Raw genomic sequence first — 65,972 nt, 5'->3', positions numbered from 1 at the left:
TTACAAGGATAATGACAGACAAGGTAGCGTAGTATTAAGGCAAAAATTGGGAAAACATCAAACCAATAAATGAGCAAGAAAAATTAATGTAGGGATTAGGGGGGAGCAGATTGGAAAGGGGAAAAAATTTGTTAAATATATTACAAGGACAAGGACAGACAGAGAAGCGTAGTTTTAAGACAAAATTTGGGAATCAAGGACAAACAGCGACATTCTAATAATAAAGGAGTAAGAAAAATACATGAGAAATTTTATTTTTTTTAGAATTATGCTACATGGGCGAGCGCAAGGAACTACGACACATCACAACAGAGTGATTCGTGATTATCAAGAATATATGATGAGAAGAAGAATCCCCACCAACAGTGTGTCGGAACAATTATTATTAGAATACTTAACAGAATTACAGGAATTGAAGAAACCACATGGTTTTTGTACGCAGGTGAAAGGATCCATAAAATCCATGTTGGCCATGTTACAAGTGCCAGAGTCGACGTGGTCATTAAGTTGCCAAAGAATGTGCGATGCGTTAATCAGAGTTTCAGCGGAATACAGGACAAGGATGTTTCGAGGCAGGATATAGTAAAGAAAAGGACAAATTCCATAACGTTTTTTAAAATGGTTAATGAGCAGGAGAGAAGGACAGATTATATAACGAGCTTTGGCGACAAATAACTGCATTTCAGTAAGCTAACACAAACTACGTAGTACAATTAAAGGAAGTTGGGGTAAAGAGTTATTTTTTTGCTTTTTCTTTTTCTTTTCTTTACTATATATATACAAAGGTGATCCTTTGCCAGCAAGCGTCATACAGAAGATAGTACGGAGAATCTTATCTGTGGCTGAAAAACCGGAGGATATTCCACAAATACCGGCGGATGGAATGAGAGTGGCACTCATGCTTGTGCTGCAGTACTATTTGATGGCAAGAATTACGGACCTTATACAGTTGGAGGCGAGAGATATAGCTTTAGTGGATTTGGACGGAGAACGGGCAGTAGAAGTTAAATTCAGACGGATGAAAAACGACCAAACAGCGACAGGACAAATTAGTCACATTTTAGCGGAAGGTGGAGAGGCTTGTCCATTTTTGTTGGTTCAGACGTATTACGCAAGAATGGGTTTCTGGCTATATGACGAGGAACACAATGATACCAACGCACTATTTCCACGATTGAGATTGTTGCCAGGCACCAGAATACAGGTATCGGATGGGACCTTTGCAGTCAGCGTTTCAACGCTTCTGGATGATATCAAGGCCGCTTGCGCAGGGGTTGGTTATGAAGGAAGAGTGACAGGGAAGTCAGCCAAAATAAGTGGAGTGTCTGACGGTTTCAAAGCAGGAATGACAGATGCGGAGGCGAGAGACAAAGGAAGATGGGTCGGACTCGAAACGGCGCAAGCTTACAGACGGGTTTCAGATTCGTATAGGAAAAAACTGGCGGGATACACTTCAATACAAAGAGCGGCAGACCGCGATAGGAAACAGTTGGCGACAAACGCGGCCGTGGAACCAAAGATAGTGGAACTATGGTGGCTGGCGAAAGACACAAAGGTTAACGAAGAAGGAGTGGAGGTAGAACAGGTGGTGGAAACTACGATGGCAATCGGCTAAAAAATATCAGAAGCAACAAACGGGTTATAAAATTCTATTCATAAATTGTAACTTGATGTGATGGTCGCAAATTTCATAGAAAATATAATTGTGGCGAGAAATAGCGTTGTTTAATTATAAATATAAATATAAAGGACAGGTATAAATGATAAAATAAAAAGTAGCGGACGGGGTTAATGCACATAAATTTAACGAGACGGCAACCACGACAGCATAAAAAGGAGCGGGTAAATCGTCCTAGTCCGATTCGAACGTTTATCTAACCGAATTTTTGTAAAAAAAGAACAAATAACAAGGACAGTTTAGGTTAGATAAACATAACGAATTTCTTTGCATTTTCTCCTTACTCTTTTGTACCGAATGCACCCAATAAACTACCCATTAAAAAATTAAGCTGTAGTAGGGAGAGAATATAGAGGAATTCGTAGTAGATTGGAATGTAAAGGATTTTTTCATGTGCGGCTTAGCCGGGAGATTGAACGCGTGTTTTTGGTGTAAGAATCTGGAGCCGAAAACTTAAATAGAAGAGAATCAACAAACCTCGAAACCGTAACGGTTGTCAGAAATTTTTTCTATAATTCTTTTTATTTGAAATATTCATGAAGTCATATCTAAACAATCTTTAAAATTTCTCAGGGTGGTTATATACTATTATTAATAAGAATAAATTTTACTCTAAAATGGCAATCCTGAATAAAAGTGCAGAATAAATTATAAACCATACCTTGGAACAAAAGATTTGGCCATTTCAAAATATAGCCCATATACGATACTTACATCTTATTGTTTAAAATTGCCGTTATTGTACAGTATTGGTGTGGTTTAGTGGGTAAAGTTTGATGTATTTTTTTTTTTATTTTTAATAACTTCATATAGAGTTCCGGTTCTAATCCCCGAGAAAAAACTTAAATCTATTAACTATATCCCATTATATAAAGTAGTAGGCTTTTTTTTATCTGCAGGAAAGGATCTTCTAACTGCTAAACCGAAATATTTTCTTGCCGGTTCAAACCTATGACATGACTTATATAAAAATTCCAGTTAAATTCCCTGCAAGTAATCTAAACTTTTATAGATATCATCCATATAATAAAGTAACCGGATGTATGTTTGTCTGTCTGTTTGTTTGTACCAAAGGAAACGCTGACAACTGAACCGATATAGTTCTCTTTTACAGGGTAGCTTATCATAGGTCCTGGGAAGATTTCTAACTATTTTTTTAAAAACTAAAATTAAAAATAGCAGATGGTTGACTAACACCCCCCCTCCCCAAAAAAAAACAAAACAAAACAATTATTCACACCTTCAAAATCTCTCCCTCTTTCTCTCTCTTTTTCTCTCTCTCTCTCTCTCTCTCTCTCTCTCTCTCTCTCTCTCTCTCTCTCTCTCTCTCTCTCTCTCTCTCTCTCTATGTCTAGATTTCGAGGTTTAATGATTCAAAATGATGTAGGGCAACAGTAGCCGGTTTGAATCTTGTTGAAAATAAAAAGATTTTGAGTGATCTTTAAACATTAAAGATAAGTTTTATTTTATTCTTTATCGACATTGTTTACATTATTAGAAAAATATTTTTTTTTCTTTTGACCACTGAAAGATCTGATGTGCTTCAGACTGCTGGGATTAAAAATAAATGCTGATCTTAACCACTGAGCTACAGAGGATATCATGCTATAGTAGTGAATTTAAACTACTATTTAAAAAATCTAAATATTGTCTATATTGCCTCTTTCAATTTTTACTCTTTCTCTCTCTGTGAATACATATTAAAAATTTTGAATTTTATATGTTGTCTATTGTGGTATGCTGGTCAAAGTGCTGACTATTACGTATGTGGATCATGCGTTCGAATCTTGGTGATGTTAAATTACAATAATTTTTTTCAGTTTATTATCGTATGTAAGTGATAATAGATGTAAATATTTTTTTTCAGTTTATTATTTCTTTTCTTTCTCTTTCTATCTTATTAATTTGAAAAAGTGTATTGTCTCCTGAAAATTTTTGAAAATTAATGTCCCTGCTCGGAGTCGATCTTGGAAAACCACAACCTTAGACGTATAACGTACCCCTGTGCCACAGAAGCCGCAATAATATCAAGTAAAAATTGGTCAGTTTTTAACAACCCACAACAAAATTAATAATAGGGGTTAATCAACCCTCCTTTTTCTTCCATTGTTCTTTCCTTGAATATTAATCTTTTTCTTCCATTGTCATTTACCCTACTATTAATCTTTTTCTTCCATTTTCCAATCCCCGACTATTAATCTCTGAATATTATAAGAGGGGATAGAAATTGAAATTTGGGGAATGGGTGGAAGAGGGTTAACCAAAATTATTTTATAAATATTATTATAATAGCTAAAACTATTACGCCGATATTAAATTACACCAAATTTTTGTTAAAAATATTGTTATAAGAGCTAAAAAACGTTCCACCGACATTAAAATACTCTTTTGTTTTAAATTATTGAATATTTTAAATTTTAAAAAAAGTATTTTGGAGAACCCTATTTTTCCTTTACTGTTTTTTGATGTATATTGTTAAAAGAATATCGTTTTTAGGATTATTATATGTGTATTTACTATATATATGTACGGATAGTAAAATAAAGAAAGATTTTTTAAAGATAAGATAAATATCTCAGACAGTACTTTACGTATCTTATTGGCATGTTTAATAATCAATTTAAAATTAATCTAATAATTTTTACAAAGACAACATTAAATAGGTATAATTTTTAAACATGTTGATTGTTGAATTAACACCCCAACATGTGTAATTTCTTGCCGCGTCAAATTTTTAAAAATTAACCCGCACACGCTAAAATATAATAGTTTAGATAGATGACAGTTATGAAAACATGTGAAATTTTAAAGTATACTAAAAGACATAAATTTTTGTATACATTGTCTAATTTTGAACATGAAAACTGGCGCCTCCATAGCTCAGTGGGAAAGTATTGGTGACTGGTTATACTGATCGAACGTTCAAATCCCGGCTATGATACGTTTTTAATTCAGTTCATTTCCTTGTCTACCTTGGATTCGAGTTCAAGACTTACGAAAAACAAATTTTAAAAAATAGCTTTTTGAGATTTTAAGTGACTGTTAATACAATGTAAATGTAAATATATAAACTTTTACCAAATATTACTTATTATATCAGAGAGTGAAAAATATTTAGTGTTTGGGTAGTTTCGAACTGACAAACCTTCCGACTTGAATCGTTTCAAAACTGAATCCTCATCTCTACACCTGAGTTAAGATGATCATTATGAAAACACATGAAATTTTAAAGTATACTATAAGACATAAATTTTTGTGTACATTGTCTAATTTTGGGCATGAAAATTGGTGTCCTCCATAGCTCAGTGGGCAAAGTACTGGCTATTGATTATATTGATCAAGCGTTCAAATCCTGGCTGAGATCTATTTTTTTTTTTCAGTTCATTTCCTTGTCTACCTGGGATGCGAGTTCAAGACTTACGAAAACAAATTTTAAAAAATAGCTTTTTGATATTTTAAGAGACTGTTATTACAATGTAAATATGTAAACTTTTACCAAATATTACTTATTATATCAGAGAGTGAAAAAGATATTTAGTGTTTGGGTAGTTTCGAACTGACAACCTTCCGACTTGAATCGATGCAAAACTGAATCTTCACCTCTATCCCTGAGCTAAGATGGCCAATATAAAGATGTGTGAAATTTTAAAGTATACTATAAGACATAAATTTTTGTGTACATTGTCTAATTTTGCTTGTGATAATTGGTCTCCTCCATAGCTCAGTATATAGAATGTTGGTTTCCTTATCCATAGATTATGGGTTCGAAGCTGTCCGAGAGGGCCGGGGATTTTGTTGTTGTTGAAAATTGGGAGTTTCTGTGTAGTAAAAGTTGTCGCAAATATAGGTATTAAATAACTTGGTTGTTTATAGAACAGCTGACTAAAAAATCGAGGTTTTGTGATAAACCCACTTTAGTTGTTTATCCATAAATGATATTTTTTTTCACAATTTTTTTTGCTGTAAAAAAGCTTTATATATTCATATAACATCCACCTAAATTTGACTTTTGGTATTTTATATATAACATCACCAGAGGGAATTGAATTTTGGAAAAAAATATCAATTTATATTTTACACTGCTATGCATTGTTCTTGTTCTTGTTTCTAAAAAATATTTATATTATTAAAAAGAGAATTATTTAACGCTTCTATAGGTATGTTTATCATTTTTCTAGGCTAAATATAACTATAATTACATCATTTTAAAGTTAGACATCATAACATATTAACACAATTATTGAATCGGTCTGTATTATTAAGCTGGCAACCCTTAAAACAGCTGCATTTCATTATCCTATTATATAAAGTAGTAAGCTTTCTTGTCTTCAGCTTAAGATTTTGACAATTACTTGTACCTATTGAGTTCTCTGTTTTATGGAAGCTTCTTATAGGTCCCTGGATAGTTTTGGAATTTTGAAAAAAATATCAATTTATATTTTACACTGCTATGCATTGTTCTCGTTCTTGTTTCTAAAAAATATTTTATAATTAAAGAAGAAATATTTAATGCTTCTATAGGTATGTTTATCATTTTTCTAGTCTAAATATAACTATAATTTCAGTATTTTTTAAACATCATTATATTCAAGTTATTGTAATTTTAAATAAAATATCAATATCAAGAACTATTGGAACAATTTTTACCTTGCAAAACAAGGTGTTATAAAGTGTAGGATCCCTCACAATACCTATCTGTCTGTCTATAATGCATTACACATGTAATGCTAATAGAGAGGATGCTATAAGAGTGCTATTATAATGTGAACTTCTCATAATTGAATGGGCTTCCTGAAACCAGAGACCATGAAGTTGGTCTAGTCACTACAAGGGGGAGTGCAGGAATATCCAGGGGGAGGTGCTTGTAAAAGGGTAATTTTTTAGGGATGGGGGTAATCACCCCCTATAATATATTATGGGGGGTATAAACCCAGCCTTTTAAATTTTTTTTAATAGAAGTAAAAAATCCTGAAAACTTAAAAATCTAGGAATCAAACTAGCACCCCAACCAATAATCGGTTCCATGCCAAATGTAGGAGTGGAAAAACATTGGAGGGACAAATGCATGAGTCCCAAACGTCAGAGTGGAACAAACGCAGGAGTGGGACAAACATCGGAGTGGACAAATGCAGGAGTCCCAAACATCGGAGTGGACAAATGTAGGAATGGGACAAACGTCAGAGTGGACAAACATTGAGGTGGACAAACGTCGGAGTAACAAACATTGGAGTGGACATTGCTTAAATAAAACCTAGGAGTGACTGCTATTTTAATAATATTACAATTTTGAAATTTTTTATACCTCTGTCTACAAAATAATGACTATGGCTGCAGCGCTCGGCTGGGTTTATACCCCCCATAATATATTATAGGGGGTGATTACCCCCATCCCTAAAAAAATCACCCTTTTGCAAGCACCTTCCCCTGGATATTCCTGCACTCCCCCTTGTAGTGACTAGGCCAACTTCATGGTCTCTGGTTTCAGGAAGCCCATTCAATTATGAGAAGTTCACATTATAATAGCACTCTTATAGCATCCTCTTTATTAGCATTACATGTGTAATGCATTATAGACAGACAGATAGGTATTGTGAGGGATCTTACACTTTATAACACCTTGTTTTGCAAGGTAAAAATTGTTCCAATAGTTCTTGATATTGATATTTTATTTAAAATTACAATAACTTGAATATAATGATGTTTAAAAAATACTGAAATTATAGTTATATTTAGACTAGAAAAATGATAAACATACCTATAGAAGCATTAACCCTTACAGCTCGGGCCCCATTCCCACCTTAATAGATCGGGACCAAATTTTAGGACGAACTTTTATTTTTCATATCAAAAAAATTACTTTTTCTGATCATCACCAAAAAACGGCAAATAACGGAAACCACCATTTTCCGCGGTTACGGCCGTTGGCGGCGCCGATTAATATTTTTATCTGTTTGATGTTGCTCATGGATTTACCAAAAAAATTTATAGGACTCTAGCTGTAATAGAAGCCACGATATTCCTGATATATGTCTGTAGTAAAAGCCGGACAAAAATCGGTCATAAAGTCGGTCAGGGAGCGGTCAAACGGTCATAACACATTTTTTCTCAGAAGGTCATTGATATCTAAGTATTCACCAAAAAATTTTTAGGTTTCTCCTTATACACAAAAGTCATAATGTAGAAATTAAGATTTTTTTAGAATTTGTTTCTAATTTTGGTGCTACCCAACCGACTTTGACCGGACACCACAACCGACACAGACCAGATATCCTAATAAAATCAACTCTTGCTGAGGTATAATTACTAAACTTAAAAAGTCATGAAGTCACAGCACTCCATCTTACCTACAAAAAAATGAGATCGAAAAAACTAGAGGGGGGGGGCTCTTGGAGCCCCCCCCCCATCTGTAAGGGTTAAATAATTCTCTTTTTAATTATAAAATATTTTTTAGAAACAAGAACGAGAACAATGCATAGCAGTGTAAAATATAAATTGATATTTTTTTCAAAATTCCAAAACTATCCAGGGACCTATAAGAAGCTTCCATAAAACAGAGAACTCAATAGGTACAAGTAATTGTCAAAATCTTAAGCTGAAGACAAGAAAGCTTACTACTTTATATAATAGGATAATGAAATGCAGCTGTTTTAAGGGTTGCCAGCTTAATAATACAGACCGATTCAATAATTGTGTTAATATGTTATGATGTCTAACTTTAAAATGGTGTAATTATAGTTATTTTTAGCCTAGAAAAATGATAAACATACCTATAGAAGCGTTAAATAATTCTCTTTTTAATAATATAAATATTTTTTAGAAACAAGAACAAGAACAATGCATAGCAGTGTAAAATATAAATTGATATTTTTTTCCAAACTTCAATTCCCTCTGGTGATGTTATAAATAAAATACCAAAAGTCAAATTTAGGTGGATGTTATATGAATATATAAAGCTTTTTTACAGCAAAAAAAATTGTGAAAAAAAATATCATTTATGGATAAACAACTAAAGTGGGTTTATCACAAAACCTCGATTTTTTAGTCAGCTGTTCTATAAACAACCAAGTTATTTCCTATATATTATAAAGCAATGCCAGGCGATTAAAATGAGGTATTAAGCACTTTCTAACTCCAAAAATTTGAAATTTGATTTGTAGCAAGAGAAAAATATTAAAAAAACATACTTTTTTTGATTTAAGAGGCAAATTAATGGTATCAATATATTCGCAAATGTCTTATATACAGTTTAATACACTTTTAAGTCCATTATTTTTGGGGCTTTGAGTGAACGTCGAATAAGGTCGATTTTATCTCAAATATAATATTCTTGATATTAGTTTTGACAGTTTATAAAAATAAACTATTTCAAACATTTGTTTTTTATTTGGTCTGAAAAATTTGTATTTTTTTGTATTCAATATTCAATTTCATCCTATAAATAAATAACTGTTTTTTTCTCGTATTCATTCGAATCCGATGGATAGGAACCGGTTCTCATCCATACGAAAAAACTATGTCTTGCATCGTATTATATCCAGCTTTCTACGAATATAAAAATGTACAATCATAAGATTAAAACCAGTTTTTTTAGCCGATGCCTTTGGCATCTCGGGGCTAAAAAAAACTTGTTTTAATCTTATAATTGTACATTCTATATCCGCGGAAGGCCGTTTATAATACGATGCGAGAAATAACTATTACTTCACACTTAAGTTTTTATATCACTCAATTAGGTTAAAATTAGCTTCTTGGTTAATCTGGATTAACCGAAAATCTTTTTGCTCCTTTAAAGACTTTATTTTGTTTTTGACTTTTTCCATGTTTTCTAAAATAAGAATCTTTATAATACTTTTTGAAATTCTTTTAAGATCTAAAAATCTAATATTTACTTTGTTATTAAGTTGTAGATAAACTGCCCTCTTCAAGCCTTAGACAAAAAATATAACCATCAAACCCGAAAACTCAATAAAATACCCCTCCCCCCCTCCCTACCAAAAAAAACCTAATGTGGAGTGTCGGCACACGCACCTCCCCTTCCGTCGCTAGTATTATATAAAGTTGCAAGTTTGTTTTTTGTTTGTTAATAATATCTCTAAAACCATTGAAGCCTAGAAATGCTATATGCCTAGCTTTCTCTGACATAATGATGTAAAGACTAAAAACTTTCTCTTACAGAATGTGAAACTTAAAGCGAAGCGTATTAACATTTAGGCTCAGTACTTCCGTACAACTGTCCGTAACGGATAGCTTTGATAATAAAATTGATAAGTGTCATCCTATCAAGTTTAAAGTTTCAATCAGCTTGGTATAATTTTGAAAGAGAATTAATTTTATAACAATTACCGGAAAAAAGTCCAAACGTCCATTTATCCACAAAGTATCCCATTTTTTATTTTAAATAGTGATACCCATCACAATTAGGCATAATTTAACGAGCTGTCTCTACGATTAAGTCTTAAAAAGTAAGTATAACTTATCTTTATGTAATTTGTGACAGCAATTCAGAATTTTTATTTTGATTTCGTTTTCATTGGTGTTATCATCCTTGTTCAAACAAGGATGACAACATTCATAAAAGCGAAGCACTGAAACGGTAGGACAAACGAACATTAACACTTGTATAGTGTCTGAACTGAATAATCAGAATATAAAAGTATAATAGTCGAAGCAAAATTGTAAGTAAATTTGTTGAAAAACTGATTGATACAGGATAATGTTTATAGACATACTTACATTTTTAGGACTTGATTATAGAGTTGCTTCGCTTATAATATTGTACTTTGTTGTCCCAGAAATCAATATACCAAAAATCAGATCAAACGGATATTTAGATCACATACAAATTTGTTGTTGAAAAAGTAGAAAAATCAACATGTTTAACATGGACGTACGGACATTCTGGTAATGATTATAGAGTTGCTACGCTTTCTAAATCGTACCTAACTGCTAAAGGAATCACCATGCAAAATTTGAAATCGATAGGACAATTCTAACATGCCTAAATTAACGAAAAAAGCTATCCGTTACGGACGGACGGACCTACCCTAATTATAGAAAAGCTTCGCTTTTGAAAAGAAATGCTTGTATAAAATCAGCTGTTTTAATTTTCATATAAATCTACCTTACTCAATGACTCAGCAACTTTGAAACGTATGAACGAATGTCATATAAGCTTTTATGAATATTTGTAAGTAAATAAAGATTTAATCAAGTAGTACATTTAACTATAATCCTTTAATAATCAATTTATTGTAATGTTAATAAAAGACTTGAAGCAAAACCGGATTATCATATAAGCCAGCGAATGATTTCCAACTTTCTCAAACTCTTATACTTTCACTATATGGAGTTGTTATTGCTTGGATCTTACACCAGATTATTATGTGCTCTAATAAAGGGAAATTTGTAGCTGGCTAAAATAATGTTTCCCCCATCCACACTTTCCCCTTCTACTAGATGAACAAACTGACAAATAACTGATGTTATCGTATGATGTAAGAAAATAACTTTCGATAGAGATTAATTCAATGGTTGAAAGTTTAAACAAACCAATCAATATTATTAAAGTATCCTGAGTACTCAACGAATATAACTAATTTTATTTTAATATACAAAATAAATTTTTGTAAAAAAGAATAGTTGTTGGTCATTGTGATGATTAGATGACTAGACTGTTTTCTTCTTTCCCCCACTAGCGAAGTAAAATGGTCACACACTCGCACATAGACATACACACACACACACACACACACACACACACACGCACATAGACATACACACACACACACACTCGCACATAGACATACACACACACACACACACATACTAAGTGAAAATGTATCTAGTGTATATAAAACCATGGCTAAAACCATGTTAAGAAAAATTTCAACCCCTCTAGCAATTTTTGTAATATTTTTACATGTAAGTTTTAGTTATAAAATGATAAAATGGTGTTATTTTGTCAGTTGTGATTTATGAGATGATAAGTGTAGTGAAAAATTAAATTATAAAATCGTTGGTGCCGTTTTATAGATTATTTCGTTTGATAGTAACATTAATGAAACAGCTATGTCAAATAAATAAATGACAGCAAAAGAATAAATTTGTCAAAAACACACAACCACTTTTTACCAACACAGTGAATGTTCCTTTGCTTGTTGTAGAAGTGGCAGTACCCTAAGTCGTACATTCGATAATAGCAAAACTACTCTAACTACTTTCAAAGACCCAATTAAGAGTTGGCACCAGGTCATTGGGATGGGGACATGCAGTCATTTAACCCTTTTCCTCTAGTGTTTTTCTCTAATGGGTAAATAATAATTTCCTTGCTTTTGACGTTTTTGTAATATCAGGTTGCTTTCTGTGATGAATTAGAAACTGAACCAATAGATGAAGATATAGAAGAAGATGACCCAATAGTTGAAGATTTAACTAAAGTTGATCTCTCCCAACTTAAGATCGTTTCGAGGTAAAATTTTTTATAAGGAACAGCGTTTATATTATTAGGATGATTCCTGTAACATTTTATGTATACGAATTAGAACGCACAGCATCCGTAGGCCTTTTTAAAACATGTTGAATTAAAAAAACTTTTACTCCAATTTTTATAAAACATAATTAACCTATTTAATTTATTTTATGAATAATGATTCCTAATAACAAAATGTACAATAATATAAGCAAAGGCTCTCGATAGTTATTTCTTAACAAGGATGACAACATCCATAAAAGCGATGCTCTGAAACGTTAGGACAAACGAACATTAACACTTGTATTGTGTCAGAACTGAATAATCAGAATATAAATGTAGAAAAGTTGAAAGAAAAACAAAATTATAAGTAAATCTGCTAAGTAAATACAGAATATTGTTTAAGGACATACTTACATTTTTAGGACTTGATTATAGAGTTGCTTTGCTTATAACAATGTACTTTGTTGTCCTGGGAAACAGTATTCCAAAAATCAGACCAATTGGATAATTTCATCACATAAAAATTTAAAAAGTTAAAAAGCAACATGTTTAAAATGGACGTACAGACTTTCCGGTAACATTTATAGAGTGGCCTCTCTTTCTAACTCGTACTTAACTCCTAAAGGAACCATCATGCAAAGTTTGTAATCGATAGGACAATTCTAACATGCCTAAATTAACGAAAAGACCTATCCGTTACGTATGGAAGTACGGACGGACGTATGCACCGACCCTAATTATAGAAAAGCTTTGCTTTTAAAAATGTGAAATTGTTAAACAATATCTTGTATTTACGCAATCTTAAAAAAACTTTAATTATTTTTAGAGAGATAGAACCAAGCCAAGTTCTAGGATTCGAATGTGAACATCTGAAAGACGAAGTTTTGGTTTACAGGTAAAATTTTGTATTTATTTATATTGGCGCTGAATTTACAACTAGCGGCTTTTTATTCGAAGAAGCAGAGTGGGGCCAGAAAACAAGTTTTAAAAAAATCCAAGACTTAAATTTGAAAAAAAGGACTAGTCAGTAGATATTAAGATCTTAAGTTTCAGACAAAAAAACTTACAACTTGCCATGGTATCTTTCTTTAATGTTTGGCAGGACAAAATTAATTATGAAAATTTCTTATTCTCAATGCATGATCTTTTTTGTGTTAATTTTTAACTCAAGGATTTAAATGTAAAAAAAAGTTTTAGGGACTTATTATAATTATAATTATTCTTGTTTTATTTTTAGTTATGAAGCTCTGACCGCCTCTGGAAAGAGAGTTGAAATGCATTTGGGAGACAGAAAGTTGATTCCAGCAAAAAAAACAATCCATAATATTACGTGAGTATTTTCCAGGGCTCGGCAGCCACGCATCAGCCGCGACTTCAAAGTTAAACTCGTTTGAATGCTTTAATTTTTTATGTCGGGTTTAGACTTCCAGCTGAATTTTAAAATTGTAAATGGTTGATTTCCCTAAGGCTTAAATGTGGCTGACGTGCGGCTGCCAAGCCTTGACATTCACAAATATCTAATAGAAAGTGATCAGTGAAGAGAGATTTTAGCTTTACGGTACAATATGCAAGACACTTAAGATATGTGCAAAATATTGTGTAAAAGTTTGACAAAAAACTTCGTACGATAATTATTTTCAAGAATATTAATATGGTGAAAAATTTTGAAAAACGCATTATACATAAAATCTATATATCATCAAAAATATTTCAGAATATTATATTGTTGTTAGAGTAAAAATAATTAAAAATAGCTAATTGATTGATCCCCCGAAAGCTAAGTTTATATCTAATTATTATATTAATAGCTTGTTTATTTTACTTGAATTAAATGAAAAAATAACCGCCCTATCGCACCAAAATATGGCCTGATTTTACATTTACTGTGTTCTTGTTGGTAAAATTGACTGATTATGGATCTAGATGTAATATATTTATTACTAAACTTTATATGTATATGGTATATTCTAGGAATGCATATTACCCTGGAGAAGTGCACTATATATCTGTGGTGCCGTATCTGGAATGTTTAGATATGGATCATACAATTTTAGTTGATGAAGTTAAGGTAATCTGCGTTTGAAGCTATTCTTTAGTGATACACAGGGTTCGAATCATAGCCCAAGCTGCATCATGACTAAAGCAGTTTTACATACTGCTGCTATGTTAGAAGGGAATGCCAACAAGCGCAACTCAATACTAAGCTCAGTTAGGAATACAAGTCAAAAGTCGTGTAATCAAAGGGTTGGTTGTCTCAAACAATTGGAATATTGGTGCCTACTATTAAGTTCTGATCCTATGTTGTTATCAACCTTTCTCATAGGGTATTTAGCTGGTAGTAAGAATTGGAACTAGGTCATTAACATTCACATAAAGCCTGGCTTAGAAATGGAGACTCGACAAAGTGGCTGAAAATGAGCCGTGTGGCGTCATAAAAGGGAGAGATGAGAGGAGAAGTGGGAAAGGAAACCCCTTAAAATGAGATGGATTTATTAACGTCACACGGCTAATTTTTCAGCCACTTTGTCCATTCTCATATATATATATATATATATATATTTTGGTATTTAAAAAAATGTAATTTAATGTTTGTTTTAGGGTAGAATAGACCCACCATCTGAAGAAGAATATAATTTTGAAAATCTAGAAGAAAATTTTCGTAAGTTTTTTTGATTTTCCCTTTTTTATGCTACCAGCGGTTTCGCCACTTGACTCTTTTACCTCCTCCAAAATATTTTTTAAAAAAAGGAAAACCTCGTATGGAAGGGAACATTAAATTGTAAATTACGCCGGTTCCTAAAGTTTCATAACCACGTTATATTATTCGTTAGCTAAAAAAGTTTAGGGTACCTCTATTAAATTTTCATAAGTTTGTTGAAAAATTGTAGTGTGAGGACCTTTAACCCAATAATTTAATATACAGATTGCTAATTATGTGTAACATCACATGGAATACTTTACATTTCGGGTGTCGCAATCCCTCACTGACCTTTCCCTTCTCCAATTAGCCTAAAACCTTATTTGTTTCAGAAGCTTTACCCAAGGGAAAAATGCAATTTATTCCCCTGTAAATAGGTATAGAAGTTTCTCAGTTTCTCACTTATTTTTATAAAATAATATAAGATATTAGACAATATAATTTTTAGATGGGGAAACTGGACATCCAGACGATGTCGATAGAATCATTTTTGGTGGACAGGTAACATTTTTTCTCAGAAATATTTTTAATAAGAAGAGTTTGCCAGTAAAATTTTCACCAAAAAACAACCTTCCATCTTAAATATCAGAAGAGAAAACACATAAAAAGTCTGATGTACTCTAGAGTATTACAGACAAACTGACAGAATAAGCATATAGAGTAGATACTGTTTGTTTTTTAAAAATCTTTTTAAAAAATCAGCCATCTTTCTATCTTTACTAGCATATGATTAAATCAAATTCGTCCTACAGAAATTAAATGACAGCCAGAGTATTACCGACTGACTGACGGACTAAGTGAATTTTATACTGCATGACCTGTGATTGAAAGGCCGTCTTTCTTGAATATCAGCTAAAATAATATTTTCCCATACTGACTGACTAAAAACTGATACTAAAAAAAACTTCAATATTGATATCTAATTTTAGTTAAAAGATGGATTTTTTATTGAAGCTGGAAGCGTAGATGCTGAAACTTTTAGTGACACCCTTTATTTTGAAATTAATCATAATTGGACGGGTTTATTAGGTAAATATATTTTAGTGACACCCTCTGTTTTGAAATAAATCATAATAAGACGGGTTTATTAGGTAAATATATTTTAGTGGCACCCTCTATTTTGAAATTAATCATAATTGGACGGGTTTATTAGGTAAATATATTTTAGTAGCACCCTCTATTTGTAAATTATTAATGGTTGGACGGGTTTATTAGGTTATCATTTTAAGTGACACCTTCTATTTACAAATTATTAATGGTTGGATGGACGGGTTTATTTTGTATATATGTATATAAATATAAGTGACACCTTTTATTTATAATTTAATAGTGATTGGACAGGTTTATTTGATAAATATATTTTAATGACACTTGCTATTTTGTTATAGTAGGGGGAAGTCCTTGACCCAAAACAGAAATTTAGACAAAGTTCGTGCAATCAAAAGGCTGGTTGTCTAAAGGGCGTTTGTCCATATGTTATCTAATTTTCTAAGGGTGCTGGTGTATTCAAAACCCTGGTAACAATTATAATCTAAATTAATTTTTATTGTTCTATTTTTTAGTGGAAGCAATACCCCAATTATATCAGAAAGGTTTAACAAAGCATAGAAAGGCCTACGGAATTCAAACCTGTTTATCTATTGATACTAAACCTAAGGTATTGAATTTATCCATTTATATTTACACATTAGTGTTGGCAAAATAGATATATTATTACTTGAATGTTGCACCAGATGTTCTTGTACTCAGATAAGTTAATTCTCGCAGCTGGTTAAACCTCACAACACCTTAAGCCCATCCCAACCAAAAAAAACATCAAAAAAAGTTTGATATTTATTTACAGACAGAAGAGTTTGACCAAACAGCTGTTTGGGTTGAAAACGAAGAAACCAAAAGTATGGGAGGCATTGTCAATGATGGCAGAGAGGGAACTCAACAGGTAAGAAATAGATAATACTTAATATACATAGATAGATTTCACTGATTTTAGAAACAATTAAACATCTACAAGCTAAGACAGACAGACTAGTCAAATACGCAGGACAAGTCGGGCTCTTTGTTAATGTCAAGAAGACTGAAATTATGAATATACCTACAAACCCTGATCAAACTATAACAATAAATGGTGAACAATTGAAACAAAGCAACAAATTCACCTATTTGGGGAATGTTATCAGCAGTGAAAATGGCTCAAAAGCTGATATTAAAACCAGGATTGATAAGGCTAGGGTTGCTTTCAACAGTCTACACAACGTTTGGAATTCAAAGAAACTTGCTCTGAAAACAAAAATCAGACTTTACAACAATAATGTGAAATCAGACCAAGTGCAATAGTATTGAAGCAGAAGTGAAATTTAAAAGACTAAGGTGGCTAGGACATGTGCTTAGAATGGAACAAAATAGGTTTCCAAAAAAGTGCTTAAAATGGAACCCCACCACTGGTAAACGTAAACGGGGACAACCAAAAATGACCTGGAGGCGGAGCACTGAAAAGGACCTCTTTAATTTGGAATTAACATGGGGAGAAGCTGAAGCACTTGCCAAAAAAAGGAATTCATGGAGGAGCAGGGTGGCCGTATTCTCGTGACTCCACAGTCCAAAAGAGAGACGCGCCTGAACTGAACTGAATACATAGATAGATAGATAGATAGACAGAAATATGATAAGATAGGTAGATAAAAAGAGAGACAGACATACGGTCAGATAGGTAAAAAGGTACACCGACAAACCTCCTAAAGAGACAAACGTCATAATGGACATCTCTTAAGTAAAACATCCTAAAAATATTTAAATCTTAATTTAAAAAAAAAAGATTCTTTCAAAAGTTAGGGCAAAATATACTAACACAATGGAAAAATGTAAAAATATAGATTTTTAAATATAGATAAAGTAATTTTCTTTTAGATGCAATGCATGCCTTTGTATACGATCCTATTGGCTCTTGGTAATCCCACAGTTAATTGGATAAGGTAAGCTGTTACATTGATTTATGAGGAGCTTTAATGCTTATATAAAAGATGCCTGTAAGTTTGCCTGTTTGTATTAAAGAGCCCGCGACAGTGGCTCAACATGTAGCGCATCCGCTCGTCGTCGGGAAGGTGATAGGTTCGAATCTCGGTCCGACACTGCGTCAAAACTTAAGCCGTTAAAAATGGTTCAGATGCGCGACATAAATAGTTAGAGTAGAAGAAAAGCCCTAGCCCAAAACAGGCGCAACTAATTACCATGCAAAGTTAGGACTACTCAGACAAAGGCCGTGCAATAAAAGAGTTGGTTGTCTGGGGGTGTTGAATCAACACTGTTGATACCCTAGGCGATTGAGCGCGTTACACTGCAATTTAAAACGCAGAGTATGTTCAAAGGTGACATGGAGAGGACTTGAACCCGAAGTGTCACCACGCCCCTAGAGTCAATAATCTTGCCAACCACTGAACCGATTTGGTTCTCCTTTACAGTGTATCTTCTCTAACTATTTAAGGAGATAGTACCACCACCTTCCACCCTCTCACAAATTGTTGTCATTTGTCTTTTTAAATCTAAAATTTAATATGGGAGATAGACTTACAACCACCCACCCCCCCTCCTCCCACTTTCACCCAACATGTGCCCCTAGAGCCACGATATTGCAAACCAATAAACCAAATTAGTTCTTAGGAAATATTCTCAGTATGGTTTTTGCCAATCAATAGCTTTAGGGTGGTTTTATGCTATCTTTCTTTCTCTTATGGGAAAGAAATTTGACATTGACCATAAAAAAAACAATAATTCCTTAATTCCTAATGCGTTTAAAAACGTCTAGAACATTAAAAACATAAATTGTGGTGCAAACAAATATAACATTTTTTATCTATAGTTTGGATATTGAAGGAGCAGAGTTTGCTGTTTTGAAGACAATTCCTTGGGATAAAGTTGACATTGAGGTAAGTTTCTTTAGGTCATTAATCATACAATAACAAGATCACTTGCAATCATAACACACAACGAAAAGTAAAAGGGATTAAATAATAGCTAAATGTAAACAATGTTTTTTTTCAGTCTTTAACAGTAGAAACACACATGCTTGGAACAGTTTTTCCTGGTGATAGGTTAGTATTTTTGACATCATTAAATTAATAATCTACCATCCCAAGTGATTGTATTCATAGGTTTTTTTCAGTACTAGCTTTCAAGTTGGCTACTCCCCATCCCTTCTCTTTAAAATTAAGGAAGGAGTAGTAATTTTTATGCTTAACACCTGCGGGGGCACTAACCCTGTAGGGTTACCTTGTACCCAATATACCCTAATCTAACCTGATCTGAGGTAAATAACAAATAAACAACTACCACCCCCCTCCCTCCTTTTTTTTCAATTTAATTTTAGAAAAGACGGTGTGGGGGAGGGGTGGGTTCAGTGCTGTAGAGGGTACTTTGTGTTATACCAGCTTAAATAATTTCAAATCCTATACTATTCAATGATTCCAGTGAGGGAAGAAATACTGGACAGTAATTGTATCCTCGCCCAAAAAGTTTATAAACAAGTTCTGGCATTCATTGGTATAAAAACTTATTATAAGTAATATGTAGAATTTATTCTATCTATCAAAAGTAAAATTTCGCTAGTTTTTGGTGGAAGGTTAAGATGTGGATTAATTAAACCTATTTAGATTTGAGTGTCCCTTATATATCCTTATGTCAACATTTCTTTCCACGAGTATAAACTTTATACTTATATTTACAGGCAAGAGTTTTTGGAATACATGGAAAGCGTTGGATATAGACATATTAAAGATGCTCATATGGGAACTAATAAATTAAGACAGGTTAGTTACATTATTATTTACTAGATGGAGTTACTATAGTTAGATATAGATATATTAAAGATGCTCATATGGGAACTAATAAATTAAGACAGGTTAGTTACATTATTATTTGCTAGTTGGAGTTACTATAGTTGGATATAGACATATTAAAGATGTTCATATGGGAACTAATAAATTAAGACAGGTTAGTTACAATATTATTTACTAGATGGGGTTACTATAGTTAGATATAGATATATTAAAGATGCTCATATGGGAACTAATAAATTAATACAGGTTAATTACATTATCATTTACTAGATGGGGTTACTATAGTTGGATATAGACATATTAAAGATGTTCATATGGGAACTAATAAATTAAGATAGGTTAGTTACAATATTATTTACTAGATGGAGTTACTATAGTTGGATATAGACATATTAAAGATGCATATATGGGCTAATAACTTAAGACAGGTTAGTTACAATATTATTTACTTGATGGAGATACTATATTGACAGTTTTCCGCGGATAGTATATTTAAAAATTCTAAAATTTATTCCTGTTTTGTTGCCCCTGATTCTTATTTCATTATTCGTGCAAAATTCTCTACAATACGATACAATATATACTGTTTAGTATGGATCATATTTAATTTTAGGAGTTAGGAACCATTGATGACCTTTTTGTACGTAAAGATGTGCCACTAGCAGAAGAAAGAAGAAAGTTAACTAAAGATGAACTGTGATATTTATATGTATATTGTACTTTTGTCATATGTTATTGCTTATTTTTTATATTTATTGTTAAATTTTCAATGTAATCTTAATTCATTGTACGTGTACTCATAAATTTACCTAAATACGTTAATGTAAATAAAGGTTAAAAAAATAGAACGTTCTTTTATTTGGAAATTTGCGTACATTACCTCGATATGGAACAATATATTTACGACCGCTGTCATACCCAGAGCTTGACATAATGCATTTCTTTTGCTACAACACTTATAAAATAGATACAACAGTAAGGTGACCAAGTACTTTGTTTAGAAGTCCTAACAATCTATGACAATGTATGAATCAGTGTGGCCACATTTCCTCATGAGTAGAATTCTTAATTTTTTGTGTTGTTTAGACTCAAATATCATTCTATACCTATATGAGCGACTACTTCTTCTATTTTTTACCTTATGAAATATTTTTGACAGATTTTTTTTATAAAACGGCTTGCTTTATTACATTAAGATCCATGACAGATCTGTATAAAAAATATACGTCTATAAATGAGCTCGAGTCTTCCAAAAATCCATTATAAACTCTCATTGAATTAAATTTCTATTCATAAAATAGAAAATTTAGATTTAGTAAATCAATGAAAACTTAGTTTTAAAATAATTTGATACTAGCGACGCGTCCGTAATGTTTGTGTAATTTGAAACAAAAAAATACTAGGATCCTAAATATTTTAAAGAAAGAGAGACAAAATTATAAATACGTTTTTAAATAAAAATAATTAAATTTTAAAAAGACGGAAGGAAAAGGAAGTGAGAGAGAGGGACATTTAATCTTTTAAAAATGATGAAAAAACGAAACTAACTATGTGTAGTAACTTTTTTTTGTAGTTGGGTTGATATTCAGGATTGGACAATGAAGAAAAAGATTAATATTCAGGAATAGGACAATGGAAGAAAAAGATTAATATTTAGAGATAGGCCAATGGAAGAAAAAGATTAATATTCAATCTAGCCAATAGCGGGATAATTTTAAAACGCCGCCTCAAGTTTAACATGCTTTAGACATACAATTGGACTTTATCATAACATTTGATCCAAATGTGGTATCCTAAAATGCAAGGACGTCCAAGCTTTTTTTTTTTTTTGGGGGGGGGGGAATTAGGAGTTTCAATGGTTTTAGTAGGGTAAACTAATGAATTCTTTGAAATTTCAAGTGGGGGGGTTTGCACCCCCTTGGACGTGTATGTTGATTAGCATAAGTTTTTTTGTTGATTGCTAAAAATCTACAATTTACAAAACACCTTTACTTACCTTTTCCTATGTGTAAAAGCGTCGTATTGGTCCTGAGCTTGCATTTATCACTATTATTATTGTTATTTCATATCAAACATTGACAATGGTATCTCAATAAATATAGCAATCTAGAAAGTCTAACTGATGATTCATTCAAATGATACGAGCGACGAAATAATATTCTAAAAGCTAACTGCAGAAATTTTTTGTATGTTTTATCATATGCTTCACAATATACGATGGAAGAATTTTGCAGTTATAATATCGAAATTCTTTTTTTAAATCAAGAAACCTGTACGTGATTTTCAACTGTCCTTGAGGGGCAACACGTAGTAAAATTTACGACCCTAAACACTATTTATTTCGCTTGTTGGCTATACCTTATTCCTGAGAAATTATACACTCGATATATTTTACCTAAGAAAAGCTTTATCCTAAAAATTAGGAAAACTTCCCTTCCTAACAAAATATCGACACTGTAACCAATAATATGGCCGGAATATTACTCCACTGTTATCTTATTGGCTGATTTATAGACTATGTATTTAGAATTTATCTAGTGAAGTCTGCAGTGTACAATTACCATAATATTCTAAATGCAATTTGAGTGATAAAATGTCTGTTAAACATGCTCTAGTCATAGAGAGACTGAGCTAATAAAATCAGAGCCCTATGATACTAGGGGACCTGCCGCTAGATTACAAATGGCTGGATTAAAAAAATATTAACAATTTAATTGAGGTATAATGTCTATATATTTTATTCTTATTTACATAAACTGATAATATTATTACACTGGTAGGTAAAACTAGTTCTTTACACTAACTTACATTTTAAAATAATATATAATAATCAGGAATAAAGTAAGTAAAACCTAGATTTTAGTAAGGATAATATTAAGTTTTGTACCAGAAATAATTACACAAGGTAGTAGAAAAAACCTTTCCTACAATAATGCGAGTCTAAAAATTATTCCAATAAGATTTTTTAGGTATTTATATCTGCATAAAGATTAAATAAAAGATATTGAATTAATTTACTGAATAAACTAATTCTTTTTATAGCCAGATCGCTTTGTGCTTTGGAAACTTTTTTTTGGTACGAGTCTTTTTTTCAAAAATGGTTATCTAAAAGTGAAGTAGGTGCTAGAAAAGAAAAATTTAGTGATGTAAATATTGAATAAAATTTTTAAATTGTCTAAAAATCAGGATCTACTTCCCTTATTCCTATTCATATTTATATTAGTATTACTTTTCCAGTATCACTTCTAAACCAATTAAAATCTGCTAGATTAAAACCGGCTGTTAGCCATACTGAAAAATTATGCATAGCATCGTATTACAGACAATTTTCCAAAAATATTAAATCAAAATCAAATCCAAATGTCTTAGACCGCGTGGCCGAAAGCCTAGGTTAAATCTTATAATCTTTCATTTTGATATCCGCGGAAAGCTGACTATAATACGATGCGATAAATAACCATATTCAAGACAGGAAATAATACTAAAAATCAATGAGAATAGAAATCATTGGCAGAAACTTCAATTATCTCATTTTACAGCCAAGGTACCTGGTCTAAGCGAAAGATGGTGTAACACTTATTTTTAAGGAGCCGGCTTCGAGAGCCAGTTAGCTCCGAAAAGTGAAAATAGGGTGTAGTAGGTATAGTAAACTTTATTTAATATATTACAATTCATTTTCAACATATAATTGATACAATTAAGAAATATTTTTTTTCAATTTTGTGTTGATACCTAACTTTCTCCTAAGCCCTTATCAATTTCCATATTACTGCCTGTCTCAAATATGAAGAAGCACATAGGTCTGAAATATAATCAAGACTTGAAATAGAACAATTAAGGACACTACAGCAGGCTTATTAATATATTTACATGTAAATTTTAGAAAGTTTTCCTTAGGATATGTTTTTAAAGAAATGTAAAAATTGACACCAATTTGATTTTTACAAAATTAATTTCAAAACAAGATTTAGTAGGTAAATTAAATAGAAATACAGAACCCCTCGCCGTTCGCTAGTTTTCCTCCCAAATTGTATAGGTAACTTCTTTTTGTTCCATCTCAAATTTTTCTAGATTAAATTACAACCAATGTGAAGCAATATATAGCAACTTAAAACTAACTCTGCAAATTAAAACTTCTACCACACGAGAATTATTTTAAGTTTAAGTCATCTTTTTCTCTATCATCCGGCTCTTAACTAGGGACAGGGGTAAATATTCATAAAATAATATAATAACAGAACAGACAAAATGATTTTAATTAATAATGTCCTTCTACTTTCCTTATTTATCCATAATTGATTAGTATCCCAAATTATCTTCAGTGTGGCCACAACCAAAAAAATACTGATACTGAAGAAAAAATAGGAAATACTGAAAATACTGAAGCCTAAAATAAGAAAAAATACTGAAAATACTGAAGAAAAAAAAGGAAATACTGAAAATACTGAATCCTAAAATAAGAAAAAATACTGAAATACTGAACAAAAAAATACAAATACTGAATAAGTATTTTTAGTAGCGAAGCTACTCTATAATTCACTTTGTCCGTCTGTCCGTCAGTCAGTCCGTCACGCTATGGGGGAAATGGGATTTACTCAGCTCCTATAAAAGATAGAATGCTGAATTTTTTTGACAACATTCCCATTATTAAGGAGCACAATTGACTATAAAACATCATTTGCGGTCGGACCGATTTTTAGCAGGTTTTCAGGCTATTTTTATATTTTTCACATTTTTCTCCATATCTTCAGTGTTTATGTTCCGATTTTCAAAACTTTTTCAGTTCCAGATATCAAAATTAAATTTCTTGTCGTTTAAAGAAGCAATCATGAAGGCCAGACTGCCTTTTTAGTAGGTTTTAGGCTCTTTTTATATTTTTCACATTTTTCTCCATATCTTCAGTGTGTGGTCCGATTTTCAAAATTTTTTCAGTTATAGATATCAAAATTAAATTTCCCGTCTTTTAAAGAAGACAACCATGACGGCCAGGCTGCCTTTTCAGCAGGTTTTAGGCTGTTTTTTTTATATTTTTAACATTTTTCTCCATATCTTCAGTGTTTACAGTCCGATTTTCAAAATTTTTTCAGTTGTAGATATCAAAATTAAATTTCCCGTCTTTAAAGGAAATAACCATGACGGCCAGACTGCCTTTTTGGCAGGTTTTAGGCTATTTATAAATATATTTAACACTTTTTTTCCATATCTTCAGTGTATATGGTCCGATTTTCCAAATTTTATGGACTTAAAAATTAATTTTTTTGTTGTTTTAAGAAAACAACCATGGCGGCCAGACTGCTTTTTATCAGGTTTTTGGCTATTTTTATATGTTTTACATATTTCCCAAGATCTTTGTTTATTTTGATCCAATTTTCAAACTTTTATGGGATATCAGTATCAAAATAATTTTTCCCATTGTTATGAGCATCTTTAATATAATTTACTTTGACCATGGTCATCATACAAAATAAAACAAGGTTTCATATTTATTTTATCCAATAAATCTATTCTTGATTTGTTGGGCCGGATACTTTTTTGGCCGGATACCGGATACCGGATATCCGGCTGATTTCAAACTCCGGATATCCGGTGACCGGCCGGATATCCGGTGACCGGCCGGATATCCGGCTAACGCCGGATATCCGGCAAATATCCGGATATCCGGCCAAATTACCGGATATCCGGCCGGATAACCGGCCAAATTACCAGATACTAAAGTAGCAAAAAAAAAATTCTTCAGAAATCTTTTATAAATTTACATAAAGTTAAACTTGTTCAGAAAAAATGTTCTTCTAGCTTCAATAATAAGAAAATTATAGCCATTTAAAATTTTAAAAAGCAGAGATTTTTGGTGTAAAGTATAGAAAATTATAGAGCCGGATATCCGGCCGGATAGTTTCAATATCCGGTATCCGGCCGGATATTGAAAATGGCCGGATATCCGGCCGGATATCCGGCCACACCGGATATCCGGCCCAACCCTAGTAAAAACCATTTAAATCTACCTATGGATGTTGTCATCTTTGTTTTTATATGATTCCTCATTTCAAAATTTCATATATCATACCTTTACCTAAAATATCTAAAAAGAAGGAAAGACAACAACCATAATTAATAATTATTATTATGCTAATTATGGTTGTTGTCTAATTAAATTAGTATTCTATTATTACCATAAAAAAGCAAAATTAATGTACAAAGTTATAGGGTAATTCAAAGGAAAGTAAAGTGAGGCGCGAAGCGCCGAAAAAAATCTGATATCAACTACTTAAATAAACATCTTATTTATGCAAATTTTTTTGGAAGGGGGGGGGGCGTAATGACATAAGCTCTTAAACCGTGAGCAAAATGGTCTAAATATTGAGCTAGACCCTTCAAACTTGGTATATAAGTCTAGTCCTATAGGTATTACATCTAAATGGCAAAAAAATCCAAAAATTTTTATTTTTAGGTTAGGTTAGGTAAGAAAAACCCTGCGGAAATGGGGTTTTTAGGCTTTTTTGGTCTATTTTGATGTGGAAACTTGCCTTAAATTGTTTCGATACATCAAATTAAAGTTTTTTTAGTCAGTTAACCCAAATTCAGAGCTAGAATTAGCATAAGAATAATCTGAAACTAGCCCCAGCGGGCTAGGTGGGTGGCCCGCAGGGAGCTAAGTGCATTTTCCCCAATATATATGATGTGATACATCAAATGATATGTTTTTTAGGTCAAAGAACTCAAATTCAGAGCTAAAATAAGCATTAGAATAATCTGAAGCTAACCCCAGCGGGCTAGCTGGGTTGCCCACAGGGCTTAAGTGCATTTTACCTAAGCTAACCTAGAAACTTACATTTATTATTTTTTTAGGTTTTTTTTCTAGAATAAACTGTCCATTCATGAGGACCTTATTTCAGATGATCCAGCAAGTCGAAGACCGACCCCAGCGGGCTAGGTGGGTGGCCTGCAGGGGTCAAGTGCATTTTCCCCAATATCTATGTTGTGATAAATCCAATTATATGTTTTTTAGGTCAAAGAACTCAAATTCAGAGCTGAAATAAGCATTAGACTAATCTGAAGCTAACCCCAGCGGGCTAGATAGGTAGCCCACAGGGCTTAAGTGCATTTTACCTAACCTAACCTAGAAACTTACATTTAATATTTTTTATTAGGTTTTTTTTTCAAATAAACTGTCCATTCATGAGGACCTTATTTCAGATGATCCAGCAAGTCGAAGACCGACCCCAGCGGGCTAGGTGGGTGTCCCTCAGGGGTTAAATGCATTTTTTTAAAAGTATATGTTGTCATACATCCAACTATAGGTTTTTAAGGTCAAGAAACTCAAATTTACAGCTAATAAAAGCATCAGACTAATCTGAAGCTAGCCCCAGCGGTCTAGGTGGGTTGCCTGCAAGTCTTAAGTGCATTTTACCTAACCTAACCTAGAACCTTACTTGTTTCTTTATGGTTTTTTTCTGGAATAAACTGTGTCTATTTATTAGAACATTAAGATTTAAGACCCCAGCAGGCTAGGTGCGTGGCCCGCAGGGGTTAAGTGCATTTTTAGTTGTCATACATAAAATTATAGTTTTTTTAGGTCCAGAAATTCAAAGGGGTAGTTTCACGAAATGCATTTGAACTTAATTTAGTGAACTGCATATTTTTTCCTGGTTAATTGGTTAAACTACATTTATATGGCATATATTTGAAAGAATTTCAATTTTGATAGTACAATGTTAGCAGTGGAAGAATTTAATATGCTAATAGGATACAATTTTTTAATTTAATGTATACCACATACCACAAAAAAAACTAGCATCAGGTTGCGTTGTGTTTTTTTTAGCTCCAAATTGACTTTAAAAACCTATAGTTTGATGTATAACAACACATAATTTGGAAAATTTACCCCTGCAGGCCACCCACCTAATCCGCAGGGGTTAGCCTTAGGTCAGTCTAATGCTTAAAATAGCTCTGAATTTGAGTTTCTTGACATAAAAAACCTATAATTTGATGTATGACAACACATACTTTAGAAAAAATGCACTACACCCCTGTGGGCCACCCACCTAGCCCGCTGGGGTCGGTTCCCAACTTGCTGGATTATTTAAAATAATGTCCTCATTAATAGACACATTTTATTCAAGGAAAAAACCAAAAAGAATAAGTAAGTTTCTAGGTTAGGTTAGGTAAAATGCACATAAGCCCTGTAGAAAATCTACCTAGCCCGCAGGGGTTAGCTTCAGGTAAGTCTTATGCCAATTTTAGCTCTGAATTTGAGTTTCTTGACCTTAAAAACCTTTATTTTGATATATAACAAGATCTATATTGGAAATAATGCATTTAACCCCTGCGGGCCACCAACCTAGCCCGCTGGGGCTAGTTTCAGATTATTCTTATGCTAATTCTAGCTCTGAATTTGGGTTAACTGACTAAAAAAACTTTAATTTGATGTATCGAAACATATATATTGGGAAAAATGCACTTAACCCCTGCGGGCCACCCACCTAGCCCGCTGGGGTCGGTCCCCGACTTGCTGGATCATCTTAAATAAAGTCTTCATTAATAGACACAGTTTATTCAAGAAAAAAACCTGTAAAAATATAAGTAAGTTTCTAGGTTAGGTTAGGTAAATGCTCTTAAGCCCTGCAGAAAACCAACCTAGCCCGGTGGGGTTAGCTTTAGGTCAGTCTAATGCTAATTTTCGCTCAGAATTTGAGTTTCTTGACCTAAAAAACCTATAGTTTGATATATAACAAGATATATATTAGAAAAAATGCACTTAACCCCTGCGGGCCACCAACCTAGCCCGCTGGGGCTAGCTTCAGATTAGTCTAATGCTTATTTTAGCTCTGAATTTGAGTTCCTTGACCTAAAAAACCTATAATTTGATGTATCACAACAAATATACTGGGAAAAATGAACTTAACCCCTGCGGGCCACCCACCTAGCCCCCTGGGGTCAGTCCCCGACTTGCTGAATCATCTTAAATAATGTCCATATGAATAGATACAGTGTATTTAAGTTAAAACCCTAAGAAAAAACAATTTAAGGCAAGTCTCCACATCAAAATAGACCAAAAAAAAGCCTAAAAACCCCATTTCCGCAGGGTTTTTCTTACCTAACCTAACCTAAAAATAAAATTTTTTGGATTTTTTTGCCATTTAGATGTAATACCTATAGGACTAAGCTTATATACCAAGTTTGAAGGGTCTAGCTCAATATTTAGACCATTTTGCTCACGGTTTAAGAGCTTATGTCATTACGCCCCCCCCCCCCCCCCTTTAAGAAATAATGAAAATACTGAATCATGAAAATTTCCAAAAACTGAAAAATACTGAATAAAATTTTCAAATACTGAATATTCAGTATTTACTGAAAATACTGAAGCCCCAATTTCCAAATACTGAAGAATACTGAAGATTTTCAGTATACTGAAGAATATGGCCACGCTGTATCTTGAGAAAGGCAGCGGTATTATTTAATTTTAGATTTTGATTTATGAAATCATGGAACCTTGCTTATAAAGTTATTTTAACCGCAAGGTTTTTTTTCAACATTTTTAAGTTATACCCTTTCAATCGTTTCTCGTTATACATTCCTTTAATTGCAATATTTTTACAATAATAACCACCTCTTCTATTTATTTTTTAATGAATATTTATCCCTGTCCTTAATTCTAAATAAAAATAAACATTTGTTAAACTAAATTTTACAGGTTAAATAATATCTTTCAACAATTTCATAAATCATAAATAAAATATCTCCTGTAAGTTTAAAAGGGTTAAAATAATAGTTTTTGTACATTATTAAAAATTTAAACTTAATTAGTCATATATAATATTTAATAACAATGTATAAAGTATCAATCATAACAAAGATAAAAAGATAATAAATTATGTACTTCAATAGTTTAAGTTAATATCTTCTTATTAAGTAAATTACATATTAACATCCCCGCAATCTAACTCTTGCCTATTTTTTAAGAAAATCGAAATAATTTATTATTATAAAAAGGTTGTTTTTGTGTTTTTTTTTCAGTCTTAACAAATAAAATTGTGTTAGTTTTTAAAATATAAGTATAACGTAGATTGATATTCTTATAATAAGAAGGGACTATCCATTGAAGAGATACGAAGAATAATTTGAAAGCCCTAATTTTTTGCCTTCTCTTTATTTAAAAGGGTACAAATGCACGAACGAGAGCAAGTGCCGTTAAGAATTTTCAAGTAGTGATGTCAAGCATTTTTGGTTGAACATACTAGGTTACTGTTAAATTGTTAAATGAACGGAGTGAGAGGAAAGGTTATTTCACAAATAAAAGTTTCCTTTTGGGATGTTGTTTCCCTATATTTAAAAAATTGAATTTGGCCTCCAGGTTGTGAAATAACCTATCCTTTCACTCCAGAGACAAAGCCTAAAATCACTGTTTACGCAAAAGTGTCAGAACTCCCTCCCCCTCCTCTTTTTATATAATTACAAATTATCATACCTTTTGTTAGGTATGACATGTGCCAAAAAGTTTTGTTTTATATTTCATATACCTAATAATGATGCTTTTAATAGAACATTTTTATGTTTAAATATTTTCAATTCTATTGTTCATTTAGCTCAATTTATCAATCAAGTATATGAACCAAAAATGTCTAACATCACCACTGGAAGGTGATTAAAATCCCATGCTCTCATTCGTTCATGGGCCTTTTTATTAGTTAAAAAGTTGGGTAACAATGGATATTTTCAAGCTTATAAAATTATGTAAAGATTCACTCTTCATATTCAAATATTTTTTTTATTTCACACACGTCTATGATGGTAGAAAATATAAAGCAGACGAAAAAGCATTCTACAACTATCTACAGTTACACCTTAAATTGTACATATTATATTATTGAGAAAAGAGGTATTTCAAATATTTTCATGCAAACATCTATTCATAAAAAAGTATTGCATGCCCGTAAAAAGTTTAAATTGTAGGTATTAAGTTAATTTAAAAATACTTGACTTTATTAAAATATAAATTTGTTTTCTATTTGTTTTAATTCACATGACTGTTCTGTTATTGCAAAATATTTTGATTTGATTTTACATACTAGAAATCTTTTATAGGTGGCTATGTCTAATAATATACATAGTTATTTTTAGTTTGTCAACATATTTTCTACCTATTTGTTTTAAATATCATACATAGGACAAATGTTTTTCTTTATTTTAAAAGAAATATTTTTCAATTATTTTTTTACCTTTTATAATCAAAAATTAAGAAAGGCAGTATATTAAAATAAAAATATTTGTTTTGCTTTATCATTTTAACAAGTTTTCTTTTATATTAAAATATTTTACTACAAACATTGCCGTTGTTAAATAATTCAGAGCCAAGTTATGAAAGCAACCAATAACAAAACATAAAACATTTAGAGACATATGAAGCTGAAACTAATTGACTATAGTAGTATTTTGTACAAGGACACATAGTAGCCAAGGAAGATAACTTTAAGACTAAGTTTATATCTGGGTAGAGTATAAAATATCAATAAAAAACAAAAATGACCCATATTCACATGAAACAATATTTTCATTTGTATTTTTTACACTTACTGAGCATAAATACCATGAGGCAAAAATTCTTTTTTTTAAAATCTGTTCAATTCTTCATGACTATGGAATAGATTATTGAATCTAAAATGTATTTTTGAAGTATTTCTTTATGATATTTAGCTGTTAGATCCACATTTCAACGCAGGTGACCCCATCTGCTGCAAGACCTAGAAATAAATATTAAATACAACAGAGTTGACAAATGAACCACTTTTAGTAAAATCTTTGTCTACCAATATTTTAAAAAGTAATTAGCATCTTGAAAATATACATATTTTTGCTACATATGTCACAAAAAAAAATCTCAGTCAACAACCAGTATTTATTCCTAATTAAAATATGCCAAATTCAAGTGAGAATAAAACTGCATTAAGAGTGACAAATATTGCTAAATTTTATTGAAAGAAGGCAAAATTGGATAATTGGCTGTATTTGATGATAAAACACCAACGTTTCACCTCACTAACATCTGAGAATAAAAATTGTTATATTTGATTTGTGCCTACCTTATCAAGCCATTGAAGGGGCCCATTCAGATGTAGTTCAATCCAACAAGGTGTGGATGTCACGGTTTTTCGTCTTAAAAAATAACCAAATTAATATAAATGGCCAGTAAAAACAAATTTTTTTATACGTTAATACTTAATAGCCAACTTAGATAACATTCATTATGTATGGAAAAATTTATTTTTGCACAACTCAGCCGACAAAATGAAAGTACAGCAACTGATTTGGAAGCAATGTATTAACAGCTACAAGCATTAATGAATTAAAAAATAAATGAAAATAATGATTGACGTAATACGTAGTCTTTTCAGAAGTGTAGAAAAAATATTGAAACCTGGAAAAAAGTAGAAAATCTATATAACTTACCTATACTCTTCTCCCCATCCCTTCACAAACGATATTCTGAAAAGATATAAAGATATCAACAAAACAAAGTTGTCATAGCTTTATAATTATACAAGCGGCTGTATTCATTATACCTAGAGTTTTACAATAGAAGGAGTAGAAAAGGGCAAAAAAAGGCATGAAAATAAACAGCAGTTATGTATATCCAAGGCCCTATGTGAAGCTTCCCTTTAATGGATAAGTCAGCAGATTCACTCCTTCAGTTGTTATGGAAATCTGAAGCTTCAGACAAAATAAAAACTTAATACTTTATATAATAGGATTACCCTTTGTAAGTAAGAAATCATTCTGTTTCTTTTCTTAAACTTTTATATCAGGGGGGGGGGGGGGGGGAGTTTTGACATATTTGCGTAAACCTGGCTGGCACCTAGGCTTTATCTTTGGACTGAGAGGATAGGTTATTAGAGATAAAATCATTCTAATATAATGAATTTCACGAAGTTTTAAGATTTTTTGGATAGACCTCCAGGTTCCGGAGCTGCAGGCTTCCAGGTGGTCTTTGTGCAGGTAAAAATAAAAAAAATATTTTTTTTTTAAAAAGTTACAGGTCAACTTATAAAACAAAATATGCATCTTTTTTAATGTTATTCACATATTTGAAGAAAAAAGATGCATAGGTATTTTGTTTTATAAGTTGATTTGTAACTTTTAAAAAAAATTACTTTTTTTATTTTTACCTGTACAGAGACCTTTACCCACCCCCCTTTATGGTTTCACATTTTAAAATCAAAGGTTAGAAAAGACACAATGGGATGGTACCCCTGAATGAAAGGACCCAACAGGGGCTAGAAATAATTTTAAACATTAAAAGGCGAGGGGGACGGGATTTTCGGTCAAAATAAAGTTTTGAATGAAAGTAAATAGCCTATATAAATACTTTAAAATACCTTATTGTACACATTCTGGCGAGGGCGTATACAGCCTCAAATCCCTGGTTCACTGACTGGGACAGTAAACTGGCAAACTGTTGGTTGTTGAATATCTTCAGGTTACAACCTAAACAAACAATAAACTATTGGGAGGAAGTGGCAACAGTCTAGTGGTGGTACTTCTAGGGAGTATCGAATCATTGAATGGTGTCTTTACTATGCTGCTGCGACTATTTTTGTTTACTTTGTCTGTACCTAAGTAATAAATGCCTTATTTTTATCAATACAGGGGTATATAGCAGCTGTTGATTACTACCTTTTTGTATACATACCTACCTGTCTATATAATAATATGCACCAGAAGGTATTCACAGACAGTAGCCGGATGCCACCCATACTGTTGACCGGAGTATGATGTCTGTCTATCTGCTTGTCTACGTGTCTATCTTTGTATCTATGTACCTGGAGGTATTTTACAGACAGTAGCTGGATGCCAACCATACTGTTAATTGGAGTGTATGTCTGCCTGCTTGTCTACCTGTCTATCTTTGTATCTATGTACCTGGAGGTATTTTACAGACAGTAGCTGGATGCCAACCATACTGTTAATTGGAGTGTATGTCTGCCTGCTTATCTACCTGTCTATCTTTGTATCTAATTTACCAGACAGTTGCTTGGTGCCACCCATACTGTTGACCGGAATGTGATGTCTGTCTATCTGCTTGTCTACGTGTCTATCTTTGTATCTATGTACCTGGAGGTATTTTACAGACAGTAGCTAGATGCCAACCATACTGTTAATTGGATTGTATGTCTGCCTACTTATCTACCTGACTATCTTTGTATTTATGTACCTGGAGGTATTTACCAGACAGTTGTTTGGTGCCACCCATACTGTTAATATGGGTGTGATGTTTGTCTGTCTATCTGTCTATCTGCTTATCTACCTGTCTATCTTTGTATCTATGTACCTGGAGGTATTTTACAGACAGTAGCTGGATGCCAACCATACTGTTAATATGAGTGTGATGTTTGTCTGTCTATCTGTCTGTCTGTCTATCTGCTTATCTACCTGTCTATCTTTGTATCTATGTACCTGGAGGTATTTTACAGACAGTAGCTGGATGCCATCCATACTGTTGATTACAGTTGGGTGATTGAACAAAGAGGGATGAGTCAGATAAACATTCAGCAAACACTTCACCACCTTAACAATTACTTAAATGTAATTTATTTTTTTTCAATCTTTTCTTACAAACTAATCATTAAATCAATTCTGTTTTAAATAGGACTTTTACGAACAATATTTATTTTAAGGATATTTTGCTGCGTTTGTTAATGAGTACATAAAACTGCCGCCGACTTTCTTTACATCTACTTGTGTTGATTGCAGATGTTAAATAGATAATTAATCCCATTAAAATATCATATCTATTTAACTTATGAACTTTTAGGTGATCACATAAAGAAGTTTAATTTGACCTTATTCTTTAAGGTAAAAAAAAGATTAGAATTTAGAAAATACCAAGGTATCGCATTTCCTTATTTAGGTAATTACCTTTAAACTATTCTTTTCTCAACTTACTTAATCAAAGTTACTAGGTATAGATAAAGTGAGTATTTTAACAATCTTTAGTACCTATAGAGCTACGTGTTTGTATAAACATAAACCAATAATAAGCAAAAAGTTACCAATATAGAAAAGCCTGACACCACGTCCAATATTCTTTCTTGTCTGTTCAATAACATTGTTTCTGTTAACATTTGACAGCAGGCCCAAGCAAAATCTAGAAATAAGACATTTTATGTAAGGTAAGATTTTGTCTGTCAGTACCAAAAGGACCCCCCCCCCCCCTCCAAATAAAAAAAATCCTTAAGGGTGAAAATACCAGCACAAGTAAAATTTTAATTTTCATACAAATGTAAATGGATATAGTCGCTAAAAAAAAGACATGTGACGTCATAAAAATGAGTCTTATCAATCTTTTTTTTTAGAAGGTTTCTTTCCCACTTCTCCTCTCATCTCCCTAATTTTTATGACGTCACATTGAGCGACTTTCTCTATTTACAAACAAATATTTCCAATTTAAATCTTTGATTTCATTTTTCAACATTCTCCACCTATATTTTAGTAAAATAGATAGTATGCTTTACCTGTCAGTAGAACTTGGATCTGTGAATCCGTCAACTGTAACACTGTCCTGATATAAAAATTACATAATGATATGTAACCTTATGTGTGTATGAATAAAATCCATCCAAAGTTCTGGAATTACATTTAATAGGAAAGAGTGAATGTTTAATAGATATTATATGATATCAATGATTTAATGCACGTTGAACTAAAACAAAGCATTTGATGGCGCACATGACAATTGAAGACTGTGACATGTGTAGAATGATGTTAAGATGAAAACAATAAAATGTAAATTAAAATTAATGGTTGAAACGTTTAAACACTTAACTTAATGACGGACTAATCAAAATTCACTGATACACCCAAAGTTGTCTCCGCTAATGGGGAAAGAGATTAAAAATATTCAACAGCATTTTAAAAAATCATCTAATGTCAAAACTTAGAATAATATTTCAACCTGTGAAGCATGATAATTTTCTCCAACCCTCGTATTCATCTCATAGTAGGAGACACTGCACCAATATGTAGGTTCACAGTACATAACAGGTTCCAGCTCCAGGCCTCCAGCCTGTACAGTGCCTCCATTAGTTGTACCTGGCGGCATTCCTACACAAGCACAAATACTTTCAAAGAAAAGTTCTATGATATACCTAAACATCTTTTGTATTCTCCATGTGTGTGTGTGTGTGTGTGTGTGTGTGTGTGTGTGTGTGTGTGTGTGTGTGTGTGTGTGTGTGTGTGTGTGTGTGTGTGTAGCCATAGTTTCTTAGTGTTTGGACCTAAGTAGTCATGGAGAAGGACGAGACACTTTTGTATAGCCACTGGGGCTATCAAGCTCCACGCCCAAGTACATTATGCCTTGACCCGCTGTCTCAAGGGAGCTACTCTTTATTACCTCACCCTCGCCGAGTATGACAGGTGTCCCAAATTAAGTCACCGTAATGAATGACGCTCTCCGCAGAGGAGCTTGGGATAAGGGTTGTACAGTTATTATGTACGTGACTCTTAAGTATCCAAACCATTTAATAATTTACATTCTTACACAACCAGGGGAAGTTGTGTGAATATGTTCAACTGAGAATTCGAGTTGCCACATTGGGACTTAATTTCGAACTCTCATCACCGTAACTCAGTGCGTTACCACTGAGCTACGATGCCCCTTATGCGATAAAGGAAAAGGCCAAGAGACACCAAATAACTTAAAATTTTTAGGGGGGGGGGGGTTTGTTATATTCTGCTTTTAATAGAATGTAAATATTGAGGAACAAAAGGGGTGTAGATTAACTGTCATAGTTCTCTCCGATTCTTTTTAGTAATCACCAATGGAGAAACATGACAAAGGCGAGTCATTTCCCCCCCATTTTCCTAATTTCTTACACGCCCTAAAAGTATTTAACACTCTTCTATATAAAATTTGATTTAAGTATTTGTTCCTGCTGTGCTGCTAGTTGTAGAGGAGCTTCCTGCGCTTGCACCACTGTGTGGAGAGTGTATCCCACCCCCGGGAGTAGATTCTGGGGAGGGCAGGGGCACTGGAGATGGCAACGGCGCGATTGACGGCTCCTCCAACATTCTTTGACTATAAAAGTAAAATTATCTTTATTAGAGCAAGAACTGGGATAAAATCGTCCATAGAAATTAAGCCTTTAGCATTAAGGCTATAGAAAAATGTAGAATATTTGTTAAGGTTGGTTTCCATTTAAAAATAACAATCATAACAAATTGGAGGACACTTAAAACATATTTGAGGGGTCGTAGTTAGTTCATTGAAACAAACTATTAACATAGCATTTTCGCATTTTCTTTATATATGCCGTTTCTAACTACACTAAATGATCATTTCTTTCTCCATGATCCTCAGTGATAAGACAATAAACGATAATTTAAATTACATCCTCAATCATTTTAAAGAAAATAATTCTTTCTACAAAATATTTGGTGGAAAAGTTTAGACACTGCTTTTTTAGTACAATCAGATCAAGAACGGGATTTTAAACTTTGGGATAAGTATAATTTACAGCCTAATGCCCACTCCCTTTCTGCTCTTTCCGTAGTTGGTAACTTAACATACAATATTTACTCAGCATCTACAAATAAAACAAATCGCAGTCACAGTTTTCTTAGGGGGGGGGAGGGGGGCAAGACTTACTTTAATGGTGATGCACTTCCCGTGGATTCTTCTGTCATATAGCCCGAGGTTGCTGATGTGGTTGGTGTCCCAGGTAAGGTCACCAAACTTGTTCCCCCAGCAAGGTTACTCAAACAGTTACTAAAAGTTATTATTCATTAACACAAATACACCTCAGAGTAAATTTAATGTTGAAATTTTCATTGTTTTTATTCCATATTGATCAAGTATAACAGAATAGGTGATAACCAACCTTTTAGTATTATGACTTATGTCTTATGGTCTCAAATCTAAATTTTATTGGGGAGAGTTCTTAAATAATCATACATACTTCTACATACCAGAGTATTTTTCAATGAATATTACTTTAACTCGCAAAAACTTCCTACATTTATTTATGTACTTCTTATAAAGAAACAAGAATGAAAACATCTAAATGAAGCGTAGAACAGAAACAAAAGGACAACAAAGAAGATGTTTAAAAGTCATCAAGAAGCCTAGGGATTCACCACAATAACAAAAACTAAGAAGCAGTCAGGCAATCGAGATAAACAAATTTCTTTCTGATTAACTAACGAACGAATATTTAAAAGAAAAAAGGTAGTTTCGCTATACTGAAAACGACAGTTCAAAAATGCAAATTCATATTTGAATATTATTTCTGACGAATGTAAAAAATGATCACAATAGATCTTTTGAAATTAAATCTCCCATTCTAGACAAAAAATAATATTTTCATTTCTAATATCTACGAAGTATTTTATTCTTAAGAATTTTGTAAGGGAAAACCAACGTAACACTGGTATTTCATAAAATTAGACGTTTCATTAACTCCAAAGAAATTGCAAAAAAAAAATAAAAACTTGCACATTTCATTAATAGGTATCTAATTTGCATAAAATTCTCGAGGCAACGATGTAAAAAAAAATTCATAAATTCTGACTTTGTTTTCTTTTTATCAACCTAAGTAACCATCCTGTAAAATACTGTAAAGACTAAGAAATGTTTATTTGTTTACTTAGGTATTCTTTCTACTTATTTTAAATATCTAAATGTTAACGAATTGCACCTGCAGTTTAGCCAAGGAATTTCCCTTTATGTTAAAAACGTCATCGAGTAAAACAGACTCAACATATCTAGGCAAAATGTGAAAAGGGTAAAAATGAAACTTACTTAAGTTTATCAAGACTTGGAACCTCTGGAAGAGTTGAGGGTATTTCTCGAGGGACCTAAATTAAAATCCTAATTATCGAAAAATTATTTTTCTTTACATAAGTATTACATAAAAGAAAAAGTGCTCTTGACTAGCTACTAGCTACCGCTTAAAAAAAGTTTTGAATTGCCTACGACTAACACTAGACTATAAAATACCTTAAAATCCTTGCTTTAACCCTTTCCCATTTGAAAAAGGCATTTTTAAAAATTTATTAACTAAAGATCTGTTCCGCTATTGATGGAAGTAACTATTCTTGTTTCTAGTCCTTATTTCTTACCTTTGGAACCATGACTGGGGGTAGAGTTGGGGTTTCTACTCGGTTATAATGGTATGGATTTACACATACTTGTTCACGTCTAAATATAATATTTATAGTTTCTACTCTGGTATAATGGTATGGATTTACACATACTTGTTCACGTCTAAATATAATATTTATAGTTTCTACTCGGTTATAATGGTATGGATTTACACATACTTGTTCACGTCTAAATATAATATTTATAGTTTCTACTCGGTTATAATGGTATGGATTTACACATACTTGTTCACGTCTAAATATAATATTTATAGTTTCTACTCGGTTATAATGGTATGGATTTACACATACTTGTTCACGTCTAAATATAATATTTATAGTTTCTACTCGGTTATAATGGTATGGATTTACACATACTTGTTCACGTCTAAATATTATATTTATAGTTTCTACTCTGGTATAATGGTATGGATTTACACATACTTGTTCACGTCTAAATATAATATTTATAGTTTCTACTCTGGTATAATGGTATGGATTTACACATACTTGTTCACGTCTAAATATAATTCTATTATATAAAGTAGTACCTTAGCTAAGGTTTTTTAGATCTTGGAAATTTCCGTAGTACTTTAGCGAAGCTTTATAAATGTATTTGAGTGGTTTGGTCCATTTTTCTCACCTCCATTAGAGACAGGGAACACAAAATGGTCCATAGTTATTAATTTATTGTCTATCTTGATTAAAAGTAACTTATGATGGATTTATTTCTGTCAAGCCAACTGTTAATTTATAAAGTTGTAATTTTGTAAATAATTATGATTTGATTAAATTGCAAATAAGAGATCGAAATGAGGGGTTTGCTGGTTGCTAACGCTTTGCCTATGGACAATCTCCAACTTGCCTAAATTTGTTTACTGTGTCTAGGAGTCTTAACTTTGCAATACATTGTTTCCCCTACATAATTCTACTATTTTTAATAAAAGTTGGACATAACATTATTTCATAAAATTTTCAACATCTCTAGTACACAATGGCATAGACTCGAAATAAAGTATTACCAAACTTTACCAATAAACTGTAAAGAAATATGATAAATATACAAGCAAAATAACAAATTAATGTTGAGATTCAATTCCTTCTCGTTCCTTCTTGAGCATAAAATGAATTTGAAAATTTCGAATATTAATTTTAATTTCCTTATAAGGGTGTTGTTTTTATATGTCGTCTTTGTGACAGGTAAAACTATCATTAATATATTTCTTAAATTATATATATAAAAAAATATTGTAAGATAATATCAAATTAAATCAAAAGTATTTCAATTTGCTTTATTTTTTTTGGTACTAAAATCATCCCTGACTTGAATGAGAGAAAGAGTTTGTTTTGAATTAGATTGCAGACAGAACATAATATTAAAATACACAATAGTCTCTTTGTGAGTTTAAATTTATAACATTATTTTTTGTTAATGAATTAATGAAAATTATTTTGTTTAAAATTTGACTAAATGACATCTCATATAATATACTTTACATTCCATCTTAAAAATAAATCTGTAAGGTATATATATATGTTTAGATATCTGTAAACCCCCAATTTATGACTATTGATTTTTGATCAGCTGATAGGATTCAATACTAGATGTTTTTTTAAGTAGCGCAGCTACTCTAAATCTAGAGAATAAATCTAATTTTGCTTAGAATTTACTTTTAGGTGTTTTAAACATTGTAAATTAAAGATTTTATTTTGATAATTAATATTTTACAACAATATCTTCTAAAAACTATGAGGAAGTTTGATAAAATTACGTTTATTTTGCAATCTTGTTTGAAAATATTTCATTATTTTTATAATTCTGACAAAATAGAAATTCTGTTTAAATAAAGAACATAGCCACAAAAAGGTTTAAGTAGTTATTGAAATATTTTATTACTATTCTTGCTAATTAAATATTCGTTAACTATGTTTAATTTGCATTTTCAAAATAGACAAGAAAAATATCCTACTTAAATGCTAATTTTATGAAGTTATCTTAAACCTTTTCCAAAAGTTAGTTTTATAAAACTTTTTTATTTTTCATTGATTTTATTGATTATAGGGTAAGGGGGGGGAAATTTCGGTTTTTTTCGGTTTTTTTGAAAAAAAATGGGGTAAATATTAATATTTTCAAATGAAACCAAGACCAGTAGAAAGCTTACAGAAAGGACTATCAGGTCCTAAAAGGACATTATCCTAGGACTTTTAGAAGTTGGCCGAAATTGACCGCAAAAAAGTTACCGATATTTCCCCACCACCGGGGGAAATATCGGTAATTTTTTTCAACCTAAAAAAAATCAATGAAAAACGGCCAAACGGCCAGTCGAACATAAATAATCATAATTAGTATAGGTTATAGGGATTATCCACAAAAAGTTTCATAATGATCGGACTATTCCTTCTATGTTAAAAATGATTTTTTTTGAAAGACGCGAATTTTCGATTTTTTTTTCGAAAATTTTTTTTTAAAAAACTTAAAATTAGTATAAGAAAAAAACGTATTTTATTACTTTTTAGGCCTGATCCTAAAAAAGCTCACATTGAACTATAGATTTAGCCAAAAAAAACATGAAAATTGATTAAAAATTGACCTCAAAAATTGAATTTGAAGCAAAAGTGTCATCTTTGCAAAAAATCTTGACTACATTTTAACCTTAAAAAAATCGATGAAAAAAGGCCAAACGACCAATCAAGCGTAATAAATCATAATTAGTATAGGTGATTGGGATTAACCACAAAAAAATTCATAAAGATCGGACTATTCCTCCTATGTCAAAAATATTTTTTTTTCTAAGGACCAGAAATTTTGATTTTTTCCTCGCAAAATTTTGATTCAAAAAATAAAATTAATTTTTTTTTTGTTTTTTATCTGTTCTATTCATTTTTAGGCCTAATTCTTAAAAAGTCCATATGGAATAATAGATTTGACAAAAGAAAACATGAAAACATGACCTTAAAAGTTGAATTTTAATTTCTTTTGAAATTACCGATTTTTCCACCGGCGCCAACTTTGGTCATTTTTGAAAAAAATATTAACCCGATTTTAAAGCTCTCAACGGATTTGGAAAAAGCGGGCAATTTCTAGTTCAAAAAGTTTTTCAGATCAGCTCTAGGTCTTACCAATTTTTGTGTAGGTCGATCTTTACACACCTACTAAAAAATTTTTGGAAAAAAAAAATTTTTCGTCCGACTTTGAGACCCAATAAGTACCCTTAATATTCATCTCACAAAAAATTCATTTTATACTTTTTTGTAGGCAATTTAATAAGGAACAAATTTGCTTTTATGTTTTTTTCTGTCATTTTGAAAGGAACATGGAGAAAAAGGTCATTTAATGAAGGTAGGTCGAAATTACCGAGAATAGCCCCTTACCGAAACTTCCCCCCCCTTACCCTATAGGTTAAAAATATCAAAAGTATTTTGCAAAGGCCAGGGTTTCGGATCCGCATTGATTTTATGCGGATCCGGATCCGGATCCTCAAAAGTTGGTCAGTGCGGATCCGGATCCTACTGGATCCGGATCTTTGACAATAAAAATAAAATCACCAAATTTTTCAAAAAAAATTTATTCTTTAATTCGAAGTCAAAAATACTTTTAATTTTCAAGTCTGAACCTAAACCTTAAAGATTGGCTCTCATCAAGAGAATGTCTGAGATTTTATATAAATTTAGGTAGATTTTTCCATTTTTTCCGCATTTTTTGGAGTCTAAGGATCCAGATCCGGATCCGCATTTTTTTGCGGATCCGGATCCTTGGACTCAAAAATATGCGGATCCTTGCGGATCCGGATCCGAAACCCTGTCAAAGGCTATAGATAAATTTTGATTAATTCCGATTTTTTATTTTTTTCAAATCTGAAAGAATATGCATGTCTTTTCAAAGAATAGATTATATAAAAAACAAAATTAAACACATTCAGGCTATCAAAAAGCAAAAAATATTCTTTTTTACCATTAAATTGCAAATTTTTAATGGATCTTAAATGATTAATACTGAAAACTTTTGTGAAAATGTTATTATCCAAAACTTCAAATAAAGGAAATAATTGCAGTTTGCGAAAATGTGTGCAAAAAGTTGCCAATATCTCGTTAGAAGGGACTTAATGGATTTGAATTCTTACTGCTTACGACTTAGTGGACTATAAACTATTAGAAAAGTATCACTTTAAGGTGAAATTTTTAGGGTCAACTTTTTTTCTTTTAAAATTCGCAGTGAGTATGACTAAAATATCAATGTTGTTTATATACCTGAGATGGAAGGAATACTGACAGTGTTCAACAGGTTTTAATTCATGGTGTGAGCCCAGGTCTGGATACCTCCATAGTCGACAATAGATGACATGCGGCAGTCCTTTCTTTGTACCAACCTGAAGAAATCAGTCTGTGCAATGTTTAACACAAAAATATTTAAATGTGTGTCTTTTAACTCAGAAAGGGGGACGTAGGGAGGGGGTGTTGTAATAAATAATATGAGGGTAAATTTTGATCAAAACGGTCCAAATATAAAAATTAAAAAATTTTTAATAATAATTCTTTTCTAACTAGGTATACTTACATAGATTCTATTGCATTTTTACTTACATTTTAACATTTTACTTTAATCATGTACCTAAAGCCCTGCAAAAAAGGAGCTTTTGAACCATTATTGATGAATGCCCCTTGTAGATTAAGTTTTAATTTTGTTCATTAAATTGTTTCTACCCTATAAAACACTAATTCCTAATTAAATAAAATTAAAACATTATCACTTAATCCCTGGAATAAAATATGGTATTTATTACCTGAAGCCGACTGTCCAAAGATCGTGCAATTGTCACACACTGAAATATCATAAAACTTTATTATCACAAAATTAAAACTATACAAAGTTTTAAACTAAAAGAAGATGAATCCAATTTAAGTCTAAACTGTTACATTTAACAATGGTCTTAAATATTAAAAGCGGAAAATCGAGGAAATAAAAAATAAATGTATTGAAAGAGAGAATACACAAAAACAAAAACAGGTGACTTGTATTACATTTTCTACGATAAAGTTATCATAGTTTTAAAAATATTGTCCTTGACTAAATTAACTTGTAGAGTTGCTTACTATTTAGCATTTTTCGTAATGGAGCACAATAAAATGATTAAAATAAATAGGTAGGTAAACGTTTAAAATTTAAATGTAAAATACCATTAAGACAAGAATGAGCAGTAGGGGAGTGTTAACACACCTCTAAATTAAATTGGAAATGAATGCCACCCCATTTTGCTTACACATGACTCACGCCCCCTAAAAAATTCCTGTCAACACTACTGCATTGGAAAAATCCACTAAAAAAATAATCTTTCCATCTATAATACAAAGTAGTACGATGTCTGTCTGTCTATCCGTCTGTCTGTCTGTCTGTCTGTCTGAAGCTTAAGATCTCAGTAACCACTGAATCGATTGGGCTCTACTCTTCAGGGAATATACCTACTGGTCCTGTGATAGTTTTAAGCTATTTTCTTGGGAGGTGGAACACCCCCAACCCCCCCAAAAAATGAAAATAACCCCCACCCAAATTTTTTTTTTTAAAACTAAAATTTAAAAAGGGGGGTCGACTACCCCCCCCCTCCCCCCAAAACCCCCCCCTCAATTTTTTTTTTGATTTTTCTTATAGAAGCTGTCTGAACTTTATTGCTTTTTATTTAGAACTAGCGGCTTCGCCCCTAGCCTCTAGGGGCTTTGCCACAAGAGATGACAACAACAAAAAATTCAAAAAAAAAATAAGAAGAATTAAAGAAATCTTCTACAAAAGAAATTTTCTACAAAAGAAATCTTCTACAAAAGAATTCTTCTTCAAAAGAATATTTCTACAAAAGAATTCTTCACCAAAAAAAAAAAAAAAAAAAAAAAAAAAAAAAAATATGGGGGGGATTTTTTTGTTTTTGGGGGGGTTGGGGGTGTCCCACCCCCCAAGAAAATAGCTTAAAACCACCGCAGGACCAATAGGTATATACCCTGAAGAGTAGAATCCATTCGGTTCAGTGGTTACCGAGATCTTAAGCTTCAGACGGACAGACGGACAGACAGACGGACAGACATCGTTCTACTTTGTATTATAGATCCGCCACAAGAGATGACAACAACAAAAAATTCAAAAAAAAAATAAGAAGAATTAAAGAAATCTTCTACAAAAGAAATTTTCTACAAAAGAAATCTTCTACAAAAGAATTCTTCTTCAAAAGAATATTTCTACAAAAGAATTCTTCACCAAAAAAAAAAAAAAAAAAAAAAAAAAAAAAAAAATGGGGGGGATTTTTTTGTTTTTGGGGGGGTTGGGGGTGTCCCACCCCCCAAGAAAATAGCTTAAAACCACCGCAGGACCAATAGGTATATACCCTGAAGAGTAGAATCCATTCGGTTCAGTGGTTACCGAGATCTTAAGCTTCAGACGGACAGACGGACAGACGGACAGACAGACGGACAGACATCGTTCTACTTTGTATTATAGATAGCTAGCCGGTTCTTTTAGTAAGTAGTAGATGTAAAATGGTCCATAGAATATAAATTTGCAATCGGTTTTTTTGTAGACCTCTTATTTTTGAAGTAATTTAAGTTTTTTAAAAAGATAATTAAGTCGGTTTTAAGGTACTAAAACGCAACAAAATAAAAGAAGAAAATTGCCAGTATGAACAAAAATAGTAAGATCTTTAATTTGACACCTTACTTTTTAAATTCTGTTGAGTAATTATTGAAAAAATCTATTTTTTAACCTCGTTTTAATCAAAACTTTAAACCTAAATATTTTCTCTCACAGGCATAAAAAATATGTGTTTATATATGACTTTAGAATGAGAAAAATATTACGAATTCATTCTAAGCAAAATTGAAAAAGTTTTATAAAATTATAATTAAAAATATAAGTTTATTTTAAGAATCATAATTTTCGGCTATTAAGGGTTGACTTAAACAAAACCTGAACAAAACCTAAACAAATGTACATACACTGTAACCGATATTTTTTAAACACAAGAAACAATAATGCATTTTTAACTGCATTGTTTTGAAGTTTATAAACAGACTGAAGCATATTTGTTCATAATTTTTCATTCTTTACATGTTATGTAAGTATCACTATTTTTATTGTAGTATCTATTGTATATATTGTATGAACATTATCCTTTTTTTTTTGTCAATTCTATTGGTTAATTTAGAGTTGAAGCTTCTTGATTTGTCAATTTTTGAGATTTTTGATTGGCTAGTTTAATAGTTACAGTTAAGTGTTGCCTGTAAAAATATAATATTTTAGGCCAATTTTATTTTTTTTCAATTTTGCTTAGAATGGATTCGTAATATTTTTCTGATTCTAAAGGTATATATGAACCCATATTTTTTATGTCTGTGTGAGAAAATATTTAAGTTTAAAGTTTTTATTAAACCGAGGTTAAAATAATAAATTATTTCAATAATTACTCAACAGAACTTTAAGTAAGATGTCAAATTAAAGATCTTACTATTTTGTTCATACTGGCAATTTTCTTCTTTTATTTTGTTGCGTTTCAATACCCTAAAACCGACTTAATTATTTTAAAAAAAAAACTTAAATTACTTCAAAAATAAGAGGTTTACAAAAAAAACGATTGCATATTTAAATTCTATGGACCATTTTACATCTACTACTTACTAAAAGAACCGGCTAGCTATTCTAAATAAAAAACAATAAAGTTAAGACACCTTCTTTAGATAAAACAAAAATAGGTTGATCAAACCTCTTGGGGCAAAGCCCCTACAGGCTAGGGGCGAAACCGCTAGTAAAAAAAGATAACTATCAGAAGCGCAACTACACTAAAATTATTTTGTCCATAATTTTGACCCACTCATTTCCATTGTTAAATAATGGTACATGAAAAGAAATTCATCAAACGACCCAATGTGAGAATGCTTTGCTGGTGGTCTTACCACCTCCATTTTTGTTTCTAAACTATTTTTACCTTTGAATTGTAATCCCCTGTACTGAGTGTTCTTTCAAGCTCCTAAAACAAGAAAATATATTATAATACTAAAAAAAATTCTGTGACATCGTAACATTGTTACCGCACAAAAGTTTTTCTTTACCTAATAAAATATTTAGATATAATGGTCGATACCTAGTTGTATAATATTGTGAGTAACACTAGTAATACAGTAAGTGCTTGATGTTATTCAATATTCAATATATAGACAATAGATCAAAACATGAAGAGAAGCTTTAATACTGAACAAAAAATACTATTATAAACTCACCTCCAGTCCATTACTTTTTCTCAGCTTTTTGACAAGGCTTTTCACTGCTTTTTCACACCATTTCTCCTCCTTAAATACAAATAGAAATCATTTAATGTATTTTTGATATAAAAAAGAGAGGATAAAACAAACTATGAAAAATCTAGCATCTAGAAGGCCATAATCCCTACCTTCCGAGTATAAATATGTTCACAATTTTAATGAAAAGAAATTGATTTCAATAGTATTTCATCATTTACCTGTTCGGTTTTGTAATCACCTTTCTTCCAGCCAAGCAATCGCTTTTCTATAGGTGATGTGAACGGAAGTCTAAAGAGAAGAAAATTTACTTAATTAGCTAAAGAATAGATAAGTTAATAAAAGAAGGCCCATCCAAATATTCCTTTATTGTACCGTTTTTAGAATATTTTCAATTGCTTTACCATAAAAAAAGGTTACAAAACAAGTTTCATTAAAGTAGAAAAGTTGCCCAATTTGTCCTTATAAACCAGTTTGTATATGTTTTTCGTAGAACAGCCCAATAAATACCATCTCAATCTTCACCGCGCCGTCCGTAAAGTTTTGGATTTAAATCTAGCATATGTTAAAATGCAAGAAATAATATATGTGAAGTGAATGCAAAAGTAGCTACGCTCCGTAGCAAGTATTACTAACCTGGATGACGTGGTGTGAAGAAATTCTTTCAGAACTCCGTCCATCTTTGGTTCTGTATATAGTAAAGCTAATCAACTTGGAGCTTTTACAAAATTTTAATTGTTCCTCTATTTAGTAATTTTTGTGGGATTTTAATGCAATATTAATATGCTTGTATAAAAGTAACAGAATGTCTATCTGTCAATGTCTGTTTTTACCGAAGAATCTTGCTAAACGTTCCTCTTTACAATATAGCATATCATAATATCTGGGAAGATTAATAACTATCGGGGAAAGGGTAGTACTTCAACCATTCAAAGAGAAATCACCCCTGGGAAAATATGACCTCCCCCCCAAACATTTTTTTTATTTTCTGTTTAAAACAATTAGCATCAGCGAAATTGTAATCATAAAAATTTTCAACAAAAAAATAACATTTTTGACAGGCTCCAAAGTGACTAGCTTCCTGTTGAGGGCATGTGGAATTATTTTCAAGGTTTCCACTTAAAGATCATACATGGCAAGATTATTATAATCAAATCTGAAATTAAAATATCAATAAATCACTCTTAGGTCTCCAATGTCCAAATATGTTCTTCGTAATTCTGCACCGATAAACTTTAAAAGTTTATTTTTGTTAAGATTAGACCACGGTTTTGTAAGTTAGTATATTGAATATATGGAAAAGTATGGAAAAATGTGCCCAAAGATCTAGAGTTCAGGTGGAGGAGGTGGAAAGGGGTGTAAAACCGCTAAAATATTACCCCCCCAAAAAATAACCAAAAATCCCCACTTTCAAAATTTTAAATTTTTCTTTTATTTTTCTAAACTGACCAAGCTAAATTTGCTTGATTCACTTCACTAAGAGACAAAATGAATTGAAAATGATTGCTAAAATCGAAATATATCTTCATGTCTTAGAATAGTGTAATTTTTTTAAAATAGGTTGAAAAACATACTAACTTTAAAATAAACAAAAACCAGTAATTGGGGTGGGGGAACCACACTGCTTCATGGGGCGAAGCCCTAATGAATCCCACCCCTCCCCCCCCCAAAAAAAAAATAATATTTTTTTTAAAATTTTAATTTTTGTGTATGCGAACAACTTGGGTTTAATTTTAATGAATTGAAATTTTTGTGCATACAGCGCACAACCTGGGTTTAATTTTACCACAAAGTAATTAAACAAAGAATAACTTTTTTGAATATTTCTCTTTAGGATGGTTGACTTCCTATTACGTCATAGGACGAAGCCCCTAGAGGCTAGGGGCGAAGCCGCTAGTATATATATAGAACAATGCGGTGTAAATAACTAAACTCCTTTTATGCCGGTGTGGTTAGTATAATTTAGACATATTACCAGAGAAACGATAAACAATAGTTGTTTTTTTAAAAACAAAAATACTCCTAATAAATATAGGTAAGAAAAGTAAAAAATAATATTCTTTAAAAAAAATCCTCAACACTCTTAACTAAACTACATTTACATATATATATATATATATATATGTACGTAAATTAACACGTACAATTAAAAATATTTAATTATTTTATATCAGTCTTTACTATTAACTAACCAAATCACTTAATAATTCCGATCAAAACACAAGTATTAAAATGATGTTGCAATTGTGTCTAATTCCCTTCATACTGCATGTATTTAATATCCCCTATTTGTTATTATTATTCACAGTACAAACTTAATTACATTGTAAAAAATAGTCAAAATACCGTACAAAAGGTAAATTAACCATTTTTAAGTAACTTAAATCACTATTATGTATTTAAATATTCTATATCACTATAATATCACCAAAAATAACTTTGTTTTTAATAATAAAATAAAAAATCACAGATTAAATAAGGAAAAGTGCAACTTCCACCAAATGATACACAGACTGAGTTACCATAACTTTTCCCCACACATCTGTAAATTTTTAATATTATAAAAATCTGATGATCAAATAATCTTTCTTTAATTTTTTGAAGGTCGAATGTGCCTATTTATTGATTAAAGTGATAAGATTGTTTTAAAATTTTATTTTTGCGGATTTTTAAATTCACTGTTTGGAACATTTTTTCTTTGTTATAAAAAATATTCATTTGGCACTTCTGTTTACTATCACAATGCAACTTCGATGCAGACAGAAAAGGGGTGGTAATAAAAATAATCAAGTTTTAAAATAATTTTCAAACTATATATTTAATTTAAAATTATTAATTCTACATAATAAAACATTTAAAAATTTTGTATGAAAAATCTACAAAACTAATCTCCGTCTGTCTGGAATGCAACCTCGGGCTGTCTGGAAATGAAAACCGAGTGAGTTAAATGTCGTATTTGCTATTCAACGACGACAATAAGGACTAGAGATGAATTTATAATGAGAATTTTTTTATTACTTTTCATTACTAAATTAGAAGCGTTTCAGATTGCTTTTATTTTATACAAATCTATTATTTGTTCGATTTAATTATTTTTTTATATTGAACTTTAAATAAGCTTTATATTCATTGAAAAAGTGTGCATTTCATCAATACATTTAAAGGTTACATAACTGACTTCCTTTACATAATATACAAAATATATATGTTTACTGTTAAATTTTGTTCTTTATGTAAGAAAATTTCACACAACCAACAAATTAAAAGTAGTTTCCTATATGGGTTCATCCATACACTATATAATTTATGGGCTAAATGCAATAGAATTAGATCTCTTCCCCTTATATATTTTGGGAGAAGGGATCAAAAACCCAATAAAGGCAATATTTACAGAATTATGATGGTGTTGCGCCAAAATAAGGATTATGGTCAGAAATAGGACGAATGAAATGTCAAGTATTACAATAGTGGACTATATGTATTTTGGGGGGAGGAATCAACAACTCAATAGCAATATAAATTAAAATCATGTTAACCTAAACTAGATATATTTACAAGCACATTATTATTATGAGGAGCGCAGCCATTCTGAATTTAGGTCTGTCCACTACAATAGTGTGAGAAAAAAAATGTTCATTCAGTTTGTATCTTCTCGTTAATTGCCACTTTATATAAAACTTCGAAACTGTTAAAAAGGGTTAAAATCGGAGAAAATTACTCCCTCAAAATTTTTGGGAAATATATCAAATTTTACCCCCATCTAAAAATTTTACCCTAACACACTACTAAGCTTCCCTGAAAATTGTGAACCAAATTTATGGGACCCATAACTAAAATTGCTTCATAGGATGTAACACATACAAATAGCATATTACAAAACGTGTGGCCTTTTTGTAAGGAGGGGTCCTTTTTAAAAGTGCGGGATATTTAATATAAAATTGGAAACACGTTAGAGACGGAATAAGCTCAAGAATTTGGGCAGTTAGTTTTAGTACTCTAATCTGTTAAAGCTGAATGTAAATGTAAATGTTATCTAAAGTAAATTAGATATTAAGTTAATTTCTTCCTCTATTATATAAAAATAAGGTTTAATTTTCGGATCTACTGCAGTTCACGGTAAAAACATTGCTGGTAACAAATATTGCCAAAAATCTATGAATTTTAAAGGCTGCTAGCTGCCAAACGGCTGAACGTACAGATCAGACCCGCACATCATTTTAAGCGGTATAAGAAGGCCTACAAATATTCTGGAATAGCCAAGATCCAATGATGCACAGGGAAAGCTTCACTGAAGAAAAAACGCGTAAAATAGGCCTTTTTCGCGCATTTCTCTGCACTGCGAGATAATTATTCATTATTGATTTATGGCTATTCCAGATTATTTGTAGGCCTTCTTATGCTGCTTAAAACAGTGTGCGGGCATGATCTGTACGTTCAGCCGTTTGGCAGCTAGTAGCCTTTATAATTCATAGATTTTTGGCAATATTCGTTACCAGCAATATATCCTAATTTTCTTATAATAATATAAACAAGGATGACAACATCCATAAGTAGCGAAGCACAAAAAATCGTAGATGGGAATACGTACAGGTAGATTTAAAAGGTTTTTACTAAAATCAAGAATAGATTTATTGGATAAAATAAATATGAAACCTTGTTTTATTTTGTATGATGACGATGGTCAAAGTAAATTATATTAAAGATGCTTTGCTCATAACAATGGGAAAAATTTTTTTGATACTGATATCCCATAAAAGTTTGAAAATTGGATCAAAATAAACAAAGATCTTGGGAAATATGTAAAACATATAAAAATAGCCAAAAACCTGATGACAGACAGTCTGGCCGCCATGGTTGTTTTCTTAAAACAACAAAAAATTTAATTTTTAAATCCTTAAAAACTTTAAAAATTTGGAAAATTGGACCATATACACTGAAGATATGGAAAAAAACGTTAAATATATTTATAAATAGCCTAAAACCTGCCAAAAAGGCAGTCTGTCCATCATGGTTATTTCCTTTCAAGACAGGAAATTTAATTTTGATATCTACAACTGAAAAAAAATTGAAAATCGGACTATAAACACTGAAGATATGGAGAAAAATGTTAAAAATATAAAAAAACAGCCTAAAACCTGCTGAAAAGGCAGTCTGGCCGTCATGGTTGTCTTCTTTAAAAGATGGAAAATTTAATTTTGATATCTATAACTGAAAAAATTTTGAAAATCGGACCATACACTGAAGATATGGAGAAAAATGTGAAAAATATAAAAATAGCCTAAAACCTGCTAAAAAGGCAGTCTGGCCTTCATGATTGTTTCTTTAAACGACAGGAAATTTAATTTTGATATCTGTAACTGAAAAAATTTTGAAAATCGGACCATAAACACTGAAGATTTGGAGAAAAATGTGAAAAAATATAAAAATAGCCTAAAACCTGCTAAAAATCGGTCCGATCGCAAATGATGTTTTATAGTCAATTGTGCTCCTTAATAATGGGAATGTTGTCAAAAAATTTCAGCATTCTATCTTTTATAGGAGCTGAGTAAATCCCATTTCCCCCATAGCGTTGCGGACTGACGGACTGACTGACGGACTGACTGACGGACGGACGGACAAAGTGAATTATAGAGTAGATTCGCTACTAAAAATTTTACTTATTTATCAATGAACAAAATTAAATGTAATAATAAATCAAATCAATAATTTCTTACTACAACAAGGATGACATTATCCATAAAAGCAAAGCACTGAAACGGTAGGACAAACGGACATCAACACTTGTATAGTGTCAGAACTGAATAATCAGAATATAAATATATAAGAGTCGAAGCAAAATTGTATGTAAATTTGTTGAAAAACTGCTTGATACAGAATAATGTTTATGGATATACTTAAATTTTAGGACTTGATTATAGGGTTGCTTTGCTTATAATATTGTAATGTGTTGTCCCAGGAATCAGTATACCAAAAATCAGATCAATCGGAAAATTAGATCAGATAAAAATTAGTTGTTAAAAAGTAAAAAAAATCAACATGTTTAAAATAGATGTAGGGACATTCTGATAATGATTATAGAGTTGCTACGCTTTCTAAATCGTGCCTAACTACTACAGGAATCACCATGCAAAGTTTGAAATGGATAGGATAATTCTAACATGCCTAAATTAACGAAAAAAGCTATCCGTTACGGGCGGACCGACCCTAATTATAGAAAAGCTTCGCTTTTGAAAATGTACAACTTCAGAGCTGCATTGACTAAACCAGTCATAAATTGAGTAAATCCTCTTTTCATACCATATAATAAACTGTTTTTATCAGAGGGAGAGGTGACAATGAAATGTTTATTACACTAGTCCCAAAAGTTTCCTAATAACGTTTTCTTATTCGTTGGTTTGGGGGGCTTCGGTGAATTTGATTGGTTGGTTAATTTAGTTCAGTGTTCATAAGTTTCAACCACTAATTTTAATCTACAGAAAGGGTAATATTGTGTAAAATTATTGGGGATTACATCAATCTATCGGCAATTGTCTTATCCCTTAGATCCCTATTTTTTTTGTTCCTCCATACATACGTTGAATTGACAATTGTCATATTGCTGCGCTTCTTAATGCTAAATTCTTGTTCTAAGGATATCATATTTATGCTGCTTTTGACATGTGTGACGTGTGTATTAATATTACTAAACGTAAAAAATGGATTACACCATCCATGAAAGCGAAGCTCAACAAACATTTAAAAATGTAGAGTAACTAACACCGCATTTAAAATAATCAAAATTTAATATACCTAATCGAGCTTGTAATTTATATAAAAAAAGTCTAGGGTATATAATGTGAACATTTGCATTTGTAAAAGCCAAAAAGTCATCATGTTAAAATTAAAAATGATCACAATGACTTTCTGGTCACAAATATAGAAGCGCTACGCTTTCTGAGTTGTACTAAACTGTTACAAGAATCACTATGCAAGTTTTAAAATCGATAATACAATATTAGCTGACTGACAAATACTTGAATTGACTGTAAGTGCTGTAAGTTATGGGTGCATACTGACCGTCCCTAAATACAGAAAAGCTTCACTTAAAGATGTTAAAAGAAAAAAAATATTTAATCCTATAGTTTCAGAAAAAAATCAAATCTTCAGTAAAGAGTAGTTTTTTTCTCAACCAATTTAAACTACAATGGCATCAAACCACCCTGATTTAATTTACGGTGAATCCACAAGCCTACTACAAGCACAAGCAGAAGACAGTTTGATACAAAATGGTAGAATAGCTCCACCACTCCCAGAAACAGAGACAGATAATGTTAATGAAATTGTAAAAGTTAGTTGTTCAGAAAATACAGATGAAGATATTGGGATTGTCAGATCGTCAACATACAAAAGTTTCATAGGTAAATCTAATGAGATTATTAAATTTTTAGCATTTTTCTTCTTAGTCTGTAAATTGAAAATAATGAGGGGTAATGTAGTTTTTGTTCGTTTGTTTATTACTTTAGGTAGGTTATATTTGGGAATTGGGTTCGGAGCCAGACATAACAGAAAAGACATAGGGAGTCCCATAGTGAAGTGGTTAGCGCTCTACGCTGTGGTTGGGAGAAACCGAGTTCAAGTCTCCACATAGACTTTGCACTTAGGTGACAAATGCTGTCGCAATTTGTTAGATTATGATCACGCAACCTTCCCTGAGATGCCCTAAGGTTGTAAGGACGGAGATTTGTCGTAAGTCAGAATTCTACCAATCAAGCAGTTTTAACCATGCTTTCCCTCGTTCATACTCCTCTTATGAGAGTGTCATTAATTAGGGTGGCTTAAAATGGAACACCTGCCAAAAATTCAAGGCAAGGTTTATGTAATAATTGAGTAGCTTCCACGAGAATTGCGAGTCCTAACTTCAGAGAATCAGGGCTAAAACAACAACAGAAAAGAAATTCTCATTACCTCTTATTTTAAATTTAAAAATTTAGATATGAAAGGGAGGGATTATGATTATTTGCCGCCAGATTCTTTGTTCCTTGTCCTTGATTGTTGACATATATTTATGCATATGAGTATTTAGTATTTATATTACTAACATATATTGCACAGTACAAAAACAAACAAACAAACAATTTATGATATACTAGATGTCACGCCCCCAGCGGCCTCTAAAAGCACTTAAAGAAGAAGGTGGGGGGGGGGGAGGGGGAAGGGCAAATGATCATTTACTTTTTTTCCTTCAAACTTGCCTTGTTAATGATTACTAAAAGAATATGTATATGAGCATTTAATGTTTTCAATCTATCATTTCTTGAATCACATTATAACAAGGATGTCAACATTTATATAAACTTAAGTAACAGTTCAGCTAAGCAGATTAGGAGGAAAAAGAATAAAGGATAGATGCTAATTGGTCTTTGATATTTTCTCCCAAAAAAATTACAAGGACTATGTTAATTATGTACGGGATACTAATTTTTACAGCAAATCTTTACAAAAAAATCAACCGTCTACACCCTACATATCTTGAATATTAGGCGTACAAACTGACAGACATTCATTTCCAATTATAGAGTAGCTTCGCTTTTAATAGATATGTCGCTGGAAAGTTAAATAAGTAAAAATTTATATTTTTTCCAGGAATGGTGTTGGCAGTATTATCTGGAGTACTGTTTACTGCTAACAATTTCATTCTTGTTCACTTCAAAGTTTCTCCCATAGATGCCACTGTTGTCAGGGGGTGTGTTCAGTGCATTATTCTGGGTATTATTCTCAGGTAAGATTTGTTAGTATCTTAGCCACCCTTTGATCCAGTCTGTCTGTATGTCCTGCCTTCTGTCTGCAATTCTTTGTCTAAAATGACTGTTTTTTTTTCAGTGAATCTTTATAAATGTATTTTAGGATATCTACCTGACCTTTCCTAAATTCCCCTGCAGGCTAGGTGCGAAGCAAAACTACACGTAATCAAATCTAGTTGTAGGGAAAGTAAAAGCATAGTTCACAATAGTTATATTACTATATTACAGTTTAAGGTTCTTTTTAAAAATTGTTGCCTTTTTCCTTCAACGCTGCTTGTGAAGATTATTTTAAAACATATAAATTGTGATCTACAAAGCTTAATTTCCCTCACTCTGTATATCTTTACTAAATCTTTATTTGTTGTCTATTTTTTTAGAAAACAAGTTTGGTGTATAAAGATAGGAATTGTTATGATGCAGGTAATATACCCCTTATGCATGCAAGAAGTGAAGTTATTCTTATTGTCTGTCGGTGTGTCTGTAATTTTCACTCTTTCAATGTGTAAACCAAGCTTGACTTCTTGCCCTTATCTAGCTAAGCCACTCTATAAATCACTTTGTATGTCTGTATATCTGTTTGTCGGTCTTGTCAGCCCGTAACTCCACGGGGTATTTGTAATTTTATTAATGCTTTATAACATTTGGCGAAGGTTCCCTAGACACATGAGCGTCTGTCAGTCAAAGTACAAAATTATATATATGAAAACATAAAAAGATACATGTGAAATGTTTCATAACTTTTTCAAGAAAGTTATTCTTTTATGCCTATATAATGATTACACTTATTATTTACTAGGGTATTGTTGGAGCTTTAGGTCTGACCTCAGCTCTATACAGTGTAACCCTGATGCCAGTACCTGATGCTTTAACAATTATTTTCACAGCTCCGCTATCTACTTACATCATTGCCATATTTATTCTTGGTAAGTATCACTGCAATGCAATATAAATTTGGAAAAGGAGCGATGGAGGGGCGATGGATTGGCGATGAAGGGGCGTGGCGATTTAGGGGCCGTCAAAGTGCAATGTAATATAAATTTTGAGAAGGAGCGATGAAGGGGCGATGTAGGGGTGATGAAGGGGCAAGGGAGGGGCGATGGAGGAGCGATGTAGGGGCCATCAAGTTGCAATGTAATATAAATTTGAAGAAGGAGCGATGTAGGGGCGATGAAGGGGCGATGGAGTGGCAATGTAGGGGTCATCAAAGTGCAATGTAATATAAATTTGAAGAAGGAGCGATGTAGGGGCGATGAAGGGGCGATGGAGTGGCGATGTAGGGGCCATCAAAGTGCAATGTAATATAAATTTGGAGAAAGAGCGATAGAGGGGCGGTGGAGGGGCGATATAGGGGCGATGGAAGAAGTAATATGAAGATCCAAAATGTTTTACATCACTAAGGTGCCAAGCAAGCTTGCAAACTTATTCATAATTCACCCTATTTTTCTATCTGCCGCCGAAAGTCCCCTGATTTAACCTTTGGCGACTATCCAGCTCAAAAAAATATATTCCTCAAAATAATTGAAATTACTGAAATTTGAATATTGTAATTAGGTGAACGACCCACTGTTGTAAAGGTGCTATCAATGACAGGGTTACTGGCAGGTGTCATCCTTGTCTGCAAACCAAGTTTTTTATTCCCTGGCAACCATGATGAGGTAAATATGCTTTTAAACCTAGTTTATTTTTACGCTGGCAACTGTGTTTGTAAAATTAGCTTTTTTATGCCCTGGCAACCATGATGATGTACCTGTAATTGTAAACCTAGTTTTTTGTATTCTCCGGCAACCATGATGAGGCAACTGTGTTTGTAAACTTAGTATTCAGTATACCCTGGCAACCATGATGATGTACTTGTATTTGTAAACCTAGTTTTTTATTCTCCGGCAACCATGATGAGGTAACTGTGTTTGTAAACTTAGTGTTCAGTATACCCTGGCAACCATGATGATGTACCTGTAATTGTAAACCTAGTTTTTTGTATTCTCCGGCAACCATGATGAGACAACTGTTTTTGTAAACATAGTGTTCAGTATACCCTGGCAACCATGATGATGTACCTGTAATTGTAATCCTATTTTTTTATACCTGGCATTTATGATTGGCTAACTTTTTGTTTGTTTCTTGTTAATAATGTTTTAATTATTACTTGTATATATCTTAAATACAAGAAAAAAAATTATTTTACTTAGGTTAGTGAAGAAAGTAGTACAGTTGCCATAGGAATAGTTTTGGCTATTCTCTGTTCTATCTTTACTGGAGCTGCTAATGTTATTGCAAATTTTTCCAAGGTATTAACATTCATTCTGATAAAAAAGACGAGTTGTATAAAACAAAGATTACAAAATCCATGAAATCAAAGCTAAAAAATCAAACATTGACAAATATATAAATTTTCAGTGCATTCAATATTTAACAATATTTGTAAGTCTAAACTAAATTTTCATGTAACTCTATCAAAAATTACATTATTCCTAATAGAGACATCCTTACATTTCATTTTTTATTAACATTGATTATAGGAGGTTTCATCCGATATTATTGTTTTTTGGGTGGCTGGGGCTGCTTTGTGTTTGGCATCAGGTAAATTTGAAGAATAATTGAAACTACCTATAACATTTTTACCTTAGCCAATTATAAATAAAAATACCAGAATAATATATAAACGTCTAGCACAATAGAAAACTGAGACAATAGGTAAACGGGTCGTAAATTTTTTTTTTCTATTTTAGGTCTGGAATTTGTAGTTCCTGGTTGTCTAATTTTTAGCCCACGAATAGTTGAGTACTCTTATATTCAATGGATTGTTCTAATAGGTAATATTACAGATTATAAATGGTAGGTGACGGACGCACATAATTGTACTCTAATAGTGTACAAGTGTAAAGTGATTTTATCCTCTCCCTACAACCCTCTTCTGCAGGCCATTCTTTGAGTAACATAAACATACATTTTAATTTTCATAAGGCTTAAAAATGAATCTAAACAATTCTAAGGATTTAGCTGAACTGGTATGTAGCTTAATTAAGAAGCTGATTAGATTTGTATGGGATTGGACCTATACAACTGAGAGTATTCAAAGTTGTTGTTATAGATATTAACAAATTATAAATACTTGTTTAAGGATTGGGGCTGAACAGTTTGCTGGCCTACAAAGCTGTGGTAAAATCTTTACAAATGATTTCACCTACTCTTGTTGAAACACTAAGGTCTTTAATAGTTTTTTCTCGCATCGTATTATAAACAGCTTTCTGCGAGAGGGGGGGGGGGGGGGAAGGGAGGGTTAACACCCTCCAACGAAAAATAACACATGCTGTAAAGTATATTTCGTAAAAACAGTTCTAAAAGTATAGTATTATATAATATAATGTATCTTTCTGAAGATTGCGAAAGCATGAATCTTTAAGTTAAAGATGGATAAAATAGAAGTAAAAAACGTTGTTTTACTAAATATAAAATGAAAATACAATTATGCATGTGATAATAAATATTATAATTCTAGGTCTTTTGAGATAGTATTGGCTTATTTAATCCAATCCATAATAGACCAGGCAGCGCCTGACACTATCAGTATGATTGGAGCTTCTCTAGTCTGTCTAGGTAATACACTTTTGTAAACTTGCATCAGTTGTGTAAAACAAAGTGCATCAGCTTAAAAAGGGTTCGTTTCTATGTCAAAACTAAATATTTTACTTAATGTGTAATGTCAAATGCTCGCATTAGTGTATAGTTAAAGAGGTAGAATTGAATGTTTTTGCTTCACAGTTGTCTGACTAAGTTGGTTGTCTGCTTTATGTCATTATACCGATTTAAAAATCAGGCGGTGGTTTATGAACCTTTACTGATAGGTTAGGTTATATTGGGTACAAGGTACCCCCATAATTCAATTCTAAACATGAAAGTATGTTCTTTTATCCTGTGTTTAAAAAATTTTGTACAACTTTGTCTAGACTTACAAATTAATATTCTGCATTTTAAGTTCTTATATTCTACAAGACTCGCTCCTGTGTATGTTTTCATCCTTGTTTATTTGTTATTAAGGTGTTACGGTATCAGGGCTTTCTGAATGGTTTTATCACAGATTACAAACTAGAAATGGTTATGAAGCAATTTAGACAGACAAAGTATTCTAATTAAATTTTCAGTATGGCTTCGAAACCGATTAATATCCCCTGGATTAGAACCGGTTCTCACCCATACGGAAAAATCATATATAACATCTTATTATAGACAATTTTTAACGAATATTAAGATAAAAATCATAAAATCAATACTTTTTATTTGTTGTTTTAGCATCTGCGAAAAACTGTCTATAAAACGATGCGATAAATAACAATTTTGTATTTTATCTTGCTTTTGCACAGATATGTACATTCTTCAGATGCCAAATAAAGTATGATATGTATTGTTTTTGTATTTACTTAAAATATTTAATAAACAATTAATCTGTTGAATTGCCCGTTCGATGGTTGATGATATGAGTATGTCCTTTGAGAATATTTAAGCTCCCCTTTATCTATGCGCTAAATATATAAGGTGCCCTATTTACAAAGTATATCAACTTAACATTCACATCATGCTTGGGGACTGAATAACTTATTCTAAAGGACTGAGAAGTAATATTTTAATTCAGGGGTATGCGAATAGTGTAGAAGTAACACACTGAGGAAAAGTAGAAATTATCCTATAAAATCATGTTCCTATCAAGTTCTTCTCTGGTTCAAATTTTTCTGAGAAGCATTTTTACTTTTTTTTTTACAAAAATAGATGACATTGGGTGGCCAATAGACTAACTTTATTCTACCTCTGAAAGATTTATCCAAACTTGTTTTGCAGTATTTAATTTAACCAAATACTTAAATCAGCTTAAAGAGAAGTAATCTCTATGTTTACAGCTTTAATCCTTATAATAAAGTAACAGGATGTTTGTGTGTGTGTCTGTGTGTTTGTGTGTTTGTGTGTTTGTGTGTTTGTGTGTTTGTACCGAAGGATCTCGCTAACCGCTGAACCGATCGGGTTCTCCTTAACAGGGTAGATTCTCATATGTCCCGGGAAGGTTTATAACTATTTTGGGGGAGGGTACCACCACCCTCCCAAGAGAAATGACAAAAAAATCAAAATTTTAAAAAACATTTAGGAGACTTCAACGTCAAATGAAGAGGTATCGTACGTAAAAAATTATAGTAGAGACTTTATCACACAAAAACATTTAAAGTGCCACTAGAGGCCTCTAGGGGCGTAGCCGCTAGTTACTGAGAAAGAATTATGATTATCATTATGTTGATACTCCTTTATTGGTTACTAGCAGCTACGCCCCTAGAGGCCTCTAGTGGCACTTTAAATGTTTTTTTTTTATATTTGAAATATGGCTATATTTTGCGTTTGACGTTTATGTTTCGTTGAACTCTCTGTTTCTAATTTCGAGAAATTTAAAAAAAAATTAATTTCTCTAGGGAGGTTGGTGGTACCCTCCCCCAAAATAGTTATAAACCTTCCCGGGACATATGAGAATCTACCCTGATAAGGAGAACCCGATCGGTTCAGCGGTTAGCGAGATCCTTCGGTACAAACACACAGACACACAAACACACAAACATCCTGTTACTTTAGTATAAGGATTAACATGATAAAAATTACAAAATTGTGTCTGTGGAACTTTGTACCTTGAACATGTTTTTGCAAAAAAGTAGAATCTCAATCCTTTTATTCAAAAACTAAAAAGGCTCTAGGTATGGTATACTATAATTTGTTTCAAAGGTTTATAATATTCCAATAGCACAGTACAGTTCGTGTCTACGTTGGCCATTGACTGCTGTGTCTCATTTGCACCAAAAGAACATTTTCTCTACGGTTTATAGTATGTACTTTATGCTTTGTTTTGTTTCTTTTCTAAATTGTCTTTATTTGAAAATCCTCGCCTTTTTATGATTTAAAATGGGCAGTACTAATATAGAATTATTAAGTTTAATTATTACTTTCAGGGTTAGGCAATTGTGTTGCTTAATTTTCTAGCAACCTGCTAAATGATAGAAAATACAAAACAACAAGTAACTCAACAATAACAATCCATTCGGTATTCGCGTAATTGATAACGAGCCGGCTTAATGGCAAGTAGCTGTCGGGTTCGAGGCTGGACCACATTGCTTCATTTTAGATACTTTTGCATACTTTTGCTATGTCAAGTGCGTGACATCAATAGCAAAAGAGCATGGGGACTTGATCTAAAAACAGGCGCAACTCATTACCAAGTAAAGTTAGGCTTCCTAGACAAAGCCCTTGCAATACAAGAGTTGGTTGTTGCTTAACCACAATCCCGTTTATGACTCCAGGTGTGTGGAGAGTACTAGAACCGAAAGCGACAACTTGTCTCCGAGAGTTAATTGTAATCTGCTTCCGCAGCCGAAAAAAATTGTACTTGGAAATTCAAACAAATATTTGTACAGATAGAGCAGCAGTCTAGCAGTCGGCCATTATTCTCATCCGTGCTGTATTTCAATAGTAGATGCCTATTGCCGAGCCGAACGGCTGAAAGACCCTTCTGATTATGTTATTTTTCAACAGTAACAATTCTATCCTAAACTTAGATTTTAAGTGTTTTAGTAAAACAAAACCTTTAAAATTAATACTTTATCTAAATTTGATAAAAACAAACATGGTGTGTAAACATAACAACAGCTTTCTTTAAATTATATTATGTAACTGAATTAAGACATTTTTCTAGCATTATATAAAGATTGTTTTAAAAGATAAAAACATCAGGTTTATAGTTTTTCACAGAAACTGAAATTGATATGTCATTAGAAAGAAAGTTCATACAATAAAACCAAATAACTAAAAAGGTAATTTCGAATTATCATTATGTATCATTCATAGAAAATCAGCCTATTGTCTGCGTCCATTAAGACCCCATAAACGGCTTAATTGGTGAAAATTTTTGTTCCAGGAACGTTTTTAATTAGAATTACAATTAAATCTCTCAAGTTGAATAGGTCAAAGGACAAAGTTGTCGTCTTTAATTGTTTTGGTAATTATCGCCTGTTAAATTAAAAGTATCTGTGGGATAAAACAGCTTTAAACCATCTAGGTGAAGATTCCCTTAAATGGGCTCAATAAGTTCATTAGTTATTAATATCTCATGCTTCAGATAAAAAAGTCTCATAACTTTATATAAAGGTTATTTTGAGCTTACTTTATTACTAGCTTCACTTAATAGATTTAATTTGGCTCAAATTCATAGTGAATTTTTTCTGTTTTGTGTAAACTTGTGCAAAAGAATTTTTTGAAATGCCTTTGTGATTTTATCTGAAAGTATAAAAATGGCAAATCTAATATGTACATTACTTTATTAAAATTTATGCAGAAAGTTACCCTTAAATCTAATAAACCCTCCTTAAAGAAAAGCTGTGACTCCTCTAGCGGCACTTGAAATGTTTAGTGTTTAAAAAAAATGATACGATACCTTGCAATGTTGCAAAAGGAGTCTCTATCAAATTGCTACGATACTTTGCAATGTTACGTAGGAGTCTCTATTCGAGGGGGAAAAATCGATTTATTGTGATTTCTCTTGGGAGGGCGTTGGTTCCCTACCCCAAAATAGTTATAAACCTTCCCGGGACCTTTGAGAAACTACCCTGTTAAGGAGAACCCCATCGGTTCTGCGGTTAGCGACATCAGATACACAGACACACAAACACACAGACAAACAGACATCCTGTTACTTTAGTATAAGGATATGTAGATATTGTGTCAGCTATGATCACTTTTTATATAAGCCACATGGTCGATGTAAATGTTGTCAAAAATGAATTTGAAAAAATGCGCAGCAATTTTGTGTCCGTTAAAATTTTATTAAAACCATAAAGTCGAGAAGAAAAAAATACCAACAGTGTCATCTCGCTCATTATGTAGTATGTAGTATTATCTTTTGCTTTTATATATTTTATGCAATCAACCTTGTTTTAAAATACTAGAATAAACTCAATTTATGTTAAAATTAGGTCCTATCAGACAGTACTTTTAAATAGAAAACACAAATAATTGATAATCTAAATAAATCGCGAAACCTTTATACTTATTTTTATAGAATTTAAAAGGAATAATCATTCAATAATATCTAAACTAATATAACATGGACACAATACAATCTGTCCCGATTTTGTATTACTTTTGCGGAACATGATTGCGGTTACGTCATATTTTTCTTTCCCGAAAAAGGGAAGGGGGGAAGAAAATCTCTTCAAAAGAGATGGGAAAACCCCCTTTTCTCCCATCTCTTTTTTCTTCCCCCCTTCCCTTTTTTTTCTTTCCCCCTTCCCTTTTTAAGAATAAGAAAAATAGAGAGTGAGAGTGGCTAAGCTTTAAATATCTCTCTTTGCGACCTAAATGGACTATATAATACACTATATACAATAAAATATCTTTAATTTAAGACCCGGGTAAACAAAACTGGGATTATTTTATAATTTATTTTTACTTTCGTGAAACGTTCTATACCTAAAATACAATGCGATACATTATTTTTCGATAATGTTCAGAACTGGTTTTATTCTAACGAAAAAAATTAATCAGATTCGGATCCACATTGAGAAAATGTATTCGGCACTACGGAAAAACATACATATGAATCCTTTTTAGTAGCGAAGCTACTCTAAAATTTGAAATGTCCGTCTGTATGTCTGTATGAAACGTTTTGGGGGAAACGTGATTTTCTCAGCTCCTACAAAAGGTAGAAGGCTGAAATTTTTTGTCAACATTCCCATCATTATGGAGCATAATTAAGTATAAAACATCGTTAGCGGTCGGACTGCTTTTAAGCAGCTTTTTAGCCGCTTTTAATTTTCAAAACTGATTTTCTTGGCTCCTGTAAATGAGAGAAGGCTGAAACTTCTTGTCAACATTTCAATCAATATGGAGCATAATTCTGTATAAAACATCAATAACGGTTGGACTGCTTTTAAGCAGCTTTTTGGCCGCTTTTATTTTTCAAAACTGATTTGGTCGGTACCTGTAAAAGAGAGAATGCTGAAACTTCTTGTCAACAATCTTATTGATATGAAGCATTATTAAGTATGAAACATCAATAGCGGTCAGACTGCTTTAAGCAGCTTTTTAGCCGCTTTTATTTATAAAAACTGATTTGCTCGGCTCCTGTAAAAGGTATAAGGCTGAAACTTCTTGTCAACATTCCTATAAATATGGAGCATAATTAAGTTTGAAACATCAATAGCGGTAGGACTGCTTTTAAGCAGCTTAGAGCCGCTTTTATTTTCTAAAACTGATTTTCTCGGCTCCTATAAAAGATAGAAGGGTGAAACTTCCCAACAATAAGAAGCATAATTAAATATTCATCATCAATAGCGGCCAGACTGCTTATAAACAGCTCTTTAAACGCTTTTACTGTTTGCAACAGTTTTACTCGGCTCCTACACCACTAAAACTTAGCAATATTACTGACTTTATGCCCCATATTTAGGTATGAAAAATCTTTGGTAGTCTGATTGCTTTTAAGCTGCTTCTCTTTTTAAAACTTTCAGATATAAACCTTAATTTTTCAAAGTTTCATGATTTTAAGTTTTTGCATATTTATTTGCATATATATCTCTTTCTTTTCTTTGTTATGAAAATAGTTAATCAGCTCTATAAATTATTTTGTCTGTTAGTCTATTTTATTATAGATTTTGTGCTTCGCTACTTATGTATGTTGTCATCCTTGTTTTTCTTTTAATAAAAGTTAATTTATATTTAACGCCAACTAGACATAGTATTATGCTAATGTCTTTGCTTTTAGCATAAATCAGAAAAAAAGGGATAGGTCAAGTAAATACAAATTGAACCTGCATTTCCCTCCAAATATTTTTTAGTATGGCTCCAAATCCAGTTTATTTCCGCTGGATTAAAACCGATTCTTCACCATACATAAAAAGCATGTATTGCATCTTATCATATATAATTGTCCAGAGACAGGATTTATTCCATATCCTATTAATTTAAGTACTAAGGTTTTTTGTCTGAGGCTTCAGATTTTAATAACTACTAAACTGATAAGTTCTCCTTTATAGGGGAGCTTCACACAGGCCATAGGCCTTTGATGGCACTTTGATGGATTTTAGACGTTCATTTT

The 65,972-nt window shown here is 32.0% G+C and overlaps 3 protein-coding genes across 3 annotated transcripts; 2 read left to right on the top strand and 1 right to left on the bottom strand.

Moving 5' to 3' along the window:
- Positions 1 to 11,485: 11,485 nt before the first annotated feature.
- LOC145329546 (uncharacterized) lies at positions 11,486 to 20,524 on the top strand. Its single transcript, XM_080173819.1, has 15 exons — positions 11,486 to 11,599; positions 12,031 to 12,146; positions 12,976 to 13,044; positions 13,387 to 13,479; positions 14,121 to 14,217; positions 14,748 to 14,808; positions 15,296 to 15,348; positions 15,777 to 15,876; positions 16,410 to 16,504; positions 16,691 to 16,786; positions 17,752 to 17,816; positions 18,701 to 18,767; positions 18,883 to 18,932; positions 19,565 to 19,646; positions 20,290 to 20,524. Exons 1-15 carry the CDS (start codon positions 11,537 to 11,539, stop codon positions 20,374 to 20,376), a joined length of 1,194 nt encoding a protein of 397 aa, XP_080029945.1. The 5' UTR covers positions 11,486 to 11,536; the 3' UTR covers positions 20,377 to 20,524.
- Positions 20,525 to 29,670: 9,146 nt separating this feature from the next.
- Positions 29,671 to 48,260, bottom strand: LOC145329545 (SMAD family member 3-like). The gene is made up of 19 exons (XM_080173818.1): positions 48,161 to 48,260; positions 47,712 to 47,767; positions 47,297 to 47,366; positions 47,058 to 47,126; positions 46,766 to 46,807; positions 43,589 to 43,627; positions 43,056 to 43,174; positions 38,787 to 38,865; positions 38,467 to 38,522; positions 37,315 to 37,434; positions 36,601 to 36,744; positions 35,623 to 35,773; positions 35,183 to 35,229; positions 34,721 to 34,815; positions 34,125 to 34,235; positions 33,047 to 33,155; positions 32,121 to 32,156; positions 31,754 to 31,826; positions 29,671 to 31,414 (listed from the first exon to the last, which is right to left on the bottom strand). The coding sequence occupies exons 1-19, from the start codon at positions 48,167 to 48,169 to the stop codon at positions 31,364 to 31,366; spliced, it is 1,476 nt and encodes a 491-aa protein (XP_080029944.1). The 5' UTR covers positions 48,170 to 48,260; the 3' UTR covers positions 29,671 to 31,363.
- A 5,946-nt stretch (positions 48,261 to 54,206) lies between these two features.
- LOC145330552 (pseudopaline exporter CntI-like) lies at positions 54,207 to 60,298 on the top strand. The gene is made up of 11 exons (XM_080175172.1): positions 54,207 to 54,472; positions 55,698 to 55,833; positions 56,233 to 56,275; positions 56,652 to 56,778; positions 57,407 to 57,510; positions 58,045 to 58,143; positions 58,375 to 58,435; positions 58,585 to 58,668; positions 58,977 to 59,061; positions 59,355 to 59,452; positions 59,894 to 60,298. The coding sequence occupies exons 1-11, from the start codon at positions 54,259 to 54,261 to the stop codon at positions 59,965 to 59,967; spliced, it is 1,125 nt and encodes a 374-aa protein (XP_080031298.1). The 5' UTR covers positions 54,207 to 54,258; the 3' UTR covers positions 59,968 to 60,298.
- The last annotated feature ends 5,674 nt before the right edge of the window (positions 60,299 to 65,972 follow it).

This window comes from Acartia tonsa, chromosome 10 (assembly GCF_053477335.1).
Source record: "Acartia tonsa isolate MP-2025a chromosome 10, ASM5347733v1, whole genome shotgun sequence".
Taxonomy (NCBI): Eukaryota; Metazoa; Arthropoda; class Copepoda; order Calanoida; family Acartiidae; genus Acartia; species Acartia tonsa.
The sequence above is the reverse complement of the archived record's forward strand: the minus strand, read 5'-3'. Positions and strand labels throughout refer to the sequence as shown.

Excerpts from the sequence above, each read along its gene's own strand:
- LOC145329546 (XM_080173819.1), top strand. The coding sequence starts at position 11,537 with ATGGCTAAAACCATGTTAAGAAAAATTTCAACCCCTCTAGCAATTTTT. Across the intron at positions 12,147-12,975 it reads CAACTTAAGATCGTTTCGAG|AGAGATAGAACCAAGCCAAG; the intron begins GTAAAATTTTTT and ends AATTATTTTTAG. Across the intron at positions 13,480-14,120 it reads AAAACAATCCATAATATTAC|GAATGCATATTACCCTGGAG; the intron begins GTGAGTATTTTC and ends GGTATATTCTAG.
- LOC145329545 (XM_080173818.1), bottom strand. Across the intron at positions 46,808-47,057 it reads GAAAAAGTAATGGACTGGAG|GAGCTTGAAAGAACACTCAG; the intron begins GTGAGTTTATAA and ends TTCTTGTTTTAG. Across the intron at positions 43,628-46,765 it reads CAGGGGATTACAATTCAAAG|TGTGTGACAATTGCACGATC; the intron begins GTAAAAATAGTT and ends ATGATATTTCAG.
- LOC145330552 (XM_080175172.1), top strand. The coding sequence starts at position 54,259 with ATGGCATCAAACCACCCTGATTTAATTTACGGTGAATCCACAAGCCTA. Across the intron at positions 58,144-58,374 it reads TTATTGCAAATTTTTCCAAG|GAGGTTTCATCCGATATTAT; the intron begins GTATTAACATTC and ends CATTGATTATAG. Across the intron at positions 59,453-59,893 it reads AGCTTCTCTAGTCTGTCTAG|GTGTTACGGTATCAGGGCTT; the intron begins GTAATACACTTT and ends TTTGTTATTAAG.